Source organism: Aulonocara stuartgranti (genome assembly GCF_965226115.1).
Source record: "Aulonocara stuartgranti genome assembly, chromosome: 1".
Classification (NCBI taxonomy): Eukaryota; Metazoa; Chordata; class Actinopteri; order Cichliformes; family Cichlidae; genus Aulonocara; species Aulonocara stuartgranti.
Window position 1 is genome coordinate 6,776,648 of NC_138939.1, and position 72,089 is coordinate 6,848,736.

Genomic DNA, 72,089 nt, shown 5'->3' on the forward strand with positions numbered 1-72,089 from the left:
ATGTTTTTTTCCTTGTACTGGTCATTCTCATAAAAGTAAATCATGTATGCCCCAGACAAATCTGAACGTGTTTTCTGGCAGAACATGGTGAGATGTCCTGGATTGGCTCATTTTGTGCACAAAGAAATGCTCTTAAGAACGGACCTAAACATAGACCAATGAGATGAAGATATCCTTTTCTTGGTTTGATTCCTGCCCTACAGATCACAACCCTCTAACCATCCCTCTAAGTAATACTATGAAATCAAGGCAAAAATGAAACTTAGGGGAAAAAAACAATAAAAAAAAAGCTTGAAAGTAACACCTGAAAGCAACTTTCAAAACAAAGTGCAATTCTTCAATGCTGATGCAAGTATTAAAATGAGGGCTATGATCTACCCACAGTGTCCTCCCTCAAGTACTATATCAGCCAATAGTAGGCCTCCAGAGATGATGTGTCATATCATTTATCACAGCTTGATAGCCTACACAGCTACAGACGGTCCTAATTAAGATTGCCCGTCATTCAATATGAAGAAGAGGATAGACACGGATTTCGTGGGTGCTGCAGGGAATATTTAGAGCCCAAACATTTGTCTAATAAATAAGCATGAATGCAGTAGAAGACTTGGTAGAAAGTATTTAATTTTCACACTGCCACAAAGTTTGTCAAAGAAGCAAGAAAATCTCACATGGGGCCCATTCCTTTTTTTCAGCAATGTGGTTATTATTTTTAAACTTGAATATAAAATACGATTTCATACAACCACTAAATCTTTTGGGGCAAATGTAATTATCCCCGCTACAAATACACAGACATGCATGCACACATAGTGCTGTGCAAATGTAGACAGGTGTGTGGAAAAAAATAAATGGAGTTCAAGAAGGACATTTATCTCAAACAGTCTCAAACCAATAATTTCTTCCAACCATTGGGTGAAATTTTCAACTTTAGAAGTGTTGTTTGCTTGGTTGCTAAATCCTTTCAATGCAAGCTTGCCTCTTTTTCTAGTTTAGAGCTTTCTCAATAACACAGTTTGGATTTTTTTTCTTTCAAAATTCATCCCAAAACACACTCGTGGGATTCAGTCTTGTGCAGAAAGTTTTGAACGTGAGAGCAGAAGTAATGCTGAAACACATCTGAGCTATTTAAGTCCAGAGGGTTATAAATTAATTAAAATTAATTTATCAATAGTGTGAACATGTGCCCCATGCATATTTAAAGAGGTGACTTCTCTAGACAAAAGACACAAAAGAGGACAGAAGATTAAATCATGCATGCATGTGTGTTGACTCATTAGTGAGAGTATTAAATGAGATTTTTTTTAATCAGCAAGAGAACAAATATTTGAAAAAGAGAGCAAAACAGGAGCTTTTCTTTAATATATTCCTTTACAACAGGGGTGTGTAACTCCAGTCCTCGAGAGCTACTGTCCTGCAGATTTTAGATGCATCCCTACTCCAACACAGCTGAATCAAATGACTGGATTACTTCTTCAGCATGCCATCGAGTCTGGTAAAGGCCTTGTAACAAGCAGTTCATTTGATTCAGGTGTGTCGGAACAGGGATGCATCTAAAAGCTGCAGGACAGTAGCTCTCGAGGACTGGAGTTGGACATGCCTGCTTTACATAAATGATAACGTTTGCACCACAAAATTTACCAGGATGCACAAACTGAAATGAATTTCCTTGCAGAAGGTTTCTCAGGCGCTCCACTTATGTTTCCACCTAATGTTTAAAAAGAAACCTAAGCCAACTCTTCCAAGTGAAAACTTTCCTTTCATTGAGAATGTCGTCGTAGTCCAAGTAGTCTATGAATTCTTTTTCCATTTGTTTTTATACAGACTACAGTATTAAAATATTTAGACTCATTGTTATTTTCCAATTGTGAATTTTACTACTCACCAACTTCCATCAATCTGGGCAGTGCTATAGCTAAGATTCAGCCTTTGATTATAACATGTAAAACCATTTAAAACATAATTTTAATATTTCATATATTATATATACATATTCATATATACATTATACATACTCACTTAAAGTTTGACTTTAATCAACTTTACCCAGTGCGTATCATAACTTATTCTGTATATAAGCATACTGATACTGAACACTGATATAGGACAATATTCAAATCATGACATTTTTTGCATTGCATCTAGTTTTATTTTAGGTTACGCATGAGTTTAGTTTTAATGGTCAAACCTAAATTTAAGATGCCCCAAACCCCTTAACTGTACAAGTGCTATTTTCAACATTTAGTAGTCACAGTTGACTGTAATTCAATTCCTTCCTCCTTCAAATGGGCAAGACAAACATTCAAGATAGCCACAAAGAAATCTTCCTTGTACAAATCCTGACACTTTGTCATTCACGTGTGTTCAGCTTTCAATTTCAGATATCCATAATTTCATTTTTGATATCCAGAATGTTCATTCTGACTCATCATTAATGGGAACAACTCTCATTTCAGATATCTACAAAGTTCCACTTGACATTTTACTTCATATATCAAAAACGAAACATTTCTCCAGATATCTGTAATGTAATCTTGAATGTTGATAATAGACAATGACTAGTTAAAATGACATTAAAAGGGAAAACCTAAACTCTGTGAGGGGGCTCTGTTATGCTGTCATGGTTTTGGTTCACCCATCCCCTGAGAGGAAAGGGAAAGGGGCTGCAAATCAATACAAAGTGGTTCAGACTGATTACCTTTATCTTATAATGAAGCATTTCTATCCTGCTGCGAGTGGTTTCCAGGACAACCATACGCTCAGTCATAGATCCACTGATGAATATAAACACGATAAAAGCACATGCTTTGTTCTTCAAAGTCACTAGATCTCAACTCAGCTGAACATCAAGAAATTTTGGATTGATATTATAGACAGCACTCTTCACCATCATCATCATCATCATGAAAACACCACATGAGGGAATATGTTTGGGAAGAATCGTCTTGGAGAATCAGTGCCAAAACTTACTTATGTAGCACATGGAGGTCCAAAACCTTATTAGGACACTTTATGCCGCTCTTTCCTTTAATTCCTCATTTGTCTGTACTTGGTTCCTGTGTCTTTGTGTTCTAGGGATGATGTATTGTTGCAATCCCATTCAAACTAATATTTACATAGTTGTCTTTTTGGTCGTGACTGCACTGATTGATTAATTTTGGCACTTGAGGCCCTCAGTGTCCCACAGCGTTCTTTTGTCCTGTCTTTGTCACAGATTTGGCGCCATATAAATAAAGTTTTGCCTTCAGAATGGCTTTAATTCTTCATGGCATTGACTCAACAAGATTCTGGAAACACTCCTCAGTGATTTTGATCCTTATTGACATGATAGCGTCACACAGTTGCTGCATTAGTGTCTCCTTCACTACACCCAAAAGGTGGTGCCTTATAAGTACAGGGAACTGTCATCTTCAAATAGCCATCAGAAGATGTGCACACTGTTGTCAGGAAAGGATGGGCATGGCCAATAAAAAATTATGTTTAATTGGTTCTGTGGGGCCCAAAGTGTGTCAAGAAAATGTCCCCCCACACTATTATGTCCCCACCAGCAACCTGAACCATTGATACAAAGCAGGGTGGATCCATGCTTTCTTGTTGTTTATGTCAAATTCTAACTCTACAATCTGAATGTTGCAACAGAAATTAAACTGATCAGAAAGAGCAACTTTTTTTTACAATCTTCTCTTATCCATTTTTTAAAAAGCCTGTGCAAACTGTAGCCTTGGTTTTTGGTCTTTAGGTGAAAAGAGTGACAATCAGGTTTGGCCTTCTATTGCTGCAGCCCATCTGCTTCAAGGTTCAGTGCTGTTCTGCATGCCTTCATTGTAACCCTTTCAGCTTGAAGCAGTTTGGGGATTCTCTTTTGACCTCTGACATCAACAAAGCAATGAGAGCATAGAGAAGTGCCTATCCCTAGGTATTTTGTCTCTCTTTTCTTTTTCTTTTCTTTTTTTTTTTTGCCGTTCTCTGTAAACTATAGAGATGGTTATGTGGGAAATCCCACAGATCAGCAGGTCCTGAAATACTCAGACCAGTCTTTATGGCACCATCAACCATGCCATGTTCAAAGTCACTTAAATCACCTTTCTTCCCCATTTTTGATACTCAGTTTGAACTTTAACAGGTCATCTCCACGATGTCTCCACTTAAGAAAGTGGCCAGTGAGCGTAATTTGATTAGGCTGGGGTTTTGGTGCCAATCCCATATTATTGAACTGTGAGTAGCTTCTCTCTCAGCTGGGTATCCTAACTTTGTTAGGAAGCTACTGGAGCAATATCACATCAGGTTCTAAGTCCCTTAAGGATTCCACATTCTAAGTTGTAAAAATAAGTGTAAAAGCTGGTGGGAGTGACTTGCAGTTGGCCGTTTTGCAGAGGTGGACACACATTTCCCAACAAAGACAAAATGTTTTGGAAAGATATGATCAAAACACCCACACAACACGAAAAAGCCATGACACAACAGTTTAAATACAACCCAGTGCCCACTCACATCAGTAATTTGTTCTAATGTTCACTTTTACTGCATTCATGGCACCTATTTTTAAAAAAGGGTTTGACATGACACACTAAAGACCTGCTACTGGCTGACTCATGCTGTGTTCAATTCAACTCAGAGGTCACAAATTCCAAAGTTAGACATGCCAAATTTTGAGCTCAAAGCTTTTCATCGCTTATTATGCCAGATGAAAAAATGCAAAAAAAAAAATAAAAAAATTAACTGCGAGCAGCTTAATATTAGTCGAGCTACATCAGTAGATTTTATGCATCAACAAAACAGAAGAGATTATATAATAGCTCTAAGAGGCTGTAACACACTGCAAGCACCATATTTGTTTCAGATATGCAGTATTCCTATAAAGCTTAGCAAAAGTTCATGTTTTGCATGTGGATGTTGTCTGCTTTTTGAAAAAGTGCAGATGCATCAAATTGGCCTTTAATTATTGGGGTCTGACTTGAAGAGCTGTTTCATTGCAAGTTGAATTGAGCACAGAAACATTACTTAATTACAGGGTATGATTCATAATTTAGTCCTGCTGCGTTCACAGTATTTTTTAGACCTTTTTTTGTCAGGCCCAGCCATCATTCAGAAATTCACTCATATGTTTCATAAATGCTTAAAAACGGGTCCTTGAAAATTGAGCACTGATTTGTGTTGCTGCAGTGTTGAGTGCACTCTTGATGCTGAACTGTGTGGGTCTGAAAGGCCCGCTGGAGATAAACTGATGAGCTTCAGATGCAACCAGGCTGTTCTGTCTAGCAGTAGATGGCAGTATTTGCACATCAGCCTCTGAGATGACTGTGAGAAGCAGTGTAATTAGGCCTGTGTGGTGACCTCAGAGGGGGACTGCAGAGTTTTTCTGATCAGTTTGGCTTCCTCTAACACATACTGAAAATATCCATCATATCAGGCTAATGTTCCTTTGGAATAGCTAGAACAATTCGTCTTAGGTAAGAGCATTCTGATGTTCCCGACCCATTCACTGCCTGCAACCAGCCTGTTCTGTCTATTTGTGTCTACTAGGACGGGATGTTATTAATGTTGTAGACATTGCCATTAGATTTTTCCATCTTTATTTTCAGGATTTGTTGAAAGTCAGCAGCCTGAGCTGTTTGTGAGAGTGCCTGAGTGCTATGTGAACCCGCTCTGACAGTCGAGATGAGGGATGCGAAGGTCAGGGCACGCTAAACAAGGCCGTTTCTAACTGTTGGACAATTCAGTTTGCACACAGAACCTTAGTGTTCTGAAGGACTGACATTAGCCCACTGCTACCCTCAGCCCAGTTGTAGTCATATCAATCACAGGCACAAAAAGAGAAACAGTGGATGCTTTAATCTCTAAGGGGAGTCACATGAAAGATCGTTATGCTTTTTGTATTGAAAAGCCCTTAGAGATCAGGAAAAGCTGACTTGGGAATCAGAAATTGCCAGTCTGAATCCAGAAACCATCAAAGCATTGCTAGTAACCATAGAAATCTTTTAATCACTTATGAGTCATTTTTGTTCCCCAAACAATGTCAAGGTGCCCCCAGACTAAAGCAGTAAACTACCACTTGCTGTTGAGGCAGTCTGGGACATGGATGAACTCTGAATTCAAAACAAGTTGGGAATAAAGGGCCAGCCCATCGGTTTGTAACCGTAACCGTAGGACAGAAAACCAGGATGTGCCTTCTCCTTCAATTTTAGAGATCCCTAGCTGTATGGAGATGTAGAAGAACACTTCTAGGGGGCACTTCTTTTATTTTACACTAGCCTGAGTTTGCAAAGTGCTACTGAGCACAGTGAAAACAGCTGCACGATGTCTTCCATGTTACTGGAGCAATCACTGGAATTAGGGTGATTGCTGAATTAGGAGGGTCTGGGAGGATCTAACTGAAATGTAGAACAGAGGTGCATTATTTAAAGTGTACAAATAAAAGAATTTCCACCTCGCAGAATCTTTATGGAAGCATAAAAAAGCTTGGGAGCTTCAGGAAAAGGATTTGAATATTGATCAATAATTAATAAATAAAAGGAATGATTAATAATACATCTTCCAACCTCTCACAGGTATTATTAAAAGGGTACTCCAATATGTAACATTGAAGCTGCCAGTATTGTGTTGAGCCCTGTCATGCTATGGACACTGACCCTCTGAGGCTATCATATAAATTTGTAACACTGTTAAGTTGGTAGTGGATACTTTGGGGCCTGCAGGTTATGATGTGGGCCCTCTGTGGGTCCACCTGGTGCATCAAGCAGATGGGGATGAACTCTGAACTGGGGTGTCGAGGGTCACTCAACATTTTTGGCTGTAGTCAGGTTTCTTGAGCCATTCCTGATTAGTCTTTGAAGGGTGAATGGCACGTTGTCCAGCTCGAGGAGAAAGCTGCCGTGTGTATGTGTGGTTGATGAAAAATGTTTAACTGATAGATCAGATCCACATGAATACTGATGACCAATGTTATTCATGTCACCAGATTTCAAACTGATAAACAATGAAGAAAACGATTTTTAACAGTACATTAGGTTTCCCAAAACTTTTATATTCCCACTTGCACATTTTCCTTGCCTGGTTAATAACCATTTTTCTCACCTGCCACACCTCAGTTCGTAGGTTACTTGTTCTAATTTGTAATCTTTAAAACAAATTTTACAATCCTGATCACCAGCATCACTTAAATATTCCTCCAGACACAAAAGAGACATTATATAACTGCTTTCTAAGGAAGTGAGTGTAGTAGTTTCCACATTAGTTAATTGTCTTGTATCGTATGAGACATGCAAACGTCAGAACACCTGGAGAGGCAGAGGTGGAGGATCATAACTTTCCTCCACTAAAGAGTCTCACTTCCTCATCTTGCCAGAGGCGAGTCAACAGTCTTGCTCTTCATCCAGACACAAAGATAGCACTGGGATAACAAAAATCAAAGAAAAGGTCTTGCAGTTTTTCACCACTGGAAACGGAAAAAGAGAAGCAGAAAATGTAGAGGGTGAGGTTCGTATCTCAGAGGTGGCCGATGGCAGCTTTTCAACCCCTGCTGCAGGTTTTGAAACTGCTGCACACAGAGCAGGAGATGTTACTACTGCCGCTACACTGTTATATTCACACTGGCCTCGTTCTGACTGGGGATTTCAAACTGATTCCAAAGCAGCCACTGAATTTTTTAACCTTATTCTTTTGGTCCTTTGAAGTTCAATGCACAGAGCGAAGCACTGCCAGGCTGAGGGGCTCAGATCCATTGGGGTGACCTGGTCTAATAATAGTACACTCACTTGTGGCACTTTCAGGCACTATCAGGGGTAAAAGCCTCCACAAAATGGCATACTTCATCTTCATCTTCAGTGACACCCGTGGCAGATTGGATGTGACATTATGCTTACGTGTTGCAAAACAATACTTATTTAAATAACTGTGGAAAAAAAAAAACATGTGCAGATAAACTGCCAGCAGTTTGGCAGGGCAGTAAAAATGTGCTCACAGCAAATAGCACACAGTCAAACTTCTCCACTCTGACTCGTCAGTGTCATCTCTAGTTATAAACAATGCCTGGCTCCAGAAGACAGCAGCCATCTGCGGAAAACAGAGCAGCTCTGGAGTCAACCTGACTTAGTGAGGATAAAGGGCAGCTTCACATCTCCACTCAAATAGAATAACAGCAACCCTCAGCTGTGTTTACACACTGCTGCCTTTTTTCTATTTTATGCAAATCTCTTGTGACTGAGTGGGATGTAAGCAGACCAGTCATTCACAGCAGCTTACCAAAACATTTGATAAAGAAGCTTATTAAGACTCTTTATTTAACACACAATAAAGGCACAGAAACATGAAGGTAAAGGAGTGTTGCCCTGAGCAGGGCTTCTGGATCTGAGATGGACCACCTTAAGCGCCTTAACCACCACCCTCCTTCATTCCACTCTCCCAGCATGCACCTCTACCAGCACTGCACTGTATTTCTTACCCTTAATCATTAAGTGACAGTCAGCTAAGCACACACTTCTAGCCCCATCCTGCTTTGCCTTTATGCAGCTGCAAACAGTGAATCAGGCGTCTGCTGAGGGAGTTTTTCCTTTTTGTTAACCACCATTAAAGTGCATTCACTCACCACTGCTTACCTAAGCATCTTATTGAGTGGTGCAAGCATAGAAACATATAAAGATAAATAAACTGATTGAACTTATGCATTAGTCCTCCACTGGAGCCAGCCAGGCCACTTACTGCCCTGAGAACAATCCACTATGAACAAGTGCGATAATGTGTAATTTAAAGAAATACACTAAAACTTGAACTAAAAAACCTTCCAGGTGGAGAGAAAAATGACCTGATAACATTTCTTGAAGCCAGTATGAAACGTGGTCAGGGTAAAACAATATCTGACCTTGAAACTAACAAGTGTCAAGGTCCCAGCTTCTTGTTTAGGGTTTGTGAAGTTCTGGTTCCTGTTTTGATTTTATTCTTATTCCTTCTTGTGCTTCCAGCATCCTCCGATTCTACTCTCTGTGTTGTTTATGTGTTTTCATCTTCCTGCACTTCCTGTGCACTCTGTCTTTATCTCCTCTCCTTTGTGATTGCTTTTCCTGCATTAATTGTATCCAACTGGGCCCCGTTCATGCCTGTCTCCCCTCCTGTTATCAGTCCTTTCTGTTATAATAGTTCTGTCTTCTACTTTGTCAAGATGTCTGTTTATTCTCCCTATGTGGGATCTGGATTCCAGGGCCCTGTACTATGAAACAAATTCAACATACCCTGGGTATCTTTTCATTATCTGTGATAATCTTAACATTGGATATCAACTTGATAAGTCAACCCAGGGTTTTCCCTGTGTGTTCCCATTAAAGGGGTGGTGTTAACAGCATCTAACCAATCACAGGCATTAATGAAAATACTGCAGCTAATTTTTCAAAGATACAATAACTATAATATTACAGAAATATGAACAAGTTAAACACACAGACTAAAAGCAACAAAGCAGCAACACTACAAACAAAGGAGTGTGCATTAAAAACGCTTTATAAAAGCTTGAGCTTGAAATGTTTTAGTCAGTAAGATAAGAGACAAGCCACCATATTAATAGTTCAGTGTATTTGAAGCTAGCAAGAAAAGCCAGCAAAAATGCTGACTGTAAGTTGACAGACTTGTCAATATCACAGCTTTCCCATTCAGACAAAGGAGAGACTGGAAGATAATTTAAACAAGAATGTCATTAAATAAATGTTTAAAAGACAGTTTTAAACATTTATTCCTTCAGCTTTAACCTTAGTAATGTTTAATGATCTCAGAGTAGAGAAGAAACTTAAAAACAAACTCAAAACATAGCCTTGGACTAAGCTACATGCTAATTTGAAGTCCACAAGTTCAAAAAGGTGTCCTGCCTTGGGGTAATTACAACCCTTGTGAAACTTGTTTGCAGCCAACCGAAATAAAGGTACATTTAAGAATCTATATATATTACTGTTGCTCACTGGGGAAACACAAAGACATTAGATGTTATTAGAAAATGTTATTAAAAAAATGCCATGGTAACTTATGCCGTGAACATAACCTGCTCTGGAGCAGTTACCATGGCGATCTACGCTGGTAAAAAGTGATTCAACTTCGTCATCCTGAAAACCCAGGGTTAACCCTGAAGTTACCTGGACAAGATGAAATCCTGCTTCGTAGTACAGGCATACTAGTACATTGCTTCCTTATTCCCTGTTTGTTTACCTGTTTGTGGAATTTTATTTTATTTTGTTTTTTTGCTACAGGCCAGTAAAAGCTCATTTTTTAAATTTACTTTGCCTGCCTCTTTGTCCTGCATGTGGATCCTCTCATCACCTCATTTCAAATGAGGTGAAAATCCATGAATGAAAATTCATGGAGCTGCACTAAAAGAAGGATGGTAAAAAGGAGACTGGGTTTCAAAGTTTTGATGATGCAGAACCAGTTTAGCAAGCTGGCGTATGATTTAGGGCAGCATGAATCAAGCAGTTTTAGTCTGTGCTTGTAATGTGTCTGATCAGAGGTTGGCGTATTTACACAGTGCAGATTTCTAGCAGCAGCAATATTTATCAGTGTTGGAAAGGTTTAATAAGCTGTTCTAACCAGAACAAAAGACATGGAATCGAAGAGAATTGCTCCTCTTATCCTGTTATCATGCTGCTCATAAACTGTTGATAAATGAAAAAATTGGTTGAACACTTTTTTCCCTTGTTGTGTTTGCAGGCCACAACATGTTTCTAGGGGCCTTCACTGGCCTCCAGGTCACACTTTGAGGACCCTATTTTTCTTTGATCACATTGCATATTCCAACCCTTTACAAATTAAAATGAATTCATCTATTTGTTAATAAAAGAAAAACACTTGCAGGTATAGTTTGATCAGACTTGATTGACAGTGACTTTGGGATTACGTGACATCTCTGTTCTTCTACCTGTAATCCATCCACTTCAAACCAGTGAGTGAAGGCTTAAATCTTTCCTGTGAAAGAAGTGAAGCTGGTCTAACTTTGGCAGAAAATGTCATGTCATAGCTTACAGTATGAAGTTGATTAAGAGAGTATGTAGGAACACCATAAATCTGGACTAAAGGTTTAGACAACCTTGATAAAAGACAAATACTTTAAAGCACTTGTGTCATGAAAATTATGAGATGGCATGCTTTAATTTCCTCTTTTTTCCCATTTTAAACGGTCATTTTTGTCAGGTGTTTGTACTTCAGCTGTCAGACTCAGCTACCGACTGCAGCTCGATTTAGACAATATGAAACGAATGCAGTAAGCACTGTACTTTTTTAACTGCCAGAATGGCAGACTGGGGGAGGAGGAGGAAGAGGTGGGGCGGGGTGTTGTAGACTGTGATGGCTAGAATCTGTGAGCGAGCGGGAGGTGATGTGAGCCATCTGAACCTTTAGTCTACCATCCATCAGAGCCAGAGAGACACCAACAAGGGCAAGCAAACAGAGATAAACAAAGAAATGTATTGTGCGGCGACCCATTGCTCTCTCTACGGTCTGTCCTGACGCAGAGATGTGATTTCTCTCCATCCAGTGGCTGGGAAAGCATCTTCATCTCCAATCACACACATGCCGTCAAAGTAGAGTATGCTTTCCTGGATGAAAAGTCGTGGTGTTCTTCAGTGTGGCATAAGTGATTCTGCGGCTTGTCACAGCTTTCATCCCTGAAATAGACCTTTACAGGATTTGATGTATATTTGAATAACACACTGAAGCCCTATCTTCTTTGTTCTGTGTAAATTATATCCCCATTTTGCAATAGTACAAAGCAAATGCATTTTAGAATAGTATTCAATAAAATGAACTGTTTGATACTGGGACAACATAATCTTCCTACGAAAAGAGATTTATATTTTCACATTTTATAATATCAGATTCCAGATCAGGGACTGGAAAGGATCATGCATCCAAACCAAAAAACAGGTTTTTGCTAACATGTGCACCATTTATGTTTAATAATGTTAGCTAGATAGTGTGTAACTGACATTAATCAATGCAACCGCACAGAGATTTCATTCATTTGTAACTCTTATGCCTCTTCCTAGAGTGGCTGAGATTCAACATGAAAGTAACCCGCCTCCCCTAAGAAGCAGAGCAAATATAACCCCAACCAAAATCATGAAAAATACAACTTGTCTCTCTGCATAAAATTAAAAAGAAATGGCAGCTCACCCTACAAATTCCTGAAAGCTAACAAAATCCCTTTTCATACATGCACACCTTTTGTTAATGTGACAGCATCTGATCCTGTCAGGTTTGCGCCTGAACGTGCACCCTTGTTACTTTTCGCAGTGGAAAATCTCCCCAGGTCAGACCAAGCAACAATTACGTATCACTTTCAGCACAATGCAAGTCTGAATGCATGCAGTGACATTAACAGATGGGCATGTACAAGATTACGAATATGCGCGTCCCTTCTGCATCATTATTTGTTCAGCTTACTAAGCCAGCTTTATGAAAAATATACAGGTGGACACAGAAAACACAAATTACACAGGTACCATGATACAGCTGTATCTTTCGCAATAGGAACAGTTGCTTTTCCAGGTGTAAGGAAAATTGTTGGAAAAAATAAAGAATAAATGAATGAAAAGCTACATTTATGAGAGGCATCTGAGTCAACAGGAGGCGGATTGGATGGTGGGTGTAAGAACACAATGATTCTCACACCAGAGGCTGGTGTTTGCAGCCATAGTTCTTTTTACGGTTTGGCTTAGACAATAACAATCAAGGTAATACTGAGGTCATTACAGTTTTGCAAGAAAACATAATTGTTAGTGATCACTGCTGAATCAGTATCTGTGTATTTACACGTATCATTATGTTGATAGTAAACAGAATCTGGCTGCAGTTATGTGTCTTTCCTTTCTCCTACACAAATATTCTTCATTGTAAAAAAGTACAGAGGACACTAGAACTATGAAACAGCTTAAGTAGAAATATGTTTCGGGAAAAGACAAAGTATGTTTTATATTTTAAATTTGGCAAAGTAGCCACTGTGTGCCTTTACGACAGCTTTGCACACTCTAGTCGAAAGTACACAGCTGGAAGTGTGCCGAGGTATTGTTGGCATGGAGCAAAAACACCCCGATGCTGTAATAAGACATAATAGTGGTGCTCAGCTGAGTAAAATGAAAAGCCAGTTGAAAATATTCAATAACTTTAGCTCTACATTTGAAGTTTCTTCAAGTGTAGTTGCAAAAAAAGTAAAACTATGTGATGAAACCGCCGCAGGAAAGGAAGACCAAGAGTTTCAGAAGTTAATCAGAATTAGGGGCCTCAGAAATAATTAACACCAACTCAGCCTTCCTAGGGTTCAGCAGGCACATCTCAGCATTCGATGTAGGAAACAGTAAAGAGGTTTGTTTTATGCCTAAGGGTCCAAAAAAGGAAGAGCTCAGCAGGTGGGACCTCTGTGGACAGGGGTTGTTCTGCTGCATCAGATGCTTGAATGATTTGGGATTCACAGAGTTTGGAGGCTAAATCACTTTGTTGTAGGTGTTTGTTGTCTTCCTCAAGCCAGTTCTGAGCAGTTTTTGCTGGGTGTTGGATGCTACTTTAGTCTGTGTCATTGCCAACGATGTTTGGGTGGGTGGTAAATGTCAATGTAAAATCTTTGTTTCTCAGAAGAACATTGCAACACTGCAACTAGGTGCCCAGTGTTGTTCACCTTAACTGTCACTGGTTTTAATGTGGTTCCGGTTCAGTCTCTATAATCATAGATCATATGAGGATCAAAAATAAGCATAAATTAGGTTTTCTTCCAGACTATATTTCTTAAGCTATAAAGTGCTTGTTTTTTTAAATGAGGTGAGCTTAATGTTGAAAAATGCAAATGTGCGAACATAAATTTATGAGAACCGATTTAAATGCCACAGAGTTAGTGTACTGTGATGCCTTTCCTCTAGTTGAAGCAATGCATTAAATCATCAGATTAAATGTTTCATATTTCACTTTTGGCTGTTCCTGCTTTGTATAAGTCCAGCTCGAGTGAGTCTGCATGTATCAGGAAAGAGTGAGAGATTGTCGGAATGGAACAGTTGGAGACGGCAGACGCTCCTCCTGCTTCCTCCTGTCCCAGTCTCCACTCTGCAGGAGGAAGCTTTAGTCCTCTACACCTTCGTCTCTCTTTCCTTCTCACCCTCCCTCTTCCCATGCCTTCATCTGAAGCTGTGTTTTTGTCCCTTATTTGCAATACAAATATTGTCTCCTCTGACGTGACTTTGTTAACCCTGCACATGTCATGTCATTTGTCCTTTCATGTATATGTTGCCATTCATGCATCTGAACAACTGTCACTGTAAAATGGATACATATTTGCTAAAATATTAGCATCTTTTCCACTTTCCATTTTTTTCTTCTGTGATTCCTTATTCATTTCTTCCCTCTTATCCCTCTCTGCCTCATCCCCTATACACATACACAGAGATCCGTTCAAACTGTGTCTGGCAGGCAGACCTCCGGCCCGCAGGGCGAGTCCTCCTCCCCTCTTCCGACTGTCTGGATCTGCCGCCTCCTTCGTATTGCCCAGATCCTTCCCCTTCTTCCTGGGAGCTGTCACTCCAAAACAGACTGTAGAGTAGTTTTGGTAGTGTGGGGGTGGCAGTAGAGGATGGATGGACGGATGACAAATGGGGTGTTGGGTTTGGAGGCGGGGTGAGGAAAAAGAGAGTGTGAATGGACAGCAGGAGGTTTAAGGTCACATCCTGCTGTTCGGTAAAGATGGCATCGTGTCAGGGAGGCTGACCCCTTTCGCTGACTTCCTCCATCACATCATCCGCTCACAGCACATGTCCTCCTCCCCTTTTCCAGCCTGCAGGCCCTTTGATTGGCTGGTCGGGTTAGTGGTTCACTACCACCCACCAGCTGGATGAGTGTCATCTCACACCCAGGTCACTGGTAGCATATGGAAAGAAGGCTGGAACAAGTTCATGGGTTCGGTGCTGTATAATAGTGTATAACGAGAGGAGGAGACGGCAGTTGATCAAAAAGCTACAAATGTAGAACAACTGCCAAAACAAAATCAAATGAAACCCAATCAGATAAGTGGTTTACAGTTTAAATATTAATATGTGTATGTGCATATCTGAAGGTTTTCACACATACACCGACATGCACTATGTTCATTGATTTGTGTGGGTATTTTGTTGGCAGTGGCCTGTGAAGGGGCGAGTCCCCTTCTAAAGACCTTTCTGATGACGATCAATGGTCCCTGAGGAATTTCTGAGCCAATCTTATTTGGCAGCAGCAACCATCCCAAGTCCCTTGAGATTGGGGGGACAACAGCTGTTGCAGCAGGGCCAAACATCTGGCAGAGAAAGGTAGGAAAGTCAAAGCCTTGTCCCAAAGGTTGTTAGGAGAGTTGGTGGCACTGCGGATCATGTAAAATGGAGCTGTCATTGTTAACATAGACTGCAAACAGCAAGGCGCACTACTCCCCAGACGGAGGAGTCATCTGCATCTTTCCTTCAAAGTGCTGTTGAACATTTCTGCAATGATGAAAGACACAGCAGATTTGATAGGAAGGCCTGAGGGACAATGTTTTACTGCATTGCATAGTGCATGCATAGTGGCAGCCGGTGTATAAGACCCATTTTTTAAACTGTCTGTCTGTCTGTCTGCTGCACTTGAGCTACAATACCGTTTCTCAGTTTCTTTCCCAAGAGTAATCAGGTAATGAGGAAGAACAGTTATGTACTATTCATATGTTTTAACTTCAGTAAGGCATCTATGCCTTTCAGATCCTTTCCGAGTCAATTAGGTCACGTGAGACTCATCACAGTTACAAGAAGAAAGGCGTGATTTGTTGTGAACAAAACCTGTGATGGCATGAAAGAGGACTTTTATGATACACTTGATCGTTGAGAGAAGCACAGTCTCTGATTGTGATTCAGTCCCTTGAGGAGTTTTGATTAGGATGCATGCTAATCCAGCTTGTCCTCACAATATCTGCCTGAATCTTTCCATTTCTACAAAATACTGCAATTTTTCAAATCAAACATAAAGTGTGAGACAATAAGCAAACACACAAGCTGGTAGTTCAAATACAACTACATGTAGAACAGAGCTTTGAGAACACTTACACAGCGACAGAAATGCAATGAGTAAAATGCTGCAGGTCATGCATAGAACTAACTTAAAATAGAACAACATCATTTCTTCAGTAATAGCTGAAGTGGGAACTTCAGGAGTTCAAAAACAAACATAACATTAACTCATATTATGATTTGAGTGGTCTAATGCAAGCCTCTGAGCTTCACCTTAGGTAACTGGAGTCATTGAGCACTGAGCAGAACCTGTCCACCTTTTGTTTGTGATGCAGGTGCCTTTTGTAGCATTTATAATGGAATTATGACAGTTAACATTGCTTAATCTTCACATTGGACAGGGACTAAAAGGAGAGATCATATTTGGTTCTCTTTATTGACTCCCTGTTAAATTCAGAATCAAATTGAAGGTTCTGTTCATCTGGACATCGGATTTTCAGTGGGAAGAACGTTTTGTCACTCATCAAAGTGACTTCTTTAGTGTGAAGAAGACTGCTGTCTTAGACTGTCTTAGATGCTGTCTCCATGACCCTGATCGAGATAAGTAGCAGAAAATGGATCGATGGATGGTTTAATTTAGTGAATACATGCCTCAATTTTTCTTTAGTTTTTAATTTACTTTCTATTAGTGTAACCAGTGGAGACTTGCCATTCACAAGCGTTTTGTCTATTGGCATGTTTTCTTAAAATGTAGGCCATTAAACTCGGGATATAAATGTTTAATTGGATTGTTACATCACAGAAAATCGAAAGCATTTCAGCAGCTAAAGCCAAATAAAAATCAAGCACAAATCAAATGATTTTTGAACTGGTGTGGAAAAGATTGAGATTTTTCTTTTTTTGCCCGCAAGCTATGTATCTCAGTTGACTTAATTTCAAGCGATGACAAGTTAACCAGTTCTAATTTAATATCTAAACTAACCATCTTTATTCACATTATTTGTAAAATTGCACGGCATGAAATTACAAAGTTACCTTAGAGACCAAGTTCCACATATTTGAGCTAACCATAATACAATACAGTTAGTTATAATAATACTAGATAATAGTCTTCTAAGATCTATAATTGTTTGCCTGGCATTACAGTTTTTAAATATTATGATAGTATTTTATAACCAAAAAAAATGCTATAAATTCCCTCACTCTGGGCATCATCACGAAACTCCTTTGTGAGATCCTGAAGGGATTAATACGTGTTTCTCGGCTTCGCAGAACTTTAAATGCTCTGAGGTGAAGCAACACCTTTTGCAACACCTCTGCCAGGAAAAACAGCCTGGACCAACTCAAGACATCAACTTTACACTTTGATAAGGGTTTCAAATCCCCTTTGTGGTGATGTCAGTGTCTTTTAGCTTCCATCCTATCATGCTCTGTGCATTATTATACCTAGTCAATACTTCTCCAGTCATTTTTATTTCATTTAGTCTTGTCAGTACTTACTCCTTCTTACTCTGATGGAGAAGTTCCACAGGAGGTTGCTGAGCTTACATTCCTAACAGAATCCCTTTTCAAATTAAATTTAAATGACCCCCTCAGCTCATAAGCAGAGGCTCTCCTGACAACTTAATTCATAATTCAGTGCTGAGCCAGGGCCTTGAGGGCCATAATGACGGCCTAAATGGAGGAGAGATGCTACTAAATGGGCTGTTTGTTTGCACCTAAACCTCTTTACAGGCCACAAGTCCACAGCTCAGCAATGTGGTGAGGAGGAGACAGCGAGGTGGGGGGGTTGAGTCAGTTTGCTGACCAGTCACTTCTATGTCTCGGGTCGCCTTTCACATCTTGACCACACTGAGGTTTGAGGTGGTTTAAGGAGCATCTTGACAAGGCCAACAGGTAGAAGAATGAGTTAATGTGAGGGAAAGCCTCAGTCTGTCGCACAGTATTCAACCTGTACCTGTGGAGTATGAGAGGAGGGTGAGAAACATCGGGAAGAGAAGGGCATTTTGTGAAGAAGGTTATGGAGGAAGCTCATAGTTGGGTACAAACAAATCAAGGCTTAGAAAAAAAACTAAACCCTTCTGAGTCAGAATTCTGTATCCTAATGAGGCCGTCCAACAGAAAAAAAACATATAATGCAATATATGCAATGCAATAGTGTAATATATATACATATATATGCACATATATACATAGACACACACACATATATATATATATATACATATACACATATACATATACAGACATTAATGAAAAAGCCAATTACATAAGCACCTTGTCAAATCTGAGGAAAAACCTGACCCTTAGCATCCACTTGTCTCAGAATAAATGCCTCCAGCTACCTTCAAGGCCACATAGGCGAGGTTGTTGCCCAAGGCCTGACTGAGGCACTGACATCCCGCGGCTGGGTCTCGACACATTAGTCTGCAGTGTAGTTGACAGTTCTACAAATACTATGAAGAACACTTAACTAAACAACTGAACCCAAGTTCAGTGCTTTAGGAAGTGGCCAAACTCCACAGCTGGTAATTTGTTTCCCGTTTTACTGTTTAATTGCCTGTTTACCAAATGTGGAGAAACAATAATCAAATCTATAACAAGGAAACAGTGCAGTCTTTAAAAACTAAGTACAGTTCAGTGGGCATATTAAATGCCATTTAAAGTGTAATCTCCAAATTATTTTCATTTTAATAATTTTGACTTAATGTTATTTGGTATTTTTACTGAACTCTCTTTTTCAAGGAACATGCAAAGATAAAAGGATGACAATAGTTTTTGTTTTAAAAATGTTTGCCTTTTTCCTAGAAAGAGAAGACAGATCTGGCTGAAGCTCAGGAAGAACTTCACATGCTCCTTCTCACGCACGTGGCAGATCACCAACTAGGTGGGACACTCATCAAAAGGACAACATAAACACAACACAAGGCCACCTCAGTCAGTGTTGACAAGAGCCCTTGAATCTATGGCTGGAGTTCACTGTTCTCTGTCTGGTGAATCAGACCTAAGTGGTGTGTACTAACCTCAAGCCAGAGCAAATCTCTTTAAAACACAGACTCCTGTTGTGTACAACACACGCACACACACACACACACAAAACAAACAAACAAAATAACAAAGACATCAGTCACAGCATATCTCGATGCTGTGACCCGCGAAAGCACAGCCTTCTTGGTGTTGCAACAAGGGGCGATCCACAATTTAAGACACAATACATCAGCAAAACAAGAGCAGTCACCGAAAATATGGAGGCTAAACAAGACATCCTCACCTCATAGGATTCAATCAGAATTGAACTGTTTCAACACTAAGCACACTGAACAGGAGATCACTCACTGCACAGTCCCCTACACTTATTTTAAACCACTAACCGCAAGAAACAGCATCATATACAATGCATCAATTGGCAGAGTTTTTGATCAAATAAATGCTGAAGGATCTTTTTATCCAAATAGAAAACGTTTAAAAGCCTAACATAGAAACAGGTGAAAAATCAAATGAAAAATTTGAATAAATGCGGGGGAGAAACACAATTATTCTAAATGCTTCTACACAGGGGCACAGGTTTCAGGCTTTCAGATTCACACCATTACCTGTCTGAACATCCCCAAATTTCTGTACGGGGTCAACTACAAGCTAATATCTACTTTAAGCTTGAATATTTTTTTCAGAGTCATTGCATTTGTTCCCACGTTCCACAGAAGCCTTGAAAATCTCCAACAACCAAGCTGAGAATCATTATTGCTATTAAGTTTAGGTTTTCGTCTAGTGAAACTACACATACGTTTACATAGAGACTAAATCGGAAAACCATTCCTAAATATCACGATCCCAGCAGGCCTTCTCCTTTCTACCTCCCTCCTTCTCTCACTTTCTGTCTGCTCTCAGGTGGATTTGGACAGGGTTGGTGCCTCGCCCCGCCTTTGGGTGGTACTTCCTTGCCTTTGATCCAGCCAACACACTGGTTTGCCACTAGCTCATTACTTCCCAGGAATAAAAGGCCAGCTGAAACCTCCACTCTTTGCCAAATTGTAGTTACCTTTATGGTGGAAATAAGGCTCTCAGCCTGTGCCTTCTGTTACCTGACCCTGATCTCAATGTCTTGTCTCCACTTATAGCTGTCTTGTAGCACATGCCTTGGTTTGTTTCAAGTTATCTGCAACTTGAAAGATTTCGTTTGTTGTTCACCTGTAAAGGAAAGACTGACCTGCAAATCAAAGCTAGCCATCTCTTGCCATTACTCACCTGCCTGCCAATTTTCCACTAACACTGCCTTCTGGAACCTTCTCTTACCTCCCCCACTTTCAAAATCATAAAGGAAACAAAAGTAAAGATTCAAGTCAAATATTTCACAAGCAATTTACCCGAGTTAAACCTACCTGTCTCCTTCCCTTTGAACCCTATCAAAATAAAAGCAATTTGAACTTGGTTTGGTCTTGCAGGTTCTGTTTTAGAGTCTATTTATTACTTACTTTCTTTTTGATTATTTGCCTTATTGCTGTCTCCTCTTCTGTTCTTTTAATTCCAAAACTAACAAAGGTTTCATTTTGATTTTTACATTAGAGAGCAAGTGCTAATGCTTATTTGTGGTAAACTAAATTCAGCCTGCACTATACCTCTAAATTCTGTGGGGTGCATGACTTGGGAGCTTCCATCCCAAATGATCAGTGGAGTGACACACTGTGCCCAGTGCAGTCATTACTGGCATATGCTAAGTTTGGCTGTCTGTTCCTACTTATATAATTTTTGCACTAGCTCGCTCAAGATCCCACTGCTAAATATGCAGGGGTATTTTCTGATAAGGATGATGTCTGTAAAAATGATTTTTGCTTGATGCAAAAAAAAATTGATGCAAAAAAATAAATTTTGATATTAACTGAAAACTACTGCTGTTCAACTCAGATCTTTGAAATGGATTCAGTAGTTTTTGGCTTAGTCTTTGGCTCTTTGGTTTATGCTAGCATTTAATCTCAGTGTCCAACTACCAAACAAATTTTAGCCATTCGATGCCTAGGAGTTAGGTGCTCTTAATCAATTCTTGTGAATGACAATTGCCAAACAGTTAAATGTGCAGTTGAAAATGAGAGAGAATTAATACTTGAAGACAAGAAGCACTCACGCAAACTGTTCCATTTTAAAATATCTTTTAATAGCCATTCAAAAGTTTAAAAATCACAATCATGCATTGCAACAGTTATCTGTAATCTCCAGCTAAATGCCCACATATTTTGTACCTGTCTGTGCCTGAATGGCTTTTGGTGCAACACATTGTGTTTACAACACTCAGATGGACCCTCAACACAGCTATGAACCAAGTTTCTCTAACAGCCTTTTTCTTTCTATAATTTAATCAGACAACACCATCTGCAGTACAGCTTGTGTTGAGTTCAAATCAAATCAAATCACTTTTTATTGTCACATCACATGTGCAGGCACACTGGCACAGCACATGCGAGTGAAATTCTTGTGTGCGAGCCCCACAAGCAACAGAGATGTGCAAACACAACAACACAAATGAGCAAAATACAAGAATGGCCAACCTGAAACTAATAAATATATGTACAATATATAATAGTGTATGCATTTCTGGATGTGTATACTAAATATTTTCCTGTGTGTGTGTGTGTGTGTGTGTGTGTGTGTGTGTGTGTGTGTGTGTATACACATTTTTACAAATTAAATAGTAAAAAAAATAAAATAAAATAATAATAATAATAATAATAAAATATATAAAATATACAGAGTTGAATATGTGCAAAACAAGTGGCATTTATATACAGTGTGGAGTGCATAATGTTGAAGTTCCAGTAGTGAAGCTGAGGTGTCTATGACGTGTTCAGCAGTCTGATGGCCTGATGGAAAAAGCTGTCTCTCAGTCTGCTGGTTCGGGACCGGATGCTGCAGAACCTCCTTCCTGATGGAAGCAGTCTGAACAGTTTATGGCTGGGGTGACTGGAGTCCTTGATGATCCTCCCCACTTTCCTCAGGCACCGCTTCCTGTAGATGTCTTGGAGGGAGGGAAGCTCACCTCCAATTATCCGTTCAGAGCACCGCACTACTCGCTGGAGAGCTTTGCAGTTGTAGGCGGTGCTGTTGCCATACCAGGTGGTGATGCATCCAGTGAGGATGCTCTCAATGGCACAGTGATAGAAGGTCCTGAGGATGCGGGGGCTCATGCCGAATCTTTTCAGTCTCCTGAGAAAGAAGAGGCGCTGCTGCGCCTTCTTCACTGTTTTGTTTGTGTGTACTGACCACGTAAGATCCTCAGCCAGGTGTACTCCAAGGAACCGGAAGCTGCTCACTCTCTCCACAGCAGCGCCGTTGATGGTGATGGGGGTGTGTACTTCTCTGCACCTCCGGAAGTCCACTATCAACTCCTTTGTCTTTGCGACGTTGAGGGTGAGATGGTTGTCTTGACACCAGTGGGTCAGGGCGCTGACCTCCTCCCTGTAAGCCGTCTCATCACCGTTGGTGATAAGACCCACCACTGTAGTGTCGTCCGCAAACTTCACAATGATGTTGGAGCTGTTAGTGGCTGTGCAGTCGTAGGTGTAGAGTGAGTACAGGAGAGGGCTCAGTACACACCCCTGTGGAGCACCAGTGTTCAGTGTGATGGGGGATGAGGTGATGCTGCCCAGTCTGACCACCTGGCGTCTGTCAGATAGGAAGCTAAGGATCCAGCTGCAGAGGGAGCTGCTCAGTCCTAGATCCTGCAGTTTCCTGTCCAGCTTCGAGGGAACGATGGTATTGAATGCTGAGCTGTAATCTACAAACAGCATCCTCACATACGTGTCTCTCTTCTCCAGGTGTGACAGGGCAGTGTGTAGTGTCAGGGCTATGGCATCATCAGTGGACCTGTTGTGGCGGTATGCAAACTGTAGAGGGTCCAGTGAGTCGGGTAGTGCAGAGCAGATGAAGTCCCTGACCAGCTTCTCGAAGCATTTGCTTACGATGGGGGTCAGGGCTACAGGTCGCCAGTCGTTCAATGAGGAGATGGTGGAGGATTTGGGTACAGGGACGATGGTGGCCATTTTGAAGCAGGCTGGGACTACAGACAGAGAGAGGGAAAGGTTGAAGATGTGCGTGAACACTCCAGCCAGCTGAGCCGCGCATGACTTGAGGACGCGGCCGGGAATCCCGTCCGGACCAGTAGCTTTGCGTGCGTTCACCTTCCTGAAGCACTTCCGCACATCCTCCTCAGACACAGTGTGCGCACTGACGTCATCCGCGGTGCGCACACTGTCCGGTCTCATGGTGTTCGCTGTGTCGAATCTAGCGTAGAATACGTTTAGATCCTCACACAGAGAGGCCGTGGTCTGCGGTGTGCTGGTTTTCCCTCTAAAGTCTGTGATCGTGTTTAGTCCCTGCCACATACTCCGAGTTGTTCTGTTTAATAGAGAATCAAATAAAACACAATGAAAAACATATTGTGCAAAGTACATTTTATATGGAGTTTTTGTGAAAAGTTTTTTTTTTGCACATTTGGAAAAATAGCTGATGTTGTAGTCTCAGCCTAATTCACTCTATACAATTACAGATTTTCAAAGGCTGCTGCAATAGAAACCTTAGTCAGCAATGCAGGCAATCGACATTTTTATTTTTCTACTGAAGAAAAATATCAAGAGTGACAAGGTAGAGACTGCACTGGAACAGTTTACTGAGAGACGTATTGGCTCTCACAGGGACTGAAAATGAGTTCACAGATACTCAAATCTCGGTGTCACTTTATTCACTGCCCTGCTGTCTCCTACTGGTAATGAAAAAGTGTTGGTGACAAGCTCTAATCGTGTCTCAATTTCATTTTATGCTATTGCGTGAACATTTTGAATATGTAAGAATAAAAATCATCTTTACTTGACAAAATACATTACACCTGTACTGCATGACAGATATCCTTGTGTAGATTTGTTTTAGCTGAGCTTATTGATGCTGCCTACTCACACATTGGTGGTGATGATCATTAATCTCTGGTAGGCAATAAACAGTCAGTGTGGATGTAAATGCACTTGTCATAGGACACTTTGACTCATTTCAACTTCTGAGTTAAAACTGAGATTTATCTTTTGAGATATTCTTTCAGATTTCGATTACGTAGAGTATGTTCACTAGCACACTTCCATATACTTGATGCACTGTCAACTATTTTTGTTGTTAACTGATTTTATTCTTTTCTGGTCTGTTTTTCTCTCGTGTGATCATCAGTTTGACAAGCTGAATATTTTAACAAGTACTAGACAAATTGTCATGAAATTTGGGTGTGTTTGTAGTATAGATAGGATGAATCCTAAAAAAACAAAGCAAACTAATGACTTTGTTTTTTTGTTTAATCAGACTGGGCTTATTAGCTCTAAATATTCCAATTTGCATGTTAACACGGCAAGGGATTGCCACTGTAGATAGATCTCATGTTGGATTTGGCACAGATTTTATGCCAAAAACCATATCTAACACAAACTGTGCCAGTAAAATTTCTAAATTTTAAATCCACTTAACATGTCAGGCACATGTGCTCTTACACACAATAGTCGAATTATCAAGTTGTTAAAAACAGACAGTTGGCTAGGACCCCCTGGTGTCACATATTAATGCATGGTGTAGCCCAGAGATATTTAGGGGCTAAATTTTATTTCCAGTGTACATGTACTTATTCTCTGTATATCCATATTAGTGGAGATAAAGGTTATTTGCAAAAGTGCTTATTTATTTTGGAGGGAGAGGTCAAGCGAGGGAGGAAGGAGAAAGCTGAGGCACAAGGGAAAGGACGGAGATGGAAGAGCATGTGGTTGGATGTGGCTAGCATTAACCAGGACATTGGTAAGGGACTGCTTGGATAAGACATCCAGTGTGGGTTAGTGCAGCTCAGACTAGTCATTACATCTCTGCCTAGAAAACCAGTTACCGGCTAGCTAACTAAGCAATCAGAGTTAGTTCCGGCTGCGAACTTCACGGATTTTAGCAAGGACTGCATAGGACTGGCGAGGCTGGAGACTCGGCCAGTTAGATTGCAGCTCCGTTGGAGTATACTTGCTGCTCTCAAGTTTACTTCAACTTGAATGTCTTGCTGCATTTTAATGTTCCTTATTTCAAAATAGTAAGTAGTTATTTGTGTGACTAGAGTTGACTGAATTTATAAGTAAAGTGTGGAACTGTAGAGAAATTTTATTAGAATATTTCAACATAGACAAAAACAAACACCTTCAAACACACAGTTAACGTTGTCTTCTTCTTCTTTTGACTTCTCCCTTTAGATGTCAACACAGTGGAACTTCTACCTCCATCTCACCCAGTCCTTAGCATCCTCTTCTCTCACATCAATCCTCTACACGTCCTACACCATTACATCCATGAACATTCAGTTCCTCTTTTCCTCCTGCCTGGGAGATTCATATTCAACATTGTTTGTCCAGTATATCCACTCTCCTTCCTCTGCACATCTAAACCATACAAGCCTTGTATGACTCATCCTGAGTGGTTTAATCTTGTGCATCCTGTTCACTTCCATGAAAAATCTTAGCATCTTCATCTTCGCTACCTGTAGCCTTGCCTCCTGTTTGTTAGTGCTACCGTCTCTAAATCGTACATCTTGTAAACCATCCCGTTGACTCTTGCAGCTGTTGTTGAACAGCCAATGTATTTATTACTGTATGTGAACACGACCACTCTCAATGCCTGAAATATAAATGGAGGCATAAGGTTGAGTTTCAATTATTATCTTCTCAAGAAACCTTTCTGGTGGAAATGACAGTTTTTTGAATGTTGACGAAATGCCAAGGTTGATTTTTCAGAGTCGCCAAACTCAATTTTACTGATATCTACTGCAGATCTGTGCTTTGCATGAGAAAGATATCCATACTATGTGGTTATGGGGTAATAATCCAGTAAAAAATCATGGAATAATTTGGAGAGACAAAACCTGCGTGCCCATATCCAAGAAAAGGCACATCACTGACATGCAGCGGTCTTCACTCTAGCTCATATCTGCCACCTGGACCTTCATTTATTTTGGATATATTCATAGAAAAAAGGACCAGTGCTTAGGAGAAGCCTTGCCACCCCCTTTCTTTGACAAGAGTTCATCATTATCAGTGTATTTTTTTTTTATAAAGTTCTTCTCCAGAAATCTTTATTGATTTTTGAAGATCCCATCCCTAGTTAGCCTGAGGACTGTAAAATGCAGTACTTAAAAAACACATTGGCTCAGGTTTCATGTGATAATTCAGACTGCTTTCACTTTAATTTAAAAAGACTTAATACAAAAAAAGCTCCTCGGGTTGGTTGTTTTAAAGGAGACCAACTGGTTGTGGACCCAGCAGCAGAGAACAGCAGATAGCCCAAATCCCATGTGCAGAGAGCTGCTGCTACCTAAGGGGGGCAGTTGCTTTTAAAGAGGCCGGGCCACCCATGTCCTGCTGTGCCATTACCTGCTTTAACAGCAGTGATTTGTCGGTGACTCTCACAGGCACACCGTGATGTTGGTTTGGGAGTGAGCTCTATTAAAAAGTCATTAAAGCTGAGAGAAAGCATGGTGGGCTCAACCCTCTTGGCGAAAGGCGCCTCTGGAAATTACTCCATCCATCATAATTACACCAACTGGACACTGCTTCACAGAGGCCAAGGGACACAGATCCCTCCATGACCTCACTGAACCAGAGTGTTAGGTTATAGGGGGAAGGAAAAGAAGGAACAAATGTATAAAAAGAGAGAAGGTGTGAAGAATGAAAACTCAAAAAGATGGAGGGAAGCAGGCCTGTAGGGAAGTATTGGAAAGATAGAGGAAGTGAAAGAAGCAGAAGGAAATGAGGAGGGTTTCATGAAATGGAAAAATAAAGATGTGACCCTGTTTTAGTGCAGCTTAACTGTGAAGAAAGGCTGCTGTCAAAAATAGATAATAAAAAAAGGAACAATATTTCCTTAGTGTCTGACTGTGGGTTCTGTTTCGGTGAATCAGTGAATGTACAGGGAGTGGCGAGTGATTTTGGTAATTTTGAGGCCAGAGGCAAACAGTATAGCCGGAAATTGGTTTGGATTTAGAGAAACACATTATCTGTGGGTCTGGCATCAGTCATGACCAATCAGATAAGTACTTTTCTTCCTTTGATACTTAGAAAATTGTATGATGTAATCATCCAGAGCATCACAAATGCTTCTCTTGAAAGGAAGCTAACATCCTTGTGTGCAGAATTGCCACAAGTGAATATACTGTTGGGTACCTTAAATAAACTACTTACGGCTGTTGATTGTATTTGTTTTTGTGGCCATAGGGGAACAGTTGCCCAGCACAGGAAATGATATTAGGAGGAAAAAAAACAATCAAAGGTTGGCAACAAATCACAGTGTTAGCCCACACTATTGACTGCTGACTGCACATTGTTTAGAGGAAATAAAAGAAGCTGTGATGACCTGTCAGTCCTTTATGAAGCTAACAGAGATAAATCCATGCATATTTAAATTTCACTGTCCACCATGGAGCTGGTATTTGAGTAGATCAAATTTGAAGTCCAATCACTTATTGAATCCAATTAATTCAGAATTTGCAAGCAACTAAAGAGCCAATAACTCAAACTCGATGAAGTGTAATCAGCTGTTATTGGTTTAGATGGCACTACAGTTCTGCTACAGTGCTCAACAAATTAATGTACTTTGCTATAACTGCAACCCAAATTCAGGTAGTCAGCGCCAGTGTTTGTCCAGTATTTGCTTCTGATTCACATGTACGAGGTTGATGTCTTAAAACATTGAAATAACCATAACAGTTAACGGAGTCCCAGAAATTGCCCAGACACAGGTCTGAAATACTATCTGCCATACCAGCAGACAATAGCCAATAGGTTCCCTGACTGATTGCCAACCAGCTAATAAATATAAATAATATAAAAGATACTTTTGGCTGCTACCTTGTCACAAGGGGTCCCCACAGTGGGTAGTATAGGTAGCCATGGGAGTTTTACATCAGTTGCCCTTCCTGACTAAATAAGATCCCTTTTTAATAGGTAGCAAGTAAAGGGGACACAATGAAGGAAGATCATCTTGGATGGACTCACAGTGCTGGGTCTGCCATGACAAACTGTGGTTTTTAAAAATTTCCGACTGTTTGGCAGCTGAGAAAGGGATACAAAAATCCAACAATGAAAATAGTCATCACACTCCGAGCCCCAGTGTGTACAGCAAAAGAGACTCAAAGGAAAATAAGACAAATGGGAAAAGCACACAAAGATAAAGATGCTTAAACCAACCCAGTCCGTGCATACAGTTGAAGACAGCCCACTAGCAATCAAGTTTACACTCACTATCAGGATTTATGTATTTGTTTTACATGGTAATATAGTCACAATCAGATATTGTCAAAACTTTGAGGGGGCCGGGGAAACCTTTTCAAGGGCTCCCTCATACACTTCCTGGTGGTGTGCTGAGTGGCAGCTTCTGTTGAACCAATAAAGATGATTTTCCTTGCTCCCTGTGTTGTATGCAAAGTTGCTTTTGTTTTTCAAGTCTTGTTTGTTCAAGTCAAATCTTGAAGTCTTCTCCTCTCCTTTTCTTTGCATTACACTCTTGGCACCAGAGAATCTTCCCAAACTGATCTACAGCTTGCAGTTTTACAGCCCAGAGTGAAGTAATCTTAGAGGAGCTACAGAGATTTCAGTGTTGCAGACCTGGAGCAAAGAGCAGGGTGAAAAGAAAAAAGTGTTCACTGTGTATTCCAGTCATCATCATGGGGAATGTGAGGTCCTTGGACAATAAGATAGGTGGAAGACTTTGTGAAATTTTGGTTTCAGCTCTGCTCCACAAGGATATCATAAAACCTGCATTTATTTGTTATATTTTACCTTTTATTGTGTTACATTAAGACTTTGATATATTGAACTTTTCACGTTTTTCTGTTTGACATAAGGACACTCACTGGACACAAGGACTCTTGACGCAATGATCCGGCAGTGACTGAGGGATTTCTTAAGCCATAGCAGCAGGTGATTGCGGTATGAATCACAGGTGAGTTAATCAGTTAACAGCTCCCAGGTATGTCTCATCAGAAGGGCAGCGCAACAAAAAGAAGGCCCAACTTTGGAACACACACACATGCATATAGACAGAGTAGAGGGAGAAAGAGAGAGCACATGATAGAGAGAGAGGGAAAGGCAGACCAGCACAGAGATACCAGGTGACAATGACACAAATGTGTGACTGTGCTGCTCAGCTGTGGAAACTCATGCCATGAAGCTCCTTGTGCACAGCTTTTATGCTGGTGTTAATGCTAAAGAATGTCTGACTTGTTGCATTGTGTTACAATAGCACCTGTAAATTCAGTGAGCTCTTTAGAACAACCCATTCTTTCACAAATGGAAAACCAGACTGCATAGGTATAAATGTGTGGAATTGAACCTGAAAACACCTGAATTCAAAGATTAAAAGGTGCGACACAATACTTTTATTTGCTGTATTTTGGTCAGCAACATTTGTTTGTTTCTATTATTATGTTTGGGGATAGTGAATATATTGCACAAAGGATGTCAAAGAGGGTGCTGCCAGGCAGGAGGAACGAAGAATGACCACAGAGGAGATTCATTTAGAAGGAGGTCATGCAGAGGGTTTGTGTGATGGAGGAGGGAAATGCTAGAGATAGGGTGGGATGGTGACTATCTGGTGTGGTGAGAAACTGAAAGAAGAACAAGAAGATCATGTTTGTTGTTAGTCTTTAGCTAGTTATTTGTCTTTTTGTTACCTTCTATTTTACATTAAAAGTTAGTTTTGGCTCATGTCTTACTTCCTGTATTTTCCACCCTCATCAGTTTTACCTGTGTGTTATTGTTTCCACCTGTGTTTCCTTTCCATGTGTGCTAGCCCCAACAGGGTTTATCTGTTTTGATTCTGTTTGAGCTTATTTTGTCTCGTGTGCCCTTACTTGCCTTCTAGACTTTTTGTTTTTGTTTTTTTTTATTTGCATTGGTCAAAAAATGTTTACCACCATAAAAGCTGTCATAATAATATCAGCGTTTCTATTGACCTAGAGATAATAAAGGACGGAGTAACGGGGACCATATGTATGATGTATTAGTATAAATGGTCTGCAACTGGATATATGGACTTTTTAACAGCACATTACAAATTTATGATTCATAGCAAATTATTTTGTGGATCCCTCGCCTACAGCTCGTTTCATAAAACTGCAGTATAACTAATGGAGTTTTGCCTGAACTATTCAGTGGCAACATATAGTAATTGACAACAAGTTTAAACCAATGATGAAAACAACAGGAAGAGCAGATACTGTCTTTCTATTAATAGTGACAGGCAGTGTTTGATTTCTAATGAGACACTTGAAAAGTGTCTCATTCAGGTCATGTATTTACTGCCTTTTGGTAGTTGATACCAATTTTTTTTTTTATTGTTTAAAAACCATAACATAATGTAAAACTGTTACTTACATGTGTGCTTTCTGTCTGATCTTTATCGTCTTCTTCAGTAATCTCAGAACATACATGATGTGTTGCATTGTGCAGTTTTCTGTCTGAATTCGGCTACCTGTGTGTCTGGGCTGAGCCAAGTCCTCACTCTCTCTGCGTACTGGAGCCTGAGCCTGGCAGCACTGCCAGAAGACTGGAGGAAACATCAGCTTAGAGACACAGAACACAGGCAGCAAGAGGGACTAGGGTTATTAATGATGACCGCTGGAGCTTGGTAGAATGACAAAACAAGGGAACAAATAGCGTGTGAAATGCACACCTGTCTGCTGTACTGACATGAGCCTCAGAGGTAGAGGTGAGGGAGAAGGTGAATACTATTAAGATGGACAAGAAGGTGTGCTGCACTCTAGAGGAGGAGGACAAGGAGTTGCAAAGGCCAAAGGAAGACTAGGTGGTGAAGGATGCATCACAGAAGGTGCTTTAAAGCAGGAGGTGCAAAATGGAGGAGAGCAGAATGCCGTGGAAACAAAGGAAAATCAGTTCAAAAGAAGGTGTAAGTGTCTGCAGAGAAAGAGGATAGTGTGTACAATACTAGAGAGAATAAGGGAGAGGGAGGTACAGAATACAGAAGAAAGGAGGAGATGTATAATAGTGTTGCAGAGCAGGAGTAGGTGGAGGAAGAGTGCTGCAGAGGAAGCTCATTCAGCTGTATTTGAGTCTGGAATAGAGTCACGTCACGACAGAAAAAATAGGGGAGAGGAAGAGACAGGAAAAGGAAAAAGAGAGAGAGTGCGATGCTAACCCATATTTCTATCACGATGTGGTGTCAGTGGTCAGTGTGTGAGGTTTCCTGTTGCTAAGTTACTGTATTGCAACAGCAGCACCAGTGTCTGTGTTTGTATGTGTCATCCTCCCAGTGGTGGGTGTCTGCACGACTCTCCCACTGCTTCCGCCAGGTCTGCTGCTTTGAAACTTTACAGCTGTTAACAAGAATCAGTCTGCTGGCAGACAATTTTCACCCCCAGCAGTTCGTACGTATAGGCGCCCGACCACCTTGCTACGTATTCTGCTCTATACTGCCGATACTGCGGAGGGCATAGCAGTGCCCAGCTGGCACTGAGGAGCCAACAGGCGCTCCCTGGACGAGGCGTGTGCACTGGCCCAGGTGCCCTGTCATAACCCCGACCATCAATCAACACAGGCTGACAGTCCCGGCTATGGCTCCCACCCTAAGGAAACGTGAATCGCCTTTTTCCCCCTTCAGGATGATGAATGAGGATGGAGCACTGGGCCCTAAAGGCTAGGACTCTATGGAGTGTGAAGCAGCATGGAGATAGAAGTGAGCAGAAGAAGGAACCCAGGGAGAAGTTACTAAAGAACAAATTGAATCTTATTGTAAGCCTTGAAAATCAGATTTGTCAAAATAATTGAAAAATGCCTCAGAGTGTGATATTAGCAGCAGTGCTACAATGAAAAAAAAATCCACTATGTCAAGTTTATTTCACTTGTTTGAGGGAGAAAAAAAACTCAAATGAGAGGAGACAGTAGGAGATTGAAAGTTTACATAACAAGGCTGTCTCTAACTAGGATGAGAAAAAAAGAGGATAAAGGTGCAGCACAGTAGTAACCAGTGTAGAAGTCCACCACCAGCTGTGACACAGCACTTTGGTGCCTTTAATATGAATGGTTGAAGGCCGTTCCAAGTTTGACTTTTAATATCAGAGAGCGAGAGAGAGAAAATATACTGTGCTCAAGAGAACAAAACAACCAACTAAATTCAGAAATGTGAAAAGAATACTTAATAAATACACACAACATAAAGAGTACATCCCTAATACTTCAAGTATTAGGGATGACATAGAACCTCTGGGTGTGGTGTCTGGCACCAGTATGTTGACAGTAGATCCTTTGGGTCCTGTTGGATGGAAGAAGGTTGGGGCCTCTGTGGATCACTGTATCTCACAAAACTCAGCTGCACTAGGATCAGGGGAGACTGGGTAAAATCCTCAGTAAATGAGCCGTTTCTGAGCAAGTTTGAAGGTGTGACAACACTGTTACCATCAAGAGGGAGTGGGAGATTGACTGATTAGGTAGGGTGATACGTGGCAAGAGCTAAATAAAAGCCAGTTCCCATGGTTTTTTAGGACAACATTGCATTATGTTGGCTGATCATAGAATAATGCAGTGTATACCATACAGGGAGTGCAGAATTATTAGGCGAGTCGTATTTTTGAGGAATAATTTTATTATTGAACAACAACCATGTTCTCAATGAACCCAAAAAACTCATTAATAGCAAAGCTGAATGTTTTTGGAAGTAGTTTTTAAGTTTGTTTTTATTTTTAGCTATTTTAGGGGGATATCTGTGTGTGCAGGTGACTATTACTGTGCATAATTATTAGGCAACTTAACAAAAAACAAATATATCCATTTCAATTATTTATTTTTACCAGTGACACCAATATAACATCTCCACATTCACAAATATACATTTCTGACATTCAAAAACAAAACAAAAAGAAATCAGCGACCAATATAGCCACCTTTCTTTGCAAGGACACTCAAAAGCCTGCCATCCATGGATTCTGTCAGTGTTTTGATCTGTTCACCATCAACATTGCGTGCAGCAGCAACCACAGCCTCCCAGACACTGTTCAGAGAGGTGTACTGTTTTCCCTCCTTGTAAATCTCACATTTGATGATGGACCACAGGTTCTCAATGGGGTTCAGATCAGGTGAACAAGGAGGCCATGTCATTAGTTTTTCTTCTTTTATACCCTTTCTTGCCAGCCATGCTGTGGAGTACTTGGACGCGTGTGATGGAGCATTGTCCTGCATGAAAATCATGTTTTTCTTGAAGGATGCAGACTTCTTCCTGTACCACTGCTTGAAGAAGGTGTCTTCCAGAAACTGGCAGTAGGACTGGGAGTTGAGCTTGACTCCATCCTCAACCCGAAAAGGCCCCACAAGCTCATCTTTGATGATACCAGCCCAAACCAGTACTCCACCTCCACCTTGCTGGCGTCTGAGTCGGACTGGAGCTCTCTGCCCTTTACCAATCCAGCCACGGGCCCATCCATCTGGCCCATCAAGACTCACTCTCATTTCATCAGTCCATAAAACCTTAGAAAAATCAGTCTTGAGATATTTCTTGGCCCAGTCTTGACGTTTCAGCTTGTGTGTCTTGTTCAGTGGTGGTCGTCTTTCAGCCTTTCTTACCTTGGCCATGTCTCTGAGTATTGCACACCTTGTGCTTTTGGGCACTCCAGTGATGTTGCAGCTCTGAAATATGGCCAAACTGGTGGCAAGTGGCATCTTGGCAGCTGCACGCTTGACTTTTCTCAGTTCATGGGCAGTTATTTTGCTCCTTGGTTTTTCCACACGCTTCTTGCGACCCTGTTGGCTATCTTGAATGAAACGCTTGATTGTTCGATGATCACGCTTCAGAAGCTTTGCAATTTTGAGACTGCTGCATCCCTCTGCAAGATATCTCACTATTGTCAGTCCTAGTTTTACTGGATCTCAGTGCAGCATTTGATACAGTTGACCACAACATATTACTGAAACGACTGGAGAACTGGACAGGTCTTTCAGGAACTGTACTAAACTGGTTCAAAACATACGTAGAAAACAGGAAATACTTTGTATCAATAGGTAACTTCACATCTGAGCAGACAAGTATCACATGTGGAGTTCCCCAAGGTTCCATCTTGGGACCCCTTCTGTTTAACATCTACATGCTCCCACTGGCACAGATTATAAACAACAACAAAATAAACTATCACAGCTATGCAGATGACACACAAATATATATCACAATGTCACCAGGAGACCGAGGCCCTGTACAGGCTCTTGGTAAATGCATTGAGGAAATCAATGACTGGTTGTGCCACAATTTTCTCCAGCTAAACAAAAACAAAACTGAGGTAATAGTCTTTGGCGCCAAAGAAAAACGATTACAGGTCACCAGAGAACTTCAATCTATACATCTAAAAACCACAAACCAGGCGAGAAATTTGGGTGTAGTGATGGATGCAGACCTAAACTTAGAAAAACACATTAAGACAATAACAAAGTCAGCTTACTATCACCTCAAGAATATATCAAGGATAAAAGATCTGATGTCTCAACAGGACCTGGAAAAACTAGTCCATGCATTCATCTTTAGTAGGCTTGATTACTGTAACAGCATCTTTACAGGTCTACCTAAAAAATTAGTCAGACAACTACAGCTCATTCAGAACTCTGCTGCTCGAGTCCTCACTAAGACCAAAAAAGTGGACCACATCAGTCCAGCTCTGAGGTCTTTACACTGGCTGCCTGTCCGTCAGAGGATAGACTTTAAAGTTCTGATGCTGGCCTATAAAGCTCTGAATGGTTTAGGACCAAAATACATCAATGACCTCCTGACCCAGTATGAACCATCCAGATCATCTGGATCCGGTCTTTTATCAGTTCCCAGAGTCAGAACCAGACACGGAGAAGCTGCATTCAGCTTTTATGCTCCTTATATCTGGAACAAACTCCCAGAAAGCCTCAGATCAGCTGAAACACTCAGTTTATTTAAATCCAGGTTGAAGACTCACCTGTTCTCAGCTGCATTTGAATAAAGCACCAAATCCACACTTTAAGCTTAAATTTCAAAACTTACATTTAACTACTGATTTTATCTACTGTTCTGATTTTATCTGTTTTGATTTTATATACTGTTGTTTGTTTGTTTGTTTGTTTGTTAATTAGTTAGTTAGTTTATTTGCTTGTGTTAATCAATTTTAAATCATGCTTTTTATTTGTTCTTGTTTCTAATGTCTCTGTAAAGCACTTTGAATCACCTTGTTGTTGAATTGTGCTATACAAATAAACTTGCCTTGCCTTGCCTTGCCTTGCCTATTTTTGACTTTTCTGAGCCTGTCAAGTCCTTCTTTTGACCCATTTTGCCAAAGGAAAGGACGTTGCCTAATAATTATGCACACCTGATATAGGGTGTTGATGTCATTAGACCACACCCCTTCTCATTACAGAGATGCACATCACCTAATATGCTTAATTGGTAGTAGGCTTTCGAGCCTATACAGCTTGGAGTAGGACAACATGCATGAAGAGGATGATGTGGACAAAATACTCATTTGCCTAATAATTCTGCACTCCCTGTAGATATACCAACAACAGAAAATAGTCCATCATTGATGGTTCAAATTGAAGAGGCCAACAATATTACTGTCATAACTGTGGACTTGTATAACCAGACCTGTGGCTTGTGAGCTGATTTTTAACCAGGGTGTGTGCAGAAATGGCCCAAATGTGACAACATCCTCTAAGTTGCCCCAGGTCTGTCATGTAAGCTTTCTGTATGCGTAGTATTTTTTACATAAGTTAGCAAAATTATTTGCCTTTTAAATTGTTTTTATTCCCAGGCTTTGCTAACTATAATATTAACATCAACTTCCTAATTGATTTAGTCTTTAAAACACAAATTCAGCTTTATAGTTTACTGCTTTGGTTCTTTCAAATAATCAATCTCCTAGTTAAGGAAACCCACAGCGGCTCAGTTCTTAGCACTGTTGCTTGGATGTTCCTCTGGGATTTCCATTCTCTCTTGCCACGAAAAACTCTAGTCTCATAACAATTGTAACACTGAAATTTAATTTTGTGCTTAACGACAGTCTTATCTTAATAAACCCATCCAGACAGCTCTAATGGATCCGAGAATTTATCCAGGCTGCATTACTACAAACAGTTCCACCATTTCAAACTGAAACCTGTGAGTAAAAGCTGAACACGCCTCATTTATTGGGAGGAATATGAGCTCTGCGACTTGGATCAGAAGATGTTTACTATAGCAAGGGCAGGACAACCAGTCTGGCAAAAGTGGATGAGGTCATTTATTGCTTGTCTCTGGTCAGTGCAAGTGACTCAATACTATTTCAGCAACAAGGAGCAAATCACACCAGAATCTCAGGCTGAACTGTTGCATTGTGGGGCGTTGTCCAATATTGTGCTGACCCCTTCCTCTCTGTATGTTTGTTCCTTCCTTTGTTTTCCTGTTTGTGTGTAGGAGGTAGGCAAAGCCAGTTCTAAAAGGTAATAGCTTTATTTTCTATACCCTGCAGGAGCACATTCATTTTGGTTTAGTTTTAGTTTTTCCTGGAGACAAGACAACTTACATGCATAGGTGTTTTAGAGAACACAGGGAGCCCCAAATGTCCTCACAAAGCCGGGTCAGCATCTTGCATGGCAACTCCAACACTCTAGGTGTGCGCAAGGTAAAAGGAAGAACAGATAGTAAAGCCATTTGTAGAACCTAGTTATAATTAAATGGTGACATTTACCACCTTCTCTTTTATTATATCTGGGGTCTTTCCTAATATTTAGTGCCATTCGAGTTCCATACTTTCCATGTCCAGTAGTAAAATAACTGTAAAACTAGGAAAAATGTTAGCTTATCATAAAAAAAAACTTTATTTCATTTCAAAATTGTGTGTGTTTGCATTTTTTACTGTGTCCTCTCAGTTACAAAAGTCATGTGGTACTGCTGCAGGAAATGTCACTTCATGAACTGAATGATATTAAAAACCTCTCAAAATATACATCTATTTTCTAAAATAGCTATTCTTTTGATTTCATAGTTTCAATTTTCTTTAATTTTTACAAGATTATAATTTTCTTAATCAGGTACAGGTGGGAATCACCAGATACCTGATGATATGATATTATCACAATATTTCACCCAAAGTACAACACTATTGCAATTTTTATAAGGTTTTGCGAAATTCTGACTATTGCAATAACACATTGCAAATTTTCTCCATCTTCATCTTCAAATTGTGTCTTCAAAGTTAGACTTTGTCAATGTCAGTTATATCCAATAAGATAAAATGTTCTCACTTCAATTGTTTTTGCTGCCAAATGAGATTGTGAAACATACCAACACCATCACTAAAGGCTGCCATTAATGTCATCATAAGATGAAGTCAGTCTGATATTAGTCAGCAGTTGAATGGAGGAAAGTTGGCAATTACATGGGATCTGTTTCTGATAATGCAGCAAATAACTGTGATAAATCCTCAAATCACATATGTATTAAGCAATGTTTTGAGGAAATTGCTGCCCTATTTAACCCTTTAATGCCCTTTGCATTATATTTGATACATGAGTTTCTGAGACCTCTATCTCATCAACATGATCAATACTTGCTATCATTTCAAAATGTTATGGACAAAACTCTTTTGTCTATAATTAACATCGTTGTTAACAAAAAGTTGCCAAAAACACCTAATGTATCAAATGTGATACAAAAACTATATAATAAATATATGATAAAAATATATCATACACAACATGATATAACAAAAAACAAACAAACAGACAAAATGGTGTTTGTTTTTTTTAATAAGGGTTAATAAACATCTCAGTTCCCCAAAAAATCTGAATTTTCTGGTTATTTTTTGATGGGTTGGGTCTTACAGGGTTAAATTTACAATAATGGATTAGACAGCAGTGAAAAATACATTTCATTACAGTAGATGTCTTTCTGAGATTGCTATAACTTTTACATTTATGCTATAATTAAATTTAAGGATATAATTTCTCCACTGTTACCTTCATCAATTCAGTTTGCCACCACAGTGAAGAGGAACTATCTATTACTGTAGGGTCTCTACCTTACAATATACAGTGCCTTGAGGTGACTGCTGTTATGGTTTCACACTGTACATAAAGCTGAATTGAAATCGAACTGAATTTTTGCTCATGTAAGACTGAGCCATTAGCTTGCTTTAAATAGGGAGGTGGCTTTGCCAAGCTAAGGGGAGTAAAAACATTGTTAATTTTTTGTTAACAACGATGTTAATGGGACCGAGAAGTAGGAATGACCCATCTGCATTTCCAAATATCAGTGGATGTATAATAAATCTCTGCCTTACCTTATCCAGATAGCCCACTAAACGCAGAGTTGACAGTTCACTCCCCTAAGCCTCTACATCCCGCAGTGGTGCTGGCAGGATAAATAACAGTACGCACATAACCTCATTTAGCAAAGGCATGCATCATAAAAATCAAGTAGGCACAAAGACAGTATCAACTAAATGCAACAGCAAGACCAAACCGAGCTTCTATAATACAAAATCAGGGAGATGAGAAAAAAAGTGAAATAGCATTCATACCAATTTGAATTTCATTCTGCTCTCCCCATTGTCAAACTAGTAAAATGGCCTCGACATTATTTCCAATGTCAGGATAGATATTCATCCCTTAGTTCTTTGTCAGTCATGATATTCTTGAGATATGCATTGAAGTGTCATAAACAGCTGAAGGAGCTCTCAGTTCTGAAAGTAGATATGGGCACCATTAAGAGAGTGGCAGATGTGCATATTACATTGCTGGCAGCACTAACTTTTTATAAACAGGGTCTTGACTGATGAGGATAGTTTTCTTTCTGATTTTAGACGCTTAAAAATGAAGATTTATTTCTGTATATTTCTGCATTATTAATTTCCAAGTTATTCATTCTCTTACTAACACACATCTATCCATTTTCTTCCACTTATCCAAGGGTCACGGAGGTGCTGGAGCCTATCCCAACTGTTTGGGAGCAAGAGGCAGAGGTGTACCCTGCCTCTCGCTCTGGACAACCCTGGATGGGTTTCCAGTTTATTATAGAGAGACAGCCAACCATTCACACTCAGAATCACACCTACAGCCAATTCAGAATCACAAGTAAACCTAGCACACATGTTTTTGGACAGTGGGAAGAAGCCAGAGAAAATCTATGCAAACACAAACATCCAGGAAAACATGCAGACTCCACAGAGAAAGCCCCAAACCAACCAATCTGAAACAGCACCTTCTTGCTATGATGTTACTCTGCCCTTACACACCATATAAGTAAAATAAATAAATAACGTGCCATGCAGATGACTATATTGAGTTAACACCAATTACTGGTGTCAAATGTGCATCAAATGTGCATTTTTGTGCACATTAATCAATTAAAGAATACAAAGAACAGATCAAAAAAAATGCACACAGGAGCTGCTGATGACAGGTGTGCGAAAAAACACATTGCAAAACGATTAGTAGATTAAAAGGCACTACACAAGTGTAGATTATTTACCATCTGTACTTTTATTGCATCTGCATTTCCAAATGCCAGCATATACACAGATCTTTACACACAAAATAACTGCCTTAGGTCATCGAGATCACTTCCTTTTTTCCTTGTGTATACCTTGTGTTAATGTGTCTCTGAAAGATAAGACGCGTCTGTAAAAACACAAGCACTCGTGAGGGCCCTGTCTCACCTTATCTAAATGGAAACCTCTACAGTATATGTCTGTGTATTTTCACGGTTGCTTCTTTTTAACGCACTCATAAAACAACATATGATATCTCTCCCAGAAGACACTTTGTCCAAATGAACAGTGACAGCTGAGAGACTCAGTCATGCTAATAAATGTGAAAGAGACGAATAGCTGATTTTTGCTGCTGCTCCTCTGTTAGTAGAGAAAATGATGAGAGTGAAATTAGGGCCGTATGAGTTGATACCATTGCGGGCCATCTGCAGCACTGCTCAGATTATGCAAATGCATTTAATGCCCTATCCTCCAAATAAATAGTTGCCACCAATATTTTTCCCAACTCATGTTGAGCTGTGCTCAGATATCCACTTTGCTCCATAGACTCCCGCAAAGTGGAGTGAAGAAGATTTTCCCTGTAGCATGTTGAAAAATGAGAAACATTGTCTTGAACAGCATAATGGCTATAAACACAGGCCTTCTACTGGAGTTCTGCTGAACATTAACTACTTCATAAATGAGCTGACTTTATTTGGACCCTATTAGGCGCGTCAGTGGAATGATTTAGATGGAGAGAAACTCTTAGTAGCGTAATGAGATCCTCATACAATGGCCTGCTTTGCATCTCAACTGTCCAGGTCTATGTTAAATATGGAGGCCCTCATCACAAAATTAGAGCTAATTGCTGTAGATTTATATGTAATATTTTAAGCTTTTATGTGAGACATTTTCAGGCTCTGTATTATTTTGTCTAACAGGGTAAAAATGTCAAAAATAGAGTGCTTTTAGAACATTTAATAAATTATTTAAAAAAGGGGGGCAGGGTGAAACTGGAGCATTACTATAAGTTTTACAGTGGATGGCATGTAAAATAAGCTTTGGCACCAAAGAAACAAAAAAAAAATAAAGTCCCCTTTGAGGTATAATGCAAATCACTTGACAGCAATGTGTCATTGAGCAAATTGCTACCACCCAACATGCTCACTGACATTTCAAGTTGCTAATGGGATTTTTTTTTCTTTTTACTAGACCCTGTGTCTGGTACAGCTGGAGTTTTACTTTTTACAGTAAAACACATTTATTTTTCTGTATGCTTTACCAAAAAACAATTTTCTTTGCTAAATGTGCATATTACAAAAATGAAATGCAACTGTGGTAGGGCGTGGTCTATGGCCCGGCTGTGGGGGGAGGTGGACACACCTGAGCAGCATCAGCTCATCACGCCTCCACGGCACAAAAGTCTGTACAGGGTACTGTTGTTGTGGTTGTTGTTATGTGCAGGACACTGCTGAAAACCTGTGTTTTAAGATGACAACCAGAAATAAAAATGCTGAAAAGTGGTGAAACGTGGTCCGTCCTGTATCTTCTACAGCAATGTAATGAAAAATTTAAAACCTGCTGTCATGGCCCGTGGTCTGGTTTCAGTGTTTTGAGTTGCTTTAGTGTTTATTCTTAAGTGTTTTCTTTTTGGTTTTACTTTTTTAACTGTACAGTAAGCCTTAGGATGTAGTCACACAGAACTAGACAGTGGTTCGTGACCAAATGGCAACCAGTAGTTTCAAGGAAAAGCGATTTGATACCAACCAGTTGGCAAGCGGTTGCTGCAGGTCTAGAGATGGATCAATGACTCTTGGAAACCAGTTGCTAAGTAAAAGTGTGCATTTTGCAGGTGGTAACAAGGCTGCTGGTAGTCAATAGAAAAGAGTTTGAAAAGAGGTATGTGGTGCTTGCTGCTCACACTTCCTTCCAAAAAACAGAGTTCTAACCACAAATCAGCGATCTTAAATACAGTAGGTTGTATAAGTATAATAGACATTGAAATGTTACTATATTCATTGCAAAAATACCTTGCTCAACTGGGAAATTATTTGCAAACACAATATATTCTGTTACCCACCTCCATTGCTGCTTTGCCTCCACCCCTTGAGTAACCTGGAAGTAAAGGAATCAAATTAAGAGGGAAAATGAGACAAAGCTGGAACCAAATAGGTAACGCGCATAAACGTTTGGCACCATTACTGATTAGGAGTGCTAGACAATAGATGTGAACCTTTGATTTATCCATTATCAATACAACTACAATAACCATCTTACCAGAGTTTGGTAAGATGGTCATTGCGTTCTGACAATGCAGAGAGTTTAGAAAATTAAAAAATTGTGGATCGTGTAGACCATGGCAGATGCAATACCCGCACTTATATAAACATCAAAATGTCTTAGGCTCAATATCAATGCCAGCACTTCTTTTTATTTGCTTCAATAATTTAAGTGTTAAGTGCTAATTATTTTGGAGAAGAAGCATACTGGTCTATCAACACAAATGTCATGAGCTTACTCAAGGATATCTCCTGCTCCCAAAGGGTCGATCAAACTGTGGGGCTGTCAATACTATAATAGTGCACAACAGCTTCTTTCAAAAGCTTGCTAACAAGCAGGAGACAAAAGTCATCTTTCTTTTTAGTTAACAATCAGTTAGTGGTGGTGCCACTAAAACTAGGAACTGCATGAGCTCCTTTTTTAGGGCAGTGTTCTATAATTTCAACTTTTCTTACATTGGAGAAACTGTACCTTTCCAAACCACCTAACCCAGGTATGGAACTGTGAGATGTGCATCCACCAGATAACTGATATCAACATGGATATGCTCTAAATGTGTGGATCAGGGACTTGAATAAACCACATCATTATCTACATAGACTATATATCACTCCAGATCCCCAGTACTTTAGTCATGAGCCTCTGAAACTTTGCTGGCAGTAATGGTAAGATTTGGTCTCGAGCAGTAAATATTTTAGTACTGAGCATGTTGATCAAACAGCCTATCCATCTTACTCTAGCAGAAGATAAGTTTTCCTTCACCATTTCCCAGGCTGCAAACAGTCTATACTTAAAGCTATTGAATAAGGTTTTTATGAGATTCCGGTCCTTTCAACTGCTCAGTGGCCTACGCATTGTATGCCCAAACCCTAACTCATTAGGAACGAATATAGCTCTCTCCTCTTTGACCTCCCCAGCAGCCAGCATCAACCACAGCAAACCCTCCCCCCAGTCTCCCTCGATTTGAGTGCAATAAGCATAGGACTTCTGTGTTTGATGGAAATGCTCCTAAGCCCCCTGAGCATAACAGCCTGAAGCCGTGTATTGCTGGACGTGAAGTTGTTTAATTGAAATCAGATCAGAAGAAAGTTTGAACCTTGGTCAATCTAGATGATTTCAGGACTTTTACTAAAAAAAATGGAAATGAACTGTGTAGGACCAGACATGATAGATCTAGCAGTTACTGTGTGCAACAGGTACGCAGCTGGAAAACCCGTACTCTGAGGAGATAAGTAGCACCAGACCTATACAATCAATTATCAGCTGTTCAAAAGGCTAACACTACTCGATGATATGGGAAACCAATAGAATAGAATAGAATAGAATAGAATTAAACTTTGTTGTCATTGCACATGCACAGGTACTGGGCAACGAAATGCAGTTTGCATCCATCCAGAAGTGCTTTAGTGATATAGATATATTACAATATATATTAGCAATAATATAGATATGTAAGTATATTACAGAAATGGGTCTATTATGGCAGGGCTCTAGACTAACTTTTTGACATGGGCGCACTGGTACGCCTAACTTTAAAAAGTTAGGCGTACCGGCACAAAAGTTAGGCGCACTCAAATTTTTCAACCGCATCGCTTAACACCGCAGTTTTACATGTGCACTTTCTTTGGGGGGGGAAGTCCATACAGACAATATTAATTTCTAAATTATTAACTAACAAACTTGTGCTTAAAGTGCTTTGTCAATATTGTAGAAAATGTTAAAAACTTAATCATCATCTTGGCCTCCTCTGACGACCTGTTTGCTGCTGTCTGCTGCTGAAAGGCCGTGGGGAGAGGGGACACTTGGGCAGTGCATTTACTGCAGCATATAATGTGTTTTCTGGATACACTGTGCTTTTTCAGCATTCAAATATTGATGGCACCGTGTCAGAGCACTGGCTATGAATTTCAGACAGATCAGGCCTTAACTTAACAAAAAAGTTATCAATAGTTCTTTTCATCTTTTCTTATTACCCACAGCTACAGTACATCCACTTCTCTCAGGCCTAGGCTGCTCACTAGGGCTGAGTATCATCACTGATTTCTATAATCCATTCAATTCCGGTTCTCAAAGTCCTGATTTGATTCAATTTAGCCTCAGACAGTCAGAAATATTATAATTCTGATCATTTATCAGTACTGATACACATGAGACTTCATCAGAATTGTGAAAATCACAGCAGATGCCTTTGTGTGAAAGTAACTGAGAATAAAACACAGGAAAACATGAAGGAGATTTTCCTGGTCTGGCTTTTTATAGCAGATAACCTTAAAAATATTCTGCAATTTTGCATAATTTTAAGAAATTTAAATTTCTTCAGTATTGAACAGCAGAAATTAGGCTTTCTTGTCCGAGGTCATTTAAGTGAAAAAAGAAAAAGCGCTGTAAACAACGCTAGACTGGTGGGTAATAAGCGAATGAATAATGCAGAAAACAGATTTGAGACGGGAAACTGTTCCTGAAGTACAGAGAGAGAGAGAGCTGTGCAGGAAGTGTGATTTTTATCGTGGTGGAAGCAAAACAGCAAAAGTCAGAGGGAATTCATGACGACATTGATCAAATGTGAAGCGCAGTTTGCTGCTTCTTTTGCTGCAGGCTCGGTGAATTTTGGTTGGAGAGAGGCAAAACCTGCAGCTCAGAATCAGCGCAAAAAGACGTAAACACAGCGCGGACCCGAAGAATCGCTAAGCTCCGACAGCGTGTCCGTGTTCAGGCCGTCGGGTGAGAAAGCCGAGAAAGACGAAGCTGATTCTGATGTGTTGGGTCCGCTCCGTGTTTAGGTCTTTGTGTGGAATCCGTTAATGAATTGATATCGCTTTATTCAAGCTACTCACCTCTCTCTTCCACCTGCACTTTCAACTGGACCACGGCCAATCAGAGAGGTCCCGCCCCTGACTATCTCTGATTGGTTTAGTCCACGATAGGGGCATAATGTGTGTCTGTTGTTGACCACACGGAGAGTTACAGAGATTTTTTTTTTGTTACCGGAACAGTTGGTCGCACCTGTGCGACCAAATATTTATTTTTAGTCGCACCACTGAAAAATTTGGTCGCATTTGCGACCAAATTGGTCGCACTCTAGAGCCCTGTATGGTATGTTATAATGTACACGGTATGAAGTATGTTGTGAATATTCTATAACTATAAGTATGTACAGGCTGTAGTGAGTACAAGCTATGTACGGAGAACTTCTGAGGTTCTGTTTAGACTTATGAGTGAGTTGGCACATGTGATATGCAGAGGTGTGGACTCGAGTCACATGACTTGGACTCGAGTCAGACTCGAGTCATTAATTTTATGACTTTAGACTTGACTTGAAAAAATGTTCTAAGACTTGTGACTTGACTTGGACTTTTACACCAATGACTTGGGACTTGAATTGGACTTGAACCGGTTTACTTGAAAAGACTTGATATTTTACCCCAAATATAAAATTTAACATGCATATTATATAGAGATTGAAAATGTGACGTCATTCACGGGTAGAACCGCAAAGGATTCTGGGAACTCGTGGCAAGCGGTACTAGCGCACGCAGGCTTTCAATTGAAATCAGTCACACAGCGATAAAAAGAAACACAAAAATGTCAAGAAGCTGTTGTATTATTAACTACAATAGCCGGTCGCATGACAGCCACGGGAAGCCGACGGGTAAAGAGATCGGTTGTTATCGGATTACGTCGTTGAAGAGAAATTGTTCGAGCCATGTTTCCGAAGTAACAAACAGGCGACGGATGGCCTGGATTGCAGCCATTCAAAGATCAAATATAACGTCCCAGAACACTCCAGCTCACAGGTTAGTCTGCTCCAAGCATTTACACGAAGGTCAGTCTGCTGTTGTAGTTAATGCGTCATTTTCATAACATAATTGGTGATATAGGTTACAAGCAAGTCTGGCGCTGAACAGAAATTGTCGCGCTATGCTCCTTTATTTATTGTGCATAAATAGTGAATTGTCCTGACACAATATTGCGTTTCGCTTCTGTTATTATGGTACATTGACAAAAACATATACTTTTATTCACAGAATAAAACAGTTGTTTTGTATCACTAATTGTCCAGTGCGATTACAGCATACAATATTATTGTCACTGCTACATTTCTGTAAGGCGTACCAGAAATTATTTCCACTACTAATTAATTACCGTTAAGCTCAAAGGTTATATTAATAAACGGATAACGAATGTGTATTTATGAAGACTATTTGTGAGACTGGTAAACTTATGATACGTACGATGGTCTTTACTTTCTACACGGTGCATTTCAAGGTCCTGTACCCATCCGTCGGTAAACTGTACCTGGGCTTGTTGCAGTGACCGGAAGTTCACGAGTGTATGCACTCACAAGAACCGTATAATTATAAATATGCATATAAATATGCTACGATGAGATAGCTGACTTCATCTAACTAGCAAATGTTGTCCAGGCTACGTTGGTGATGCAGTTTTTTTAATGTATATGATATTTTTGTCATGCGATTTTAAAGCCGGTGTTGTGCCAAAAAGTGATTGTCTGCCAAAAACTGATTTCCAGTGTTTCTGTGTATTTTTTATGTGTAATATCTTTACGTATGTTCGTAAATAGACTTCGGTGAACAGGGGATACAAAGGGGTTACATAAAGAATTAAAAAAATATCTGTTTTTTAAGTATCTTTACAACTTGTACTTACATTATAACCAATCCGGTCCTTTATCCCCACTTAAAATATTTTTACAGAACTATTGTAATATTTGCTGCCATTTCTGCTGTCCTGTTGGGCAACTTACTCTTACAAAATACATTTTTAATGTTAATGAGATTTTTTTTACTGCATAAATAAAGGTTATATAAAAGTCGCTGCCAAAAACTGATTGCGGCTTGTATCTTGCTACACGAATGTTGTTTGTGGCTCAAGATGACTTTATGTCATCCATAAGGGATGCATTTGACATATGTTTAACATATTATAGCCCAACAAGTTACTTATAGCACTTTAAATATGAGCAATCGCTTTTTGGCAAATACCGGAAATCAGTTTTTGGCAGACAATCACTTTTTGGCACAACACCGGTCCTACAACCGCATCCAAGAATAACATGCAGCTTATCTCAGAACTGTCGGTGAAAATTATTCTTGGAGCTAGGTTTAATTGAGCTGCATTTTAAAGACGTGCAATTTCACAATTTGTGTATATTTTCTAAGTTCACTATTTTGTCATGTGTTGAGAAAAACACAGATTTAAAAATTACATGGTCTAATATTTACATTTAGCATAACTGCAACATACTTTTTTCTTTTTTTTTTTTTAAAGACTCGAAAGGACTTGAAATTCAAAATTTCAGACTTGTGACTTGACTCGGACTTTTACACCAGTGACTTGAGACTCGACTCTGACTTGCCTGACATTACTTGAGACTTGACTTGAGACTTGAGGATAAAGACTTGAGACTTACTTGAGACTTGCAAAACAATGACTTGGTCCCACCTCTGGTGATATGTCTTAATATAAACAACATTATTCTTTTTCAACTGTGGCCAGAAAAAAATATGCAGAATCTGATCACAAGTTTGTTTTGTTTTTAACATTCCAGTATCCCCAATGTACTACGGGCAGAGATGGGCAGTAACGCGTTACTTGTAACGCGTTACTGTAATCTGATTACTTTTTCAAGTAACGAGTAAAGTAAGGGATTACTATTGCAAAATCGGTAATTAGATTACCGTTACTTTCCCGTAGGAATGCTGCGTTACTGCCTTACTAAAACCGTGATTTTTTTGCGAGAATGTCTCATGACAGTGACGTAAGCAAGTGCGCCGTTGGTGACAACAGCTGTGTGCAGATCAACAATGGATCACATATTGATTGTGGGAGAGAGTATGAGCGTGCACATTAGTGTCCGTTGTGCGTGGGAAGAAAACTTCTTTTTACAGTGAAAAAACCCCTAAACTTCCAAGCAAGCACCGAGTGCGCAACGACGTAATGGGAAACTCACAGAGAAACTCGCGGATTCTTCAACTGACCGCAGCACACCTGCACCAGGGTAAACCTCCGCCTACCCCTAGTCCTGCTTTACAGGTGAAAATAGAGCAACAGGACTGCTGAGTCTTTGACTTTATTTATTTTCTGCTGTGTTTTACTTGCATCTATTTGAAAGAGTGAGTGTAAACAAATTTATTTTATTTTATGAGCTGGAATGTGTAGAAAATAGGTTTAAATGTTAAACTAATTTATTCAAGTCAGAGAATGTTGCATATAATTAAATTTTTGCTTGATGCATAAAGTTAAAAGATTAAAACTGATAAAACAAGTTAAAAAAAAAAAAGAAAAGGGACTTTTCCCATTTGATTACATTTTGTATGATGGATTATGTAGAAAAAGTAGAATTGGGCTGAAAGCTTTATCACCTCTTCAGGTGTCAGGGCTCTGTGTGCGGGCAGGCAGAGATGAGGATCCAAATGCAGGACTCGAACACAGAATTGAAACTCAAAAAACCTCAGCTTTATTGCTGGCAGAAAAACAAACATGGAGTGAGGATGGAACACTGAGACCAAGGACACACAGGCATAATTCTGAGGGTACGACACGACACTGGGCATGGGAAAACACAGGGCTTAAATACACAGGGTAGTAATGAGGAAATGGGCCACAGAAGGGAGACACAGCTGGGAGAGATCAGGGCTAACGAGACATGGGGAACAAAGCTGCACACACTAACATAAGACAAAGTCTTTCACAATAAAACAGGAAACATGAATCACAACTCGGAGACATGGACTCAACACAGAGACAGAAAATGAAACATGGAACTGAACTATACATGAAACCACCATTCCTAAAACATGGATAATAGAAACATGAAACTCTAATAATGATAATAATAATAATAAACATCACAACAAGAGAATGAGAAACAATCCAAAACACCAAGATAACTGAAACACCAAGTACCAGAGAAACAAAGAATAATCCATGATGCAAAAGTGAACCAAAACATAATAAACTCAAAATACTGGGTCCAACGGACCCAGAACCGTGACATCAGGTTGTAAATCGTGTTTTTAAAAAGTAACTAAGTAACTAAGTAATTAATTACTTTTGAAAATAAGTAATCAGTAAAGTAATGGGATTACTTTTTGGGGGGAGTAATCAGTAATTAGTTACTGATTACTTTTTTCAAGTGACTTGACCAACACTGACTACGGGTACAAAAATTCCCCCAAATCATACTTATGTGTCGACATATAGTCATCTGTCAAAGCTTCAGCAGCAGTTTTTACTTTTTGATTGTTGACATGTGTGATAATAAACTTAAAGATTACATTTTTCAACTGCTCCAAGATGATTAGGCCACATGGCTTTTCAAAACTGGCAAACCTAAGGGTTGAAAACCCTTCACATTTCTGTGACTGAATGTGGTGAAACAACTCAATAATAGTTCTTAAAGAATTAAGAAAGACTAAAAAAATATATAGAAATATATCCATCTGCAGTGCATAATGTCAAAAAGAAATTTTCGTCTACAATAGACTGAAACCCAAAAATAAAAACCAGTGATCTTTGAGCCCTGAGGTGGCATAGAATGATAAAAGACACAGTCACAATCACTGCACAGGACCACAGACACTTCTGAAAAGCATTGTCATTCAACACAGTTTGCAGTTGCATCCATAAATGCATGTTTAAATTCTACCATGCAAAGACAAATACAAACAAGATTTAGAAATACTGCTGTCATATCCAGTGCATTTAAAATGAGCTGAAGTGAAGCAGAAATCTGTTCTTTTGTCTGACAAACCTCAATTTGAAATACCTTTTCAACCCTGAACTCTATGTAATCTAACTCAGAGACTTGCTGGTAGAAAAGACTCCTTTATGTGATGCAGATAGAGAAAATGTGGTCTCTTGCACACGCTGCTGCTTGCCACAGAGAGAGGAATATGGGAAAATTGAAAGTGACAACGGCCTCCTGACAGAAAACATGCTGCTTATGATTTCATAGTATATTGCCTTAGTGCGCTAGTCCCACAGATTCCTGGCTCAGCAGCACTGGTGTGACATGTAGTAAGTATTCTCTGTTAAGATTTTCAGCATAGTTTTTTTTAATTAGAAGATAAGATAAGAGATAAGATAGAACTTTATTAATCCCTCGGGTGGGTTCCTCTGGGAAATTCGACTTCCAAAAAGCACAGCAACGACCGAAGTTACAGTTACAGAATTGTTATATATATATATATATATATATACACACACACACACACACACACACACACACACACACACACACACACACACACACACACATATATAAATACAGAGACAAATATAAATACAGAGACAAATATAAATAAAATATACAAAGGGGATAAATAGAATAAATAGGAATAAAAAATAAAAATACAAGTGAATTATATATCAATTTCAATTATTTAAGCTCGTAACGCCTCGTAACTTTTTAAACTTCTTGGTACTGAGCTGCAGGACTGCAAAAAACACATTTATATCTGGGAAATGATGAGAAAATAGCCACTGTAAAGAAAAGAACTACTGCATAATAGTACAGGGATCAAATACATTGATATGGTTGAACAACTCTTTTAGTGCAGTGCCTAATGTTTAACCCTTCTTTAAAGTTTGAGGGGATATTGGCTGTAGGGTGTAACCCGGTGACAGTTAATGACTACACTTCACTTCTGGTTCAGGTTAGAAGCGAGCAAGCCATTTGCCATTAGCTGTTGGTGTCCTGACAACTGTTTTGTAGATGTCTAGGAATATAGATGTTTTGTCATTGCAATAAGTGGCCACAGGCAAAGGTAAGCAGCAAGACTCAGTCACATGTGGGGAAAAAAAGGTTTTCCAAGAGTGGGTGTCCAAGTAAATTCACCCCAAGGTCAGGCTGTGCGGTGCTTAGAGAATTTGCACAAAAAACAAAACAAAACAAAAAACCCAAGAACTTCATTCCAGATACCACCAGCCTCATTTGGGATGTTCAAGCAAGTTCATTGCAACACAGTCAGAAAAAAAACCCTGTACAACTTGTTTTGGAAGGGTTGCCAGAAGAAAGCCTCTTCTAGCTAAAAAGAACATAGAAGCACAGCTTCAGTTAGCGAAATTGGATCTGAAAAAAACAAGACTTCTGGAACAATGTGCTTTGGACATTTCTCCTAAAAATTCCCTGAAAACCTTCAGTTGATCCAAAATCTCATCAGGTTGCTGACTGCTTGTTGACAGGGAGTGGAAAGATATCACCCCAATAGAGCACTTTAATCTCAGACTCCTGGCTTAGTTGTTGTTCCTAGAATATTTAAAAGTAGAAGTAGAGCTTTCAACTTTCCAGCCTCTCTTCTGTGGAACGTGCTCCTTGTTGGGAGACAGACACCCTCTCTACTTTTAAGACTCTAACTTTCTTTTTTGACAAAGCATATATTTGGGGCTGCATCAGTTGACCCTGAATCCTCCCTTATAGTTACACTGCAATAGGCCTAGGATGCTGGCAGCGTCCCATGATACGCAGTGTTTCTTCTTCACTCGCACTTTTTCACTCGCTATGTGTTTATAAACGATTTTGTATTAATCAATAGTTATTATTAATTTCTGGCTCTATTCCACACCTTCCCACCTTCCCGCTCTTCTGGTTTTGTGCAATAAAAATGAAAGTAATCTCCGTGGTTTCGACCGCATCGCTTTTCACTTCCTCCAGCACACAAACTGAAATCAGTTGTCTGTTGCGCAAATCCACATAGAGCCAATAAGCAGAATCGATAGGCAAGAAGACTAGAAATTCGAGGGAATTGAACTACTACGAACTGGTTTCTCCACAAGAACCAGTTCTTGATTCCCTTCTCTGTTATTTTGATCACAAAAATTCTTCCTGTTGTATGGAAATTCATTTGAAAATGGCCCTTAGCTCCTTTGCTCTCTGTCAAAGCAAACACTTCAGTGTTTGGGCTTGATTGCTACTTTCATTTCATATTCCATAAAACACAAAGTGCATTTTAGAAATTATGGTTAGCTAACAACTTGTCAGTCACAAGTCATTAGCCAGAAAGCATGAAGTGTTCTCAGTTTGCTATGTTAACATTTTACACAGAGCACTGATTAGAGCATGTATCAGTGACTACTGACATCACAGTGATGTCATGGCAGAAATGAACTAATAGCACAAAGGAAATGGTGTGGGTATGAAACACAGCTTACAGAGGAGGAAGTAACTGCAAGAAGGTTGAATCAGCTTCAGTAGTGTGCCCTGTATGCAATTTGTCAATAGAATACACAAAAGAGCATCCGTATCTGCCCGGATCAGTGGCTGAGGTTGACTCCATGGCATCGTAAAGCTATGCCCATTTCAATACCACTGAAGTTGTATCACTTTGACTCTCTTCCTAAAAAGGTCTGCTACATCAGTGGTTCACACATAAAGCAGGTCAACACATCACACCATTTGGCAAAAATACATTTTTACTTGACATGAATGTTTAGCACATTTACTTTGAAAATAAGTAATCTGGGAAGCATTGGGTATTACTGGCTGGAAGCGTCATGGTAGTAATAACTTTCTACTTTATATAGCTTAGAGTGAGGTCAGTGTAAATTGAAATGAAAAGGTCAGTCTGACCTTATCTTAGGCCTAGGACTGAACCTGCAAATGCTTTAGTGCTCCCAACAAGATTAAAATAAGTAGATGCCTTTTTACACTTTTGAACCTTAAACAATTTCTTTGTTCACCTAAATTGTGACAATTCTACAAGGAGAAATTATAATGACATGAGTGTCAGGGTAATAGAAAAAAGTTTCCCTTTAAAACAAATAGATACGACATCATTGGAAACCCCCAAGACATTATTAGCAAAATTAGGTCTTGGGGTATTTTAAACTGCTGTCAGAATGAAGCTGAACACCAACAGTTTGAAAGCACTGCATGGTCTAGAGAAGAAATCTAATCTGCTTTAGGTCTGTACTGACAATATTGATATTTCCACATACTGTTAATTATAGAATGGACTTCAAGAAATCTAGAAAAGGAAAAATAAAACACAACACGAGCTTCATATAAACTGTTCTGTAAAAAGTATTCACTCATCCACGCAAATCTTTGAATTTAGGTGTTTGATCCATGGCCACAGGTGTATAAAATCAAACACTTTGGCATGCAGATTGCTTCTGCATACATTTGTGAAAGAAGACCTCACACATAAAGAGTTCAAAGAGCACAGCTCCAGCGTGGTACCGTAATTGGATGCCCAACTATGCAACAAGTCCAGTCATTAAATTTCCTCATTACTAAATATAAATAAACAACTGTTAGTGTCAATACAACAAAGTATAACACTTTATAAAAGTAAGCCATGAAGTGGTAGGCCATATAAAATCAGAGCCGGATCAATAGGTGCATAGTGCGCAGAGATGACCAACATTTTGCATGCTTAGTTGCTGCAGATCTGCAGACTTCATGTGTCCTTCAGATAAGCTCAAGAACAGTGTGTAGAGAAGTTCATGGAATAGGCTTCCATGGCCAAGCAGATGCATCCAAGCCTTATATTACCAAGTGCAAAGCAAAGTGCCAGATGTAATGGTGTAAAATGTAATCTGATGGACAAGTGTGGGTTTGATGGTTTCCAAGAAAGAAAAACAGTACTTTTCTGATTGCATTGTGCCAAGTATAAAGTTTGGTGGAGGGGTTTTTATCGTGTGGGTTTTTATCGTGTGGGTTTTTTCTCAGGAGTTGGACCTGGCTCCTCAGTTCCAGTGAGAAGAACTCTCAATGCTTCAACATACCAAGGCAAGGCAAGGCAAGTTTATTTGTATAGCACAATTCAACAACAAGGTGATTCAAAGTGCTTTACAGAGACATTAGAAACAAAAACAAATAAAAAGCATGATTTAAAATTGATTAAAACAAACAAACTAACTAATTAACAAACAAACAAACAAAACAGTATATAAAATCAAAACAGATAAAATCAGAACAATAGATAAAATCAGTAGTTAAAATGTTAGTTTTGAAATTTAAGCTTAAAAGTGTGGATTTGGTGCTTTATTCAAATGCAGCTGAGAACAGGTGAGTCTTCAACCTGGATTTAAATAAACTGAGTGTTTCAGCTGATCTGAGGCTTTCTTGGAGTTTGTTCCAGATATAAGGAGCATAAAAGCTGAATGCAGCTTCTCCGTGTCTGGTTCTGACTCTGGGAACTGATAAAAGACCGGATCCAGATGACCTGAGGGATCTGGAAGGTTCATACTGGGTCAGGAGGTCACTGATGTATTTTGGTCCTAAACCATTCAGAGCTTTATAGACCAGCATCAGAACTTTAAAATCTATCCTCTGATGGACAGCCAGCCAGTGTAAAGACCTCAGAGCTGGACTGATGTGGTCCACTTTTTTGGTCTTAGTGAGGACTCGAGCAGCAGAGTTCTGAATGAGCTGTAGTTGTCTGACTGATTTTTTTTAGGTAGACCTGTAAAGATGCTGTTACAGTAATCAAGCCTACTAAAGATGAATGCATGGACTAGTTTTTCCAGGTCCTGTTGAGACATCAGATCTTTTATCCTTGATATATTCTTGAGGTGGTAGTAAGCTGACTTTGTTATTGTCCTAATGTGTTTTTCTAAATTTAGGTCTGCATCCATCACTACACCCAAATTTCTCGCCTGGTTTGTGGTTTTTAGGTGTATAGATTGAAGTTCTCTGGTGACCTGTAATCGTTTTTCTTTGGCGCCAAAGACTATTACCTCAGTTTTGTTTTTGTTTAGCTGGAGAAAATTGTGGCACAACCAGTCATTAATTTCCTCAATGCATTTACCAAGAGCCCGTACAGGGCCTCGGTCTCCTGGTGACATTGTGATATATATTTGTGTGTCATCTGCATAGCTGTGGTAGTTTATTTTGTTGTTCTTTATAATCTGTGCCAGTGGGAGCATGTAAATGTTAAACAGAAAGGGTCCCAAGATGGAACCTTGGGGAACTCCACATGTGATACTTGTCTGCTCAGATGTGAAGTTACCTATTGATACAAAGTATTTCCTGTTTTCTAAGTATGTTTTGAACCAGTTTAGTACAGTTCCTGAAAGACCTGTCCAGTTCTCCAGTCGTTTCAGTAATATGTTGTGGTCAACTGTATCAAATGCTGCACTGAGATCCAGTAAAACTAAGACTGACATTTTTCCACTGTCTGTGTTCAGACATATGTCATTAAACACTTTGGTCAGAGCGGTTTCAGTGCTGTGGTTCTGTCTAAAACCTGACTGGAAGGTATCATAGCAGTTATTCTGTTTTAAGAAGTAATTGAGCTGTTGAGAAACTGCTTTTTCAATGATCTTACTTAAAAATGGGAGATTTGAGATCGGCCTGTCGTTGTTCATTTGTGTCTTGTCAAGATTGTCCTTTTTCAGTACAGGTTTTATTACAGCAGTTTTTAGTGGTTCCGGAAACACACCTGACATTAAAGAAAAGTTGACGATCTGTAACAGGTCTGACTCTAAAGTCTTTGAGACCTTTTTGAAAAAACTTGTTGGCAGGACATCTAAACAGCAAGAGGAGGAGTTCAGTTGACCTAAGATGTCCTCCAGGTCTTTGCTGTTAATAGGGTGAAACTGTTTCATGGTGTTTAAACAGTTTTTCAGTGGACACAGTACATAGTCTGGATCTGCTGTTGATGTACCAATTGCTTGTCTAATCTTTTGGACTTTTTCTGCGAATAATTTGGCAAAGTCATTGCAGGCCATGGTTGAATGAAGTTCAGCCAAGACATTGTTTTAGACAATTTCATAATCCCAACTTTCTGAAAACATTGAAGGGATGGCCTCTTCCTGACTATGCACCAGTGCACAATGGAAGGTCCATAAAGACATGACTGAGTGGAAGAACTTGACTGGCACACAGTCAAGTTCTGAACTCAACCCAAAAAACACCTTTGGGAGCAATGAGAGCGGAGACTCCGAGCTAGGACTTCTCGTCTAACGTCAGTTTCTGACCTCACAAATGCTCTTCTGAAAGAATGGTCAAATCTTTTTACTTCATTACAATACTTTTCCATGGTCTATATTACTTCATACTAATGATTCCTGAACTGTTTTTCGGATTCGATATGGGTCCAATAGTCACTCACTAAATTAGACTGGCTGTCAGTGAAGCCAGGCTGTCAATATTATTCTATGTTCTACTATGTTTAGAACACTACAGGTCAGCAGTGATGCATCAGTCAGTAGTGGTACAGAAAACATGGCATGGTGAGCGCAACAGCAAAGAGTCAGCAGGTTGCAGGTATTTCACACCTGCGCCTCCAACTGCTTATTTTTGGGTTTTGGGTTTGTTTGTTTTTTTGCACGTTTGCAGTAGTTTCTGAGTTAACCTGACTGTGATCAAAATCTTTGGAAAGACTGAAAAGTACTGATAATGATGCTGTCTGAGCCAACTTAACACAAGCAAGGTTTTTATTTTCACTTTACTTGTCTCATGTCCACTCCACTCTGGATATGTTTGATTGTTGCATTCCTACTTTCATACTACTCACCTAATGTGCCCTGAAAAGATTGGAGATTAGAAGTCTCCTGTGAGAATTTAGACTTTTAAAGCCTAAAAACAGAGCCCAGATTAGTTGCAGTAGCTTAGCCCTTTCAAATCACTTGAATACTCATATGTTAAAAGGCTATTGTGGATCCCAAACAATTGTTGCTTTTCCCATCTTTTTCATGTCCAATGAGTATTTACTATTGCCAGAGTTTATTTTTTTGAGGTTACATCAGCATACAGTCTCCATTTTTTTTCTCATGCTGTGCACCATTCATATAATGTATGTATGTATCTGATTTGCCCACCTCCAGATGCATGAAAATCCTCTTATTTCGCCACTTATTTCTTGGCGTAATATCTCATCCATCTTCAGCATCTGTCAGTTACAGTTTAGCCATGGTCCAACATTTCTTCCCAGAGGAATGAGAGTGGAGAGACAAGAAGGGGATTTGTTTCTTGCCTAGGGTTCCATAAACATAGCACATGTCTGTTTACAGAAACACTGGCTGCTGGTCAGACCTGTGATATCACAATTATATCCATTTGGTCATCCTTTAGCCAAAATGAAGATATCAGTGTGCAGAACTGACAGAGCACTTTTTTTTAACTTTCCGGTGCAGTAACGTATTTGGGAATGTCCACCTAACTCAGACGACTCAATCGCAGCATGCCGGCTCTGCTTCATTGCCTCATCTCATATCTCATCCCAACCAGCCCTTCCACTGCTTTTTTTCCTCCCTCTGCTAGTTTTCTCATTACATTCCTGGCACTCCCAAGGAAATAATACAGAGCTTTACTATTGGTCTCCGTGGAAAAATGCATTTCCTTTCATCTAGCCCAGTGTGAGTGTGTGTGCGCGCACATGTTGTGCGTGTAGACTTCACATACAGTTACTATTCTATGAAAATGTGCATGCAGCCCCCCTTTCCCACTCTTCAGGTTCCTTAAATAGGCTATTTTCTCCTCTAATGTTGTTTCCCCGTTTCTCTTCTTTTGTATTGATTGGACAAGCTCGGCGGATCAATAGATTGCTGTAGATCAGAGCGACCGCTGCTCAGGCGGCCTACCATCTACTAGCGTTCAACACGTTCTCCCTATAAACCGCTCAGAGAGGCTCTCATTTCTGTGTCAAGGTTATGAAATAAAGGGCTGATAAAAGCTGACGGTGAGGCTTGTTTGTTTTGACCGATGAATAGGTTAACTGTTCCGGCATTGTAGCAAGCCTTCTGCGAGCACTCTGGGTCTCACCTCATTGTGGAGCAAATTACCTTGAATCTATGGTCTCTTTATTGCACTCACAAATCCTGAAAGTTGTTAGTGCCACAGGGCTGAGGAACATAGGGGAAGATTGTATACTAATGGCCCCATGATGCTTGTGGTTTTTTGTTTCATTTGATATATCGAACCATCAATCATTGTGCTGCACTATTAAACCACTCCTTTCCCAATATCATTTAACTTGTTTTTTCTTTTATTTCCCTATTTTGACATTTGGCTGACACTGCATTCTAGGCAGGCCTTTCAAGTTGAATAAAAAATCTGAACTTTACTTCTAAATTCACTCTCTACGTATCAGTAAATTGATTTGGTATGCCATACAGCTTTTTTTAGTCATGTTTAGTCATAGTTTAGTCACCTACTAAACTGTGACTAAATGTACATCACTAGTCAGTAGGGTTTGATTTAAAAAAAAGACCCCAGGGCAGTGGCACAATTTTTATGCATTCTCTCTGCTCTGCCTGTTTTTCTTCAGTTATCTTTCCTGTCTTGGCACTCTCACCTGCCCCGCATTCCTGGCAGTCAGATCACATGAGGAATGTTCAATGTAAAAATAGTGTGCACCATTTGACAATGGTTTCTAGGCTGAATGGGTTGCTTGAAACTGTGTGCAACAGTGTGTATGCAACAAGCTTTGAGGTGTAGTTTTGTCTTGTCTGGTTCCGCTTTTGTCTTCTGTAAGGCTCAGTTTGTTGGTACTTATTGTGCTTATGAAGACCAGTTTAAAAAGGTCTAGCAGACCACTGATTTAGGCAAGCTCAGCTGGAATCCTAGTAGTTCAGCTGGTCCATAGTTATGCTATTTAATCTGCTTTAGCCAGCTCACATCCTGTGCGCATGTGTAAGATGCTTTACAAGCTATTTCTACCCCAGCACCTCCTTTCATGGTGTATCTAAATTAACCGATATTCTTATCTATTGTCATTGAGACCTGTTCGTTTCTGTGCTGGTGGTCTATCTGCTGCCTTCTCTGCCTTTGGTTTTACACTTACAAGCAGAACAGATCAGAACAGAGTCATACTGCCAAATAAAATTTGGAAATATACTCCCCAGCTATTATTACTGGGAGTATAAGTCATTATTTGGGTTACTGTTACCTTCCTATCAGTTTGAGGCAGTCTGGTCAACCTGACCTGTGACATCAACAAGGCATTTTTGCTCAGAGAACTGTCTATAAACCCTAGAGATGGTTTTGTGGGAAAATCCTAGTAGATCATCACTTTCTGAAATACTCACAACAGGTTGTCTGGCAGCAATAACTATGCCATGTTCAAAGTCACTTAAATCACCTCTTTGTGCCATTCAGATGCTCTGTTTGAATTTCTGCTCATCATTTTGATCATGTCTACATGCCTGAATTAATTGTTTCTGCCATGTGATTGACTGATTACCTATTTGCATTAATGAGTAGTTGACCGAAAAAAATATCCAGGGAGTGTAGATGAACCAGTCTTCTTTTCAACGATAGTGGTCCTTACTGAACTTAGCTCTGGATTTTGCCCTCTTGGTGCATCCCATTACATTGCAGTTTTTTTAGGTATTGATAGTGTTTTTGCTGGTAGATAGAAATGATATAGATGTGTCTTCATGCAACACAGAGTGAAAGAGAGCAATTAATTATTTTCTACTCCAATGTGGGTGGAATTAAATGTGCTGCTCTGTCTCACCAAAAGGATCAGCTGCTGTAGGCACAATGCTTGAGTAATATAACAGAGTGTTTAGTGCATCACATTTTATATTTAACAAAACATTTTGGTATATTTTGTCTCACCTTTTCCTACTCACGTCATTAGCTCCCCAGCAGGTATACTGCTGCTCCATATTGACTTTGACTTTGTGCATTTGTCAGATCTCTGATCATCAACCTGATCGTATCTATTTTAAAAAAAAAAATTACAATCCCTACCTAAACCATTGGCTTTGTTTTCCTGTCAAACGATGATACACGATAGCTCTTTCTAGTAAGAGTAATTGTGCTGGATTTATGGAAAATTGGACCTTCTAAAAGGTTACTGACATTTCCCACTGACTCCCATTGCAGTTCTGCTATAAACCATCTTTCCTTTTTGTAATGTACCTGCTACATTTCAAAGTTAGCAAACAGATCTGGTTGGGATTTTGGTGTGTAAAAACTGTTTAGTCAAGCTCTTTGGATGAGCACATTTGGCAGTAAATCACAGTTAAATCAAAGCTGAGATAACTCTATTGTTTCCTTATCTACCTATTCATGTGAGCTTTATATCCTTCTGGTGATGGCAGATAAGTCCTGAATCTCTTAGTTAGGAAGTCTCAGCTGTTGCTGCTCCATTGCCTGAACTGTTAACCCCAAAAGCCAAGCGTAATTAGTCCCCTGACTCTAGTCATGGATTTAAGTGCATTAAGGCTTTTTGCCAAATGCTCCCATCTTGCAGCACTGCCCTTTGTTTTACCTTTCAAACTGGTCAAAGATGCAAGTGATGCAGATGGCACAGTTCTCTTATAGCACATTCCTGATGAGATGAAGAACCTGATGGAATGGAGCCTGGTTCAAATGAGTCTAAAATGTCTACTAAACCTTTAGAAATGAGGTTATTGTATTAGTATTGGTATCGAAGAACATCTTTGCTTATGTGAGGTCAAGCTGGTCTGATTAATAGTCACGGACTCCCATAATGATCATTTAGAGCCTATGTCGCTTCTTTTACCAGCTCTAGCTCGATATTTGTGTTGAAGTTCACTTTCTTTTATGACTAGTGATTTTCTTCTTTTTTTGTGAGTCGCCAGAAGTCAAACAGTAATGCTCTTTGATTTGTTTCATTACTTTAAAAGTGCTATGACAGTATTTGTTTTGAACGTTACGTCTCTGCTAATGAGCTCCAACCCATTTGATGTTCTGTTTCCCTATCTGCTCACAGGCTAGGTCAGTGTTCTAGTTTTCCTCTGTGTTGTTCAGCTTCCTTTCCAGCGAGTATTTTGTTCTGACTGTGGGTTTCAACTCCATCCTGCTGGACAGCAGCTGGTTGGAGGAGACCTTGTTCTGTTCCCCAGCCTTGGCGAGCTTGGATCTGGTCGGGACTTGAAGCAATCTCATGATATCACAAGGATTACTGTAAACTGTTTACTCAGCTTTACTTAGTGTTCCTGCATTGGATCACACCTTAGAGCTCAACCTTTTTATCTCCAAATCTGTACCTGTAAAGCTTTGTGTATTTGTCTTATATTGTATTGAAATGATTGCACTGATGAAATCTGTGCAGACAGACATAAACATATTTTATTATACTTAAAAACCATTTTTGAAATAGCTTCTGTGTCACTGGGACTATATTTTGTCATGATGACACACACAAAGATTTAACATGGTGAAAATGGTGCCAACCATGCTGTTACAGCTAGTAATACTGTACCATTATTAACATCTCTGCACTCTTGTTCAAATTTAAATACTTCCTTGATCACATCAATTGAAAGTCAATTCTTCACATTTTAAATCAAAGCTTTGGGGAAAATTTCCCGAAAAGGGGGTTTTAGGTAGCCTAGGTTTTAAAACCTCGTCATTCCACATAACACCGAAAGTACTTTTTCATTCTTACCTTGCAAAAATAACGTTTTCTGTAGCTTTAGAAAATGCTTCTTCATCTTTACTTTCTAAAAGCAATTCCCTAAGAAACAATTCATGACCCCATTTCTTTCTGTACTGCATAACAGACTTCCTGTGGCAGCAACATTTGTAAACATATCATCATCTTCTTTGCAGTGGACAAGTAAGCAAGCATACAAAAAACAAGAAATGGAACAAACCGTCTTTTAACACCATAGTGTCTCAACAAAAGTGTCCTTGTGATAAAAAGAAAATACACATATCAGCTCCTCTTTCAAGTAAACACGATTGTTCAGCCTTATTTTCTGCATCTGGAGGTATTGATGAAATAATGTCTTTGGAGTCATTTATCCATACTTTTATTTGATCTTATTAGTGCTAGAAATTAGTTTGTATAAAATGACGATTCCAATAAGCTTATTCTTGTTTTCAGTCTTTCTTTGGCTGCTGACATCTTTAGACCTAGTATTACTTTAAAAACCAGGTTATTTCACAGTGTCCCTCTAACTGTTGTTGTGAAGTTACACTCTGTATATAAAATTACATTTTATTATTCCTTCTGCCCTGCTAAGTATTATTTCATAAATAGTTTCGTTGTTATCTTAATGGGAACCTATTATGTTTAGTTTCAGTTCTATACTTTCATTCTAGTATTCCCCTGTAGTAGCTTTGCATGATTCTCACAGTTAAAACAAATACTTATAAATGCTTTCATGTATCCTGTAGTTAAAATAAGCCATTTTAGGTCAGAATCCTATAATAACCCCTGCCTAAACGACCACTTTCTTTAGATTTGTTTGGGTGCTCACAGAAAGCCTGCCAAACTGTAAACCTGTGAAGTAACACAATTTCTTGTTCTTGACAGAAAATGACAGTTTTTCAAATCCATCCATGCGTTTCCAAGCCAAAAGACACCCTTTTGAGTTCTTTGAATTTATACACATATACTGTATGTAAAATGTACTCCATTAACTCAAGCCAACACTGAAAGAAAGGGAATGGCTGTGGGGGAATTATTGGGCCCAAGTACTTTTGTTTGTGTTATGACAGGAAAATGGTTTATTTATTATGGTAGCTGGCATATAAAAGCTGAGCTCTTAATGAAGCTTCATCTATCGTTCATGCTATGCAGCCTGGAACCATGGCATCCAAAGGAACGAACTGCTACTCTGTCCATTTTAAATGACTGGCTTCTTCACCTGTGCTACACGCTCTGGGACATTATGCAAATGTGCAATCCCCTGGCTAGCAGACCTCACTGCTCTCTGCCTATAATCAGACATGATTATGCACTGTTGCCTGCAAAGGCTGCCTCAGCAAATAAATTCACAATGACCATTATCATATTCAGACCTAGTGGGACAGGGTCAGGGCATGGGGCGGACAGGTGTAGTATATCCAAAGACGTCCACGTCAGAGTAGCTTCAAGTTTGGTTGTGGTGTGTAAAGGTTAACTGAAGGATTTAAGCTAATGAATCGATTTGATCACAATCATGAAATAATAATGATAAGAACTGTTGCTATAATGGAACAAAATTCAACCTGAATTAGTGGACACTATTTCAGAACACTACAGAGAGTTTCAGCAACACAGCACAAGAGTTAGTGAAGATGAACACCTGCAAAGAGCAGGAGCAGCTAGCTTACAATACAGAACTCTCCTATAATCAGTGTAGCTCCATATGTCTTGTGTTCCTGTCTTCATCTCTCCATAGGAGAACTAGTTCTTGCCTCATTACAGGGAACAGATTTTGCACCAGTTAAAAGCCTTTCGGCTATGCAAAATATCTGGTTCAATATTTCAATATTTTATCATACCCTTACGGCAGAGAGAATAAACAGCACCCTGCAATTCCCCAGAACTTCAATGCTCAATCTCTGTTTCTTTTTCTATATTCGCATATCTGTATTTTGTCCCATTTGGTCTCATCTAATATTTCTCTCCTTATGTTGCTTTGTTTCTTTCCTTTTTCTTTGTGGTTGAAATCAGGGCGTTTAAAATCTAATAGTCTGTTTATCTGCTATATCAATGACTCCAGCTTAAACATCCTTTACATATATTTCTTGATCTGAATATCAGATAAGTTACCCTTTAAGTAACAAAAGACATGGATCTTCAATCTAACAGATATATCTATAAACAAAAACTCTTACTTGCTTCGTTGCTTAAAAATAATGCTCTATTTTTAAGCCATATTAACTTTAAGTTGTCTAATTTACTTTTACTTTTACATTTTTCTTTCAATTAGAAGCTCATCTTTTTAATTTCCTTTTACTACACCTTCATAGATCCTGTAGATCTGCATGCAGTGTATTTCAACAGCTGGAACATTTACAAAGTGAAGGCTGGAGTAGTGACACCAGCATTTAAAACAAGGACACTTTGAGAAAACATCCCACTTTTTACAATTTTAAGGGGAAGACAGTCTTCTGATAGTTTTTGATTTTCTGGGAATAATTTAGCAAACTTAAGCCTCCTTTAACTGCTCATCATTTGCAAAAACAACCTCCTAAAAATTAGAATTAGGGCTGATGTGTGCATATTTATAATCCTTTTACTGTAGATCTACTGTGTGCTGCAGAACAGTTTGCCCTGTGACAATTTTTAAAATCATGACAAAATTTTATCCATTTGTTCAGATAAATGAACAAAAACCTTATTTTAAAAAATGTATTTCAATTAGAATATGTTTTGCTCTTGTTCCACATATTTCTGTTGGTGCACAACAATTTGGTAAACATTTTCACTGGTCAAACGGAAATAAGCAAATAAGTGTAAGGATGGTTCATAACTCAACTGAGAACTCTGACTGAGACACTGATGACCTTTCAGGGTAAAACTTTACTTTTTGCTAAAGCATGGTGACCCTGAATCCTCTCCATGCTGCAATAGATGTGGGCTGCTGGGGGATTCCCATGATGCATTGAGTATTTCTTCTTGATTCACCTTTTACACTCGCTATGTGTTAACAGACCTCTCTGCACTGAATTATACTGGTTATTAATCTCTGGCTTGTTAGAAGGGAGTTTTTCCTTTGTTGAGTTTTCTCTGTATGTATTATTGTAGGGTTTACCTTACAATACAAAGTGCCTTGACTGTTGTTAATAAATATAATATAAATAAAATTTAACTGAACTGAATTCATATGGTAACAACTGCCAATCATGGACAAGCATGCACTGAAATTCTATTGGACTCTTAATGGGACCATAATTTATTAGACAAAGATACTTTATTTTTGGTAGTTTTGCCTCTGTACACCACACCAATTTTTGAAATTAAAGCAACTTTTCTAATTCACAGTACCACATTTTCAGTCTCAAAATTGATTGCTTAATTGACTGACAAGCAGCTTTATGGTCAGGTGAGGCCACTTCCCTTGTTGTTTTATGACAAAGCCTAATGTCTGAAGTTGATTTCAAATCAGTGCAAGCGAGGAATGCTTTATTAGGCTGAAAAAACAAAACAAAATAACAAAAAATGAACAAACAAAAACAAAATAAACCTATTAGAGAGACAGATCCGTGACACACATTCTAAAAGAAAATCTTTAGGAAGATGAAACCAAGTTTAACTTGTACCGGAATGACAAAAACGAGAATATGTATGGGGAAGAAGAGAAACAGCTCATGATCTGAAGCATAGTGCATCATTTGTTAAACATGATGGTGGCAGTATTATGTATGACTGCCAAAAGAACCGAGTCACTAGTGTTTATTGATGACATGACTGCTGATAGAAGCAGCAAGATGAATTGTGAAGGCTTTCTGCTTAGAGTCATATAAATGCTGCAAAACTGATCTGATTGAGCTTCACAGTGCAAATTAATAATGACCCAAAGCATACTGCACAAGCAATCAAAGGCAAAGAAAGGGGATTTTCTTCAATGACCAAATCATTCACCTCATCTCAGCCCAATAGAACATCATTTTTAGTTATTAAATACAAACCTGAATGTAGAAAGTGCTAACCCATTTAGGTGATGTCCATGGTTTCTAGATTTCACGCAGTCATTGAGGTCAAAAGATTTTGCTAAAAGTATTAAACCATTATATTTATGTTAGTTAGTCCTAGTACCTCAGAAAAATGGGGCTTATGTATAGCAATCACTGTAATAGTCAAACAGTTAATAAGATTTTTAAAACAAAATCCCTTGTCATGAAGATGAAAGTCTGCACTTCACAATTACATATTGATTGTTTCATTTAAAAACTCACTGCAGTTGTGTACAGGAGCAAAACTGCAAAAAAATCCATTTTTGTCCAACAAATTATCAACCTGATCTGTATATTCAGAAGGTAGAAACTAACAACTTTTATTGTTTAGATTAGCAGACTTAAAACTCTAAGCAGTGGGATTCACTAATACACAGTCAAGCAGTTGATAACATTCTGCTCCCTTGCTGGATTTTTGCTACAGCAAACGCAGCGTGACAGAAAAGTCAATTCTTATTGGACTGACAAGAGTGTTACTAACAAAAAACTGGACTTTCAGATTTTCCCGATTGACTGTTTAATGACTGCTAATAAAAGCGTGTGTGAGGATGTGTATATACTTTTTGTGTGCTTTGCGCCATCCATCATATCCCAGAGACACAGAACGTTATTATTCTCACAATCCTGACAACCAGCTCTAAAGTATGACCATTTTGGAGCTGGTCATATTGTGGGCTGTCAGGGTGAATTGTTGAAACACATGCTGAAGTTCTTCCAAACTGGGTCAGCAAACCAGTGAATCACTACAGCGCATCTCATCCCCCCACCCACATCTTCCTCCTTGTTCTAACTCGCTGAAGAAATAGCCTAACTACCTTTCTCTATTACTCTGTTTCTTTATGTATTTATAGAACATCTGTCACAGAAAGTATTGTCAGACCACTAATGTGCTGCATTTCTTACTACTTGTAACATTTGTTGATTTTAACTTTGAAACTTATTCTGTTTTGTACTCATTGTAATTCAATAAGGGCTAAATGCATAATTCCCAAACACAAACTCACGGCTCTAGCAGTAAGACTTTCAGACAAGTGAGGCGAAATCGGGAGAAGACTAAGCCCTCCTCTTTCGGTTTTATTTATGTAGTTTTCAATTACCCTGAAGGCTCTAACTGCTTATCCGAAAGTGTGTAACAAAAGTTTCACTAAACCTGAATTAAAGTCAAATACAAATTGCCTTTGGGGAAGAGGGGTTGGGGGTGGCAGGGTGCATAACAGGTGTGTAATCTACATAATGCAATCACCACATAATCACAGCAATTACATGCACACTAAATTGTGGCTTGCCTTAAAATCCACTGAGCATGTTGCTTGTTTCATCCCCTGTGAGCCAGCGCTTTGCTGTGTTCCTTCATTTTTACATTCACATGTAAAATATTCAGCTACATCTCTTAACCCGAGCAACAGTACGTCAGCTGAAAAAATTGTCTCTATAATTCCAAGCAAGCGATAGTAAGGTGGTCAGGTTCATGATCCCAATGCAGTGACAGTGAAGTAGTGTTAATGGATAACAAAAGTGACAAACAGTAGTATTAGATCAAATTAATTGATTGTATGAGCTACATGATAACAGTAAGAAGTGCAGCCCAGAGGACAAGTTTTAATTAATTGGTTTAATTGTTTTAAACCAAATTGCTAATTTGAATCTTTGCACTCGGCTCTACTTTTTATGCACGATTCAATTTAAGAGCTGTTCTTTTTCCTGCTTCCTTCTGTTTTATTGGAATGTTACACTCAGCAGTATAATCTGACATATCCCAGAGATCAAAAATCAAATGAGCAGTGTGGGTTGTATGGTGAGGCCTATTAATGGATTTTGCTTGGACCGACTTCTGCAGGTGACACTATTGTTACTGTGTCACTATGACTGGTAGTGAAGAAGAGTAGACGTGGTTGAAAATGTTGGACAATCTCCTCATTTGCTATTTTTTTGTGTCGTTTCACATGTTGGGGATAGCATTTTATTCTCTATATCTGTTAAATAAATACCATGGAAAGACCAAACTATAGATACAAGCACTGCTATCAAAACCAAGTTGCTATAAATTGGAATTTATAACAGGAAATATTCAGACCACTTCATGTTTTACAACTTTAGACTGTGCATTTAATTTTGAATGCATATAAATTACATTTTTGGTCGTTATCTTCACCCAACAACTCAATAACACAATAGAAAAGTGAATACAAGCTTTTAGATTTTTTAAATAAATATTATAAAATATGTATTGCCTAGTAAAAGAATTCAGAACCTTTGTAGGTGTATCCCATTTCTGTTAATTTACCTTGAAATGTGTCTAAAGCTTGACTGGAGTCTGCCTGTGGTAAACTGAATGAACTGGGCATAGTTTAGAAAGACATGCGCCAGTGTATATATGTGAGGTCTAAAGCTGCAATTCATATTCCAAGAGAGGAAGTCCAAACTTTTGTCAGAGAAAAAGAAACAAATAAATGTAGCTCAACAGAGATTAGACAAGCTACACATTTCATTGCTTTGTGTTTCCAAGAGCACAGAAGTCTAAATAATTTTGAAAAGAATGTTTGGAGGAACCAGGACTCCTTGAATATGATGATGGCCCAAGAACACATCAGTCAGTCTAAATGAAGTTCTCTCCAGGGAGAACCTGCCAGAAGAATGACCATTGCAGTAGTACTTCATGAGTCACACCCTTATGCATCTGGACAGAAGCCACTCTGAGTAAGGTAAAGGTAAAGGCATATGACAGCCTGCATGGAGTCCGCCAAATGGCATTTAAAAACACTGAGCATGAGGAAAAAGATGAAACAAAAGTTGACAGATTTTGGCAAAACTCCAAGCACTACGTCTGTTGAACACAGTCTGGATTACATCTTTGCAGTAAAACATGACAGTGGCAGCATCAGGATCGTGACAGGAACAGGAAGACTGGTCAGAATTAAGGGAAAGATAAAGGCAAAATCAGAAAGGGCTCACTTTAGAGTTACAGAGTGACACTTTGGAGTGAACCCTTTCTGACTCACTTCATTCCAGAGTGACACTTATGCACGACAATAGCCTTGCATACAAAACGCAGATGAGACAACAGCGGTGTGGCTTCTCAAGAAAAAGCTAAGACTTAATCCAGATAGAATATCTTTAGAGAACTCAGGACAGCAATTCTGAAACTAAATTTAGGGGAAAAACATGTTTGGATTCATTATGGTAACTAAGTGTATCCAACAGTTTATCCAATTAACATCGGCTCCATAACAAAGAGTGCAAAATATTATCTTCAGTTTTGAGGGACTATGGGAGAAATACTACCTCACAAAATATGTGAGATAGTATTTTCATATTTGTTTTTCTTTATAACAATAACTAATACACATTTTAGTTCTGTTGTCTAAAACCTGCAATTCCCGAGTGTTTTTAGTATTTTGTTTTAAATGAATATAGATATGTGAGCAGATTTTAAAGAGTTTAAAGAGTCCCCAGCTTATTTGTTTAGCAGGAACAAATAGGCTGGGGACTACGAGCTGCAAGTAGAACAGGAAATCTTTAAAACATTGAGAAATGGACTTACACAAAATTGTTTTATTTGCAAAACTGACCAAGTTTGTGTGTTATTAAAGCACGTTAATGACCGCCCAAATTTCTAGTGAAAAAATGTAAAAAGTAAAAGTAGAAAATGTCCATGCGATGTACAGTACATTCAGTTATTTTGAATCCTAAGAGAGTCGTAAAACCTCTATCTCGTGCTCTGTAGAACAAACTACTAGGTGTCAAATACATATTGTTATATAAAATTTTGAGTAGTGAATACACAGTCCTTTAAAAAGGACAGAGCACTTCAGCGTTATACTTAACAGTGGTTTAAGAAAAGGAAGGTTTGGGAATAAACGGAACAGGAAGAAAGGTGAAGTAGATGAAGAGGAGGGGGTCGGGCCTGCTAATTACATCCACTGGTAGTTTTAAACAGCAGGTCTGCAGGTTAAACAGCAACCTCACTCTGGAGCCTGTCAGGGCTTTGAAGCAGGGCTGTGGATGATAGATGAACCACCGCACTGAAACAAATAAAGGAAGCTCATCTACAGCACATACAGTACAGGCTCATACCCGTTCTCTCGCTTGTACAGATGATACAGCTTGTAGGAATGGACAGTAGCCTCAAACATTTGTGCCCATTAGGATGGCTATAATCTGCAGGCTGTTTTCTTTTGGGGGGGGGGGGGGGGCTATGATCACACCAATTTAAAAGCTGCTCACAATAAATGAACAGTAAAGAATCTAAACGTCTGCCTCACTTTATTTGTCTGCCAGGTTTTCATTGACAAGCCTGATCTCAGTTAAGCAATCAGTTCAACACTGATGGGTAACTAGTGGTCATAAATAGTGGTTAGTCAATGCCACTGGCCTCTAAATCAGGCAGATGGTTTTCAAAGCAGCATGCTTTTTTCACTCAGTGTTCTTTTTTGTTTACAGCTCTAGGCCATCTGTGTTAATCTGTAAGTATGAACAGAGCTTTACACGGACAGATATTACACTGTCACTGTAAAGGGCACAGACTTATTTCATTGAATAAATTGCAGGGAGGTTAAAAAGAAACCAAACAGATGGCAACGGCTGAGCCCAGTGGCCCAAAGCACCACCTTTAGTTTCTTTCAGAACATGTGTGGTTGATCTAGAAAGGATTTTTAAGAAACATGATTAATAAATCAGTACTAAATAACAGAAAAACCTTCCTCACATGGGCTAAATCTATTTCAGTTTGGCATCTTTGATCAAATGTGTGTGTATGTGTACCTCACAATATTGTGAGCACACTTTGTTGTGCAGATGGGAGTCTTTCATCATGTTAATGCTCTTAATATTCCTGATAGGGATGGCAGGGTAGAGACAAACATCCGTCACTGCAGTCTGCTTTTTATCAGATTTTGCAGGCTGAATTAAATTTTGTAACATTAAACTCAAATATCTCAAACTACTTCTTGTAACATCCCGCTCTGGATAAAAAATGTAAACGAATGAAACATTTCAGGGCACTTTTTTTAGATGCTGTGCAACAACCCTAAAATTCGTCTTTCTTGTAATTGCCTAAAATATCACGTAAACATACATTCTCTTGTCAGTGCGCACTTGATAGCACAGGTGGTAATGTGAAACTTGTTTCTAGTCCAAAACATGATGAAGCTCTTCATTTTAACCTTAAGGTAAGATGAAGTTAAAGTCACAGCAAGTGAATGTAATATCTAATCCCTTGGTTTAATCCCGGCCTGAAGAGAGCATCAAAATGTTGACAAACTTATGCTGTCATTCATGAAATGGAAGAGAATTGCTTGAAAGAAATATGTATTTTCTTAACTTGCGATTTGAGGCGGCTGCAAGCAGAGATAATCCAACAGACCCCCTGAAGATGGATGAGGAGTTCAGGGCATGTGTGTTGGCATCATTTTTTTCACACACATGCCTCCTCAACACCCCAAACTGGTCAGACAAATGACTAAATGTTTACATTTAGGATCCCTGGCTGCAGCTTGAAATATTAAACTTGGCTCTCTGAACCTAAATCTGAAGTGGTTTGATTTTGTGGAAATCCATCTGGATGGAACGGTCTGCCTTTGATACAAGCTGCATTGCATCAGGTGTCCAGCTGAAAGTCATCTTGGGTTTTTTTTTCCCTTAAACCTTGTACTTGATATAGAGGTTCCTCCACTTAATGTATCTATCCATCCATCCATCCATCCATCCATCAACTACTACTACTTCTGGGGGCAGCAGTGTAGGCGGAGAAGCCCAGACCTCTGTCTCCCCAGCCACTTCCTTCAGCTCTTCTGATGGGAAAGTCTTGTTCAGTGGCTTCATGGAAGTCATCGTCCACCTGAGTTTTTGCTTCAGCTACTAGAGTCATACTCCTCGTGCACCTGTTAGCCACCTTCGGTGAGGGGTGTTGAATAAGCTGAGCAAGCCCAATAGAAATCCTTGGGACAGACAGGCAAGACAGAGTTAAATTTCTGAAGTAATCACGCCTTTAGCTATATGATTCCCTTAATTGTACTCATTGATTTAATTTAATCATTATAACTCAGTGTTAGGAGTGTTGTTGAACTATACAGAAACTTGCAAAAAAAATTTTTATGGAGCTTTCTCAAGAGTGAAAGTAGTGACATTCTGTCAGGCCTACACCATCATCCCCATTTTCAAAAAGACTGGTATAGACAGCCTCAGTGACTACAGACCAGCAGCTATCACATCTGTAGCACACCAGAGACTGTCTACCCCCCTCCCTCAACCCCCACCAGTTTGCTTACAGAGCATGGATTTAGTGAAGGAGGACACACACGGGGTGGGTGTGACAGAGAAGAATGCTAAGGATGTGAGATGGAGGCAGATGACCCACTAGTATAGATGACTCAGTTAAAAGGAGCTGTGAAAAGAAGAAGCAGAAGTCAGAGTTGCTGGCATCTTAGTCACATGCAAGGTAGCCTTTGGAGTATGACACAGGTTGTTATGGCATTAGTGGCATAGGTCTTTCCTATGCAAGTTGTCTTTTTTTTTTTTTTTTACATGTGGTGTTGCAGTTGTGAAGAGGCATATGATCATAAACCACTTTTCCTGACTTTAGCCAAACAGTTCTTTGTGCCGAAACACCAAATACATTTTGTTCTCCTAGCCGGTGTGGACTTTTTAGTTCTGTGAAATGACACTGGAATCTCTGACTTGCCAGTTATCAGTCCAGACATCTTGTGTGACATCTTGGAGAGACATAGGTGTAATTCCCTTTAGGGAAAAGTTTTACCCCGTTTTTACTTTTGGCGACCTGTCCAGGGTGTACTACACCTCCCACCCTATAACAAGTTAGATAGGCTCCAGTGCCCCCGTGACCTTGAATTCAATAAGTGGAAGAAAATGGATGGATAACAACTTTCTATAGTCGATTTAAGTTACTATATTCACTCCTAGCATTGGGACTCCTGCTCTTACTGTTTTGTATAGTCTCATCTATGTCTTCTGCTTCATGGTACTGGCAAATGTATTGTTTACAAAA

At 39.4% G+C, this 72,089-nt stretch overlaps 1 protein-coding gene and 1 long non-coding RNA gene across 2 annotated transcripts; both read right to left on the reverse strand.

Annotated features, from left to right (window-relative positions):
• Window positions 1-17,753: 17,753 nt before the first annotated feature.
• On the reverse strand, window positions 17,754-31,535 carry LOC309688994 (uncharacterized protein; the record flags this gene model as incomplete). The annotated part of the gene is made up of 6 exons (XM_082505106.1): window positions 17,754-17,916; window positions 18,757-18,842; window positions 22,604-23,345; window positions 30,380-30,600; window positions 30,695-30,764; window positions 31,420-31,535. 6 exons carry the CDS (start codon window positions 31,533-31,535, stop codon window positions 17,754-17,756), a joined length of 1,398 nt encoding a protein of 465 aa, XP_082361232.1.
• A 4,777-nt stretch (window positions 31,536-36,312) lies between these two features.
• Window positions 36,313-44,831, reverse strand: LOC309703989. Its single transcript, XR_014276099.1, has 5 exons — window positions 44,583-44,831; window positions 41,549-41,583; window positions 40,852-40,947; window positions 38,281-38,351; window positions 36,313-36,606 (listed from the first exon to the last, which is right to left on the reverse strand). It is a non-coding gene; the product is annotated as an uncharacterized lncRNA (long non-coding RNA).
• Window positions 44,832-72,089: the final 27,258 nt, after the last annotated feature.